Consider the following 72089-nt stretch of genomic DNA (forward strand, 5'->3'; position numbering starts at 1 on the left):
GCTTAAATTCAGCTGGAAAAGTTGTTCCCGCTGAATCGAACCCATGACAAAATTGCAAAATTTTCAAAAGACAAAGGCCCAAAGTGTTGAGCCACTCGCACTTATGTCTTTATCCTCCTAAATGGCCATATTGCTTGTTTTAGTGCTCAATTAAAATGTAAAAGAAATAATTTATATTTTAACATTTAATGTTAATATTACATTTTAAATAAGCACTGAGTTTGTTTTAATATAAAATGAAATTGAATTCGAACATAAATAAATTAAAAATCTTTCGCCCACGGCAGGACTCGAACCCACGAGCACTGTCCTACTTCGCGACTCAGTACACTGCGCCACCGAAGCTCACGTCTGAATGGACGCCAATTTGTTATATAATATGTTAATATAAATTTTTTGTTTTATCAAGATATTCAAGTTTTAATTACTGCCAACGCGCCATCAACGAATTTAACAGCAAAATTTATTATTTGAATATCTTCGCTATTTACTGTGCGATCAGAATGAAATTTTCAGCAAAAATTTAGGACAATTATATCTTCATCTGTGCAAAATCTGGAATTTCTGGCTTTCAAAATGCTCTTATAATTTGGATATGAAATTTTCAATGTCGATTTGCAGGCGGTTAAGGGGGCGTGGCTGATTTTTGAAACAAACTTGATCTGCCTGCAGTATAGAGGAACCTACATACCAAGTTTGGTGTCTCTAGCTCTTATAGTCTCCGAGATCTAGGTGTTCATACAGACAGACAGACAGACAGACAGACAGACAGACAGACAGACGGACAGACAGACAGACGGACATTGCTATATCGACTCGACTATTGATGCTGATCAAGAATATATATACTTTATAGGGTCTGCCACGCCTCCTTCTACCTGTTACGCACATATTCGGTAAAACAAACCCAATAGACCCCTGTACTTTTTTTAAGTACGGGGTCTAAATATTAAGCTATACGACTAAGTAAATGGATTTAATTTTGCTTCTCAATATTAGTTTAATCAAAAATATAAAATGTTCCGAAAGCAAAGAGAAAAATATTACAATATAAATATACTTAATTGTTTTTATTGTATTGGCAACACATTCACCTATGTGCAGCAGTATGTATGTATGTATGTTTCTGTGTAAGTTGTGTTTGAAAACTTGAATGAACAATGTTTGAGAATATGCCAATGAAAATAATTTATTAATATTTGGAGCAAAAATTAATAAGACTACCACATAACTAATTAAAATACTTATTGTAGTTTGACATCATCAAACTGTTCAATAATGGCACCCCAATAAGAGCCATAATGCGTTACCATGGCAATATTTGATTACAATGCAAATTGAAATTATCAATTACAGCATTAAATAATAAAACAATAATATATCCAAGGCTGTTAGTCATATGGGAATGGAAAGTAAATCGATGCCTCAATAAATTTGAAATTAATATTCAAGTTGGCAAAAACAGGCGCAAAAAATGAAGACTGACAAAATGTATGGCCTACTTTTTTGGGCAGATCGAGAACAGCTTTCGTGGTTTCCACTCATTTCGCCAGCAGGTTGTCATCTCTTTTGCCTTTGGGGACTGTCTGGGTGTGTGTGTGGGAAGTATCGGTGATTGCATAGCCCCCCACACACACAAACATGCCAATTTTTTGCCATTTGCGGCGCAACGCGTGTGAAAATGCAACCAAAATGCCGTGGTAGCAATTTTTATTATAACCTGCATTTCAATATTGCCAATGGGGTAGATTATCTTTGTGATATACACTTAATATCTTGATTTTACTGACAATGGTGCTTTTTGGGAATATCTCCAGTTCCCTTTGCGTTTTTTTTAATGTATTTACTTAGACAGGAACGCGTGAAGGCCAATTGTGCATCAGGCTATGCCCCAATATGGGATACAGGCCAGATAATAATAATATTTTATTTAGTAGTCAACAATTTTAAATTGAACCATCTAAATAATTTAGATATCCAAACAGTATAAGGAAGAAATAAAATTTTTGGGACCCACAAAATAATAACGTAATGTGGACTTCTTTTTGAACCTTGATTTGCTCATAATATCCTTACCGACTTTAAAATTAGGCCTAAATAAGTTTATTTTTTTTATGATTGAAATGCAAGCTACAGATTAGTTTTCTTTATATGCTTTTTTTATTGTAGGAGGCAGCAACTTAAAAAGGATACGGTTAATTTACTGAAGATTGTTTTATCGCTAGAAAAGAATTTATTTTGCATTCCGAAGCTTTCTGTCACCATAGATACAATTGTGACAATTATGCTTTACTTTAATACGCGGTACCTCATAGTTGAGTAGCTTTAACACTCTTGATTTCTCGCTTATTTCAGTTGTGAACTCTCTTAAGCTCGGGAGCAAAAAATGGCGACGTTGAACGTTGAACGTGCTTTTAATTGGCCGCTCGTGAGTTTATGAGGGCAGCACCAGACGTTTAATTTATTTTAATAATTATGATTTTTTTTTGTCTCTGTTGCTCTTTATTTTGCAGTTGCGCTGCAGTTTTTAAATTAAATTATAAAGTCGCAAACGTTACTCATTTTTTGTTGTTGTTCCCCGTTTACTTTTTCATGAAAAATGTTACCATGTAGGTCGATGGCGTTAAAACTTGATGGTAAAAATTAATATACTGTTGGTACGAGAAGCACAATGAATAATATCGGGGCTCAAGAGTGCAGCAGTTGCGCATACTTTTTGTTATTCAGTTCATTTTATTCGCTTGCACCAAATTTTCTAAAAGGAAGAATTACAAAGATATTCAAACACAAAGAATATACTTGGGTAACAAGATAGCTGTACTCATTTTACATATTTATTTTAAATTAAGTAAATCACTACTTAAACACATCGAAACGACAAAACTATGAGAATTATTATATCATTTTTTATATTGAATAATTTGGCTATTCATGAGTCCGATCAACTATAGAGATTATAAATTCGTGTATATTTTACATCCTTTCTGAGCTTAAAATAAAATTAACCCAAATGGAAGGACAATTTATTTTTTGCGTTTGTTTATTTTCACAGTAGTTCTCGATTAATTTATATGTTTTAGGGAATTTGCACCATTGAAAATGAGTTAAAATATTAAATAATATTATTATGCATTTCTTCGTTGTATTATGCATTTGAAACAGGTAGTTTCCTTCTCTATTTCTTTGTTGAAATTCTGATTGACTTTGCCAATGCAATGTTTACTTTTATTTTTTTCTTATTTCAGTATATTTTTGTTGAGTATGAGAGGGTTCTTTTGTGATATATATTGTAAGTCATGCTTTTCTATGGACTTTCAGTAAAAAGTTTTCTTCTGCAGATATGAGAAATTTTCTTTTACCTGAAGAACTGTAAATGATAAAATCTATCAAAATCTGTTCCCTTTTTTCCCCCTATCCTTCTTGTTCAAGTTTCTCGCTTTATGTCTCGATACCTAAAATAGTAATTGAATAATTTTGAAAAATATTTAAGACGGCATTTTTATTTAATTTTGTTAAATTAAAATTACAATAATGTATTTATGTACTATATTTATAATATTTATTTATATGTATATATATATAATATTTATAAACATTTTGCGGTGCACCAAAACTTAAGCACAAATGAGACTAAAAGTAAAAGAGATTGACATTTGACCACTGTACTTAGAACTAAATTTAGATTTAGTGTTGGTTTTTATTTTAGACTTTTAAATGTAGTTCATTTGCTAATGTCCCTATATCATATACAAACTGTTATCAATCTTAAATTTAAAGAGATTTTTTTGAATTTGCATTCTCATTCGGGGTTTCTTTGTGTTTTACATGCTAATACTTTGTATTTCCGTTGTATCTTTCAGAACTTGTGTATATCTTCTTGTGTATGTATGAATGTGGACAGAATCCGAAAACCCTTTTCAACTTACGTGCTATGTGAACTCTTAGCAACAAACAACTTTTTACACGTATCTCAATTAAAAACCAACATTTTATTTATTTATTCTGCGGCCAAGTCGATGTGTGAAATTATTGCTTACAAACTAGCTACATGCTTAGTAGAATTATCCTTTGATTTTCGCAGTTACATTTGTACAAATAACACTAATATTTCGTATGTAATTAATCCTGCCACGCACCCAGATAGTTTAGGACCAAGGCTACCGCTGAGGTTGATATCAATTGGGGAAATGTTAGATGGGACATGGCTCGGCTCTTGAGATCCTGCATGCGATCCATATCATCAGTTAGCAATTTGGCATCATGCTTGAGTGCTGTATTCTTGTTATCTGCCCGGTAGGTGGCGCTGTGGTCGGGCGCTGAAAGCAATAAGAGAAAGAGATATAACAATTGAATTGATGCGTTTCGAATTTATAGATATTGTATTGTTTGGCAGGTCTGTAACTTAATCAAACTTCCTATTCCCTTATTTTACGTGTATGGTTTTTATGATGTGTCTTTTCATAACTCTGGCCTCCATATTGTTGGCAATCGAATGTCCTTTTTCAATTATGCGCTCGCCACACGCCAGTGAGTATAAACAATAGACAGGATGCGTTTATGGCCAGTCATTTGTAGCAAACGGCAAGCAGGCAATACGAAATGAAGCAAAAATATATACACAGGACAGAGCACACAGGACACACAAAACCAAACTGTTTGTCAACCGGGCACTGAGAAAGATTGTGCCTGTCGGAAAGAGAGAAAGAGAGAGAGCATGAGAAAAAGAGGGAGCAGAGTGAATATATTGCATATAAAAGGACACAAGTTTGACTGTATTGCCGACTGTTCCACTTATTTATAACATTCTCACTTGTTCAGTTTTCCGGTTTGGTCAAAATCGAAAGTATTTCCTCAGTTGGCATTTTGTTTCAATTTCACTTGGCAGCATCGAAAATTGTTTCGATTTTTATTGCTTAAGTGCGTTAAACCCTTGCGCCAGGACATGCACTCACAAGAAAATCGAAAAAAAAAATAAAGGGAGTGCTATCTGTGGGGTGTTTGGAGAAGGAGGCTGTGTATTGTTTTTTCCCATCAATTTATCGTGCAGTTTCTTTTTTTTTTTGCTTTACATTTCTGTATTTTTTCTTTTTTATGTTGTTTTTGTTTGTTTGTTTTCCTGGCAATCTGTTTCATTGGACATTTGTTTGTGTGCTGCAGTTACAAATTTAGCGGGTTGCCATTGGTGTCGGAACCAGAGGAAGGACATTCTCTACTTTTTACTTTCTACCTTCTCTTTTTGTTTTACTCGTATTTGGTTTGCTGTAGGCATCCATTGGTCATTAGGAACATTGTTTGGAGTTGTGTGGTTGTTGGTCTGTGGTAGGCTTTGTCTGAACAGACTAGCCTGAAACTCTCTTAGAGACTGGAGCTCAGTATATTTAAAATGTTTGCCAGTTGCAAAGAAATTGAACAAAATTCTTGGTATTTTCTAGCAAATAAATCTAAATGTATTGTCGAATTTATTTATTATCTTGCAAGAATTAATTATTTTTTTATCTATTGCAAAATGAAAGACATAACATTATTTAAATAAATTATCGAAAATGCATATTTTCATTAATAATATTTAGAATATACATTTATTTATGTAGTTATTGTAGTTTTCTTATTATCTTATTTTGAAAATTCTTATGTTTTCAAAATTTAAATGTATGCAAAAAGCATCAAATTTTGTACTTTTAAATTTAATTTCAAATTCAATCCCATTTGAAATGCAATTTATTTGTGCACTCTTGAAAATGTGTATTTGTGTTACGTCAAAAATTGTTCTTTTTATTATTTTACTTCTTGATATTCTATATTCCATTCCACTTTCGAAGTGCAATTAATTGGCATTTGAATATTGCCACTTAAGTCGTAGTTTATTGCTAGCATCTGCTTCCTCTTGGGTCAGAAGACAAACTGTTTTGGCCCACTTGAGGCTCCTCTGGCAGTCGAAGTTCATTGCATTGAGCCAAGTTTGTCATAACAGTGAAATATCGTATCGAGAGTCGTTTTTTTTTTTTTTATTTGTTATTTTTCTAACCGGAGTTTGGTTCGTTTTGTTTTTAACGAGGAACCCTTTTATTTTTATAACGGAAATGCGCAAATTGCTTTGCACCGGGTCGAAAATTTATTTGTATGTCTTTTGGCTTTTATTTTTCTATAAGCAGCTTTTCCAAAACCTTCTCCCGCTATTTCCGTCCCTTTCCCATTCTACGACATCAACCCCTTGCTGGGTTGTTTTGCTGGCGTCTGCAAACATTTCCATTCCATGTGTGAAAAGCACCAACACGAGTTTGTCCTGCTCCTGTCGCTCGGTCTCCATGTCCGTGCTGGTCTCCATGTGTGACTGCCACTCGGAGTCTCGGCGTGTGTTTGCGCGTGTACGTTTGTGTGTGTGGGTGAGTGTCTGGCTGATTTTTATTGACGCTTGAGCATGTGTTTATGCGTGTGTGCTAGTCCCAGCGGTGTCTTTAAAGCGCTTAACCATAAAGAAAACGAAGAAAAGTAAAGAAAAAGAAAAGAAAATCGCTGGCGGGGCAAAACCTTTTGGCTCACACACAGCATTTATAGGCTGGCAACTACTTGAAACTAAACTTTAAGTAATTTCTTCATAATTCTGTCCATGCCCCCGGGGTACAATTGAGCTAAACCGAGTCTGCTTCAGCTAATAGAAATAAATGACAGCTCATGTTTGCATCTCATTCAATTCAACTCTCGTACCGATATTATTGATTCTGACAGGCTATAAAGTGTGCAAGTGTGATAATCTCATCACCTTCTGCCTTTGCACTAAATTATTTGCAGCACCTAGAAGTGAATGGAATTTAAATCTCTATTTCCATTTATTGTCAAAATGAATTCGATTTCAAGCATATCGCTGTGTTGACAGGGGCACTCACACAGTCAGTTAGTCAGTCAACAGCCGCCTTTTGATGCGCTCCATTAGCGCACTTTAAACTGACACCCCTTGGTGGGGCATGCCACACCGCGACCCGACCGCGGCTATTCACACCTCAGTTGTAGCGCCTGTTGCACTTCAAAAGAACACTGAAGCGGAGCCCTTGCAACAGACGGCACTTGAGACTCACTTGAGCGGCGAACGCGGCGTATGCGTTACATTTCGTTTTTATTGTTTTTCTTTCTTTTTTTTTATTTTTTTCTCGCATTTTTGTTGGTGGCAATGCATTTAACGCCATGTGGCAGAAACAGTTGCATACTTGGCGGCTTCAAACTGTTAAATGTTAAAAAAAAAAGGCTGGAGGCACGCGATGCCACTTCCAATTCGCACTGTTTTACTGTCTGTTGCATTTCATATACTTTATCATTTCTCACTTTGCCACTCGGATGGCGGACCATTGTCTGTGTGCGTGGGCATATGAGGGGCGGGGATGGGTAGCTGAAGAAGGCGGCAAATTATAAGCAAATTATTGCGGCATGCTGAATGCCAGTAATCATCATGAAGTCTCAGTTGTAGTCTGTACAGTTGCAAGTCGAAATGAAACTGGAACTCGAGCGTCCTTGCGAGTGGCCAGGACAGGACAGGACAGGACAGGAGGGGACAGTACAGGATAGTACAGGACAGGCATATCCGGCGGGTGTTGCATTCCTTTTTATTGCATTTCCTTGTAATTTGTGTCATATTGTTGCCCGTTGGCCGAGCAAATTAAAAATGAAAGCTACAGTTGCCACTGCAGCAGCTTTTGTGGTTGATTGCAACATTTTAATGACAGTTTAAGTGTACACCAAATGCAATTGCTGCATTTCGTTTTAGTTGAAAATATGTATTTAACAGAAACTCTGTAAAGTTTCTGATGTGTTCCAATTGGGGTCTTTTCAGCAGTTCAGTTGCTCAGCATAATGGACATTGAAATTAAATAAAATATCAATTAAATATTTTTTAAATTTGTATACAACTTTAGGGTATTAGGGGTTGGTTTTATTGATCAAATAAGTATATTATGATTTGTAAACTATTTAAAATTGATTTAATTTGCATTTGTTGCTCAAGTTGAGTTTATACTTAGTTGCTACATATTTTTATTTATTTTATTTTTATTTGCAATTATAGTTGATACGGATAAACTTGCAGTCAAAGCTTTCATTTATACTTTTAATATAAACGTCGAAGGCCTCAGCAGCCAGTACTCTATAATTAAGTTAATAGTTGTAATTTAATATTATAAGTTAACTGTAGTATATAAATAAATAAATACTTTCAATATATTCACTTAATAAGTACAATTCTTGAAATTTTATACCCAACTTATGAATTTAATCAGCGCACTTAAAATAGACTGTAAAATTGCCGAAGACTTAACACTAATTGAAAATGAAATTTGCATTTTGAATTTCAGTATGTGAAGAGCAGCGAAAAGGGGCTTGGCGCCCCTAATTTATCTACTGTCGTTCCCTCATTTGCTGATGCAAGTTGTTGGGTTGCTTGTTCTGCATTTTAAGTTTTGGGAGCCCTAAAAACAGTCGCGACATATGCAAAGCTCGACAGCGATAAGCGTACGCCCATTGCCATTGCCATTCACCATCTATCCGCTATTCCCAGCAGCAGTTTCCACTCCCGGGCATTTGCTCTGCTGTTTCGCCCGCATCGTTGGCTCTCTTTTTGTGTGGCACGATATGTGCAACATCTAGCAGGTAATAAATCTAACTGTAAACGCAGCGCTTACGACATTGCATGCCAGGCTTGAAAGTTGTCGTCATTGCAGCACCATTCCGCCATTACTGGGGGGTAACAACCCCTCTCAGTCTTTCAACCCACCACCCACCCCTACCCCATCAGTTCGCATTCCCCCAAGTGCTGTCATGTTGCTGGCCAAGACCCCGTTGCCTCCAACGACAACGCAACATTTCTGCTGTCGTTTGCCAAAAATTGTTGTAGCTGCAGGCTGAAGGCGTTGCAAGATGAGATGGCTGCCGTCTCAGTCTCAAGCGGACGGTTAGCCCCGTTCTTCACTCTCCCCTTTCCACTGCCCCTTTCCCCCCTCGTCTTGTCGCCTTGTGTGCAATTTGTCTGCAATTTTTATAGAGCGCTTTTTGGTGCCCCCTCTATCGCTATCTCTTTCCTGTTATCGCTATCGACCCTCTCATATTCAATTTGTTCGATTTGATTTTGTCGCTGCATTCGCTTCCTCTTCTCAATCGACTGCATTTTATTTTACTCAAATGCGTATGCAGAAATTTTCCACTACAACAAGGCGCCTCTAAAGTTTTATGTGTTGCCACAGAGTTGCCACTGCCACCTCCCTCCCTTTGTCCTGTATCCTAGAAGTGAATATGGATATTGTCATCGATTGCAAGTAAACTGGCAGCATGGGCAACTCCTCCATGTGGGGGAGTTGTGTAAAATTTTATGTTTATTGATTGCCAGGCGAACTGAGAACTAACCAACGTGACGACACTTTGACTTTTATATAATCCAACTGAGAAATCTGGAGCGTGACTAGCAAAATATAAAAGTCAAATTGTCGAAATAAAATATCCAACATTTCATTTTATTAAACGTGAAATATAATATATTAAAAAAGATATAATTATATAATTATTTAGTGTTATTTGATAGCAAATATTTCAAATACCTATCTTTATTTCTATGAAATCCTTTAGGTAGATATTCGAGCTAATAAACTTTTGACTTGGGTCAATTGCAGTTTCGCAGCTTGAATAGCTGCATTGACACTTCAAGGACTTTGGTAAAGACAAGCTCCAGACAAACATTTGAGCGGGATTTGCGAGCGTTATTATTTATGTTGATTGTATATTATGATGAGCCACATTAGCAGCACATTACACTAGATACTTTGGCAATCGCTGCCCCGGAGTCAGTTTCTGAGAAGGGAAAGGGACAGCCCCTTAAGATAACTGCCGGAGGACACAGAATTGCATGATAGAAAGTCATATTTTCATTGGCAGTTGGACAGACAGACAGACAGACAGACAGACTGAGAAGTCGCTACCATATGCTTTGGGAAAATATTTTTCATGAGCTGAGCCAAAGTATCTGTATCTAACAAGTGTCGACGGCAGCGCAGAGCCCTTAAGCCGTGCCAAAGTCGTTATGATTTGTCATAAACATAAAATAAATGGCCAAATATTTATAGTCTGCTGTGTCAGGAGAAGCTCCAGCGCACACAAAGACAGAGAGTTGGCCAATAAAAATATTAGCCGAAGGGTAGAAAACAACTTGAAGTGTCCTTTGACGCGTTAAGTAGCTCACAGTTGTTTGACAGTAGGGGTATTCCCTTGAGAATTGCTTTCCGAAAGACTTACCATGATGCTGCGGCGATTGATGCTGCTGTTGCTGCTGTTGTTGATCTCGACCACGCCCTGTGGCTTGCGAGTGATGATCCTGCGAGTTCCATAAGCTCGATGTGGCACCCATATAAACCGTGTTCAAGGACGAAGGCGGCTGATCAATTGTCTTGGCTTTGGTGCGTTGCGATTTATTATTGCTTTGCTGATTATTGTGGTTGTGGGGATTATTGCTATTCAAATTGCTGTTGCTGCTATATCGTTGCTCTGATAACATAGATAATAGACAGTTTTAACTCGTAAATATATTTAGTTCTTTCGTAAAAGTTACCTTTATTGTACTTGACGATAACCACAGGCACTGTATTTATCGATACAGTGGGCGCCATTGTTGTTATCGTTGTTGTTTGCGGAATATCTGTGGAAGGAGGTTAAAAATATACAGAGTATAAATATCTATCTAAAATTACAGTTAAGTGTGTTATAATCAGGGAATCAAACCGAAACAAATATAGGTTCTGTTTTCGGTTCCGGTAAGTTCCGAGACAACTATTTCGGTTAAAGGTTCCAGTTCAGTTTTATCCTTTCGGTTCCGGTATCAGTAAAAAAAATGAATATTAATTTGAATAATGACATAATCCGTTACGTAAATTCATTTTAACTATAACACATTACTTATTTCTTGATTTAAGAAAAAAATCTAAAGATGATAGACTTGACTAATGATTTTAATGATAGTTATTAAATTAATTAAGTTTAAGAATACAAAAATTTTCCCTAATTTCTATCCGTTCCTCAGTCGATTAAGACACTAAAATAATATTTCCTGATGTGATGGAAATAATTCTATTGTTATGAAATATATATCCACAAGAATAAAGGTGAGTACAAGTTAATAATTTTCTTACACAAACTAGTTGATTTATTTCTTTGCATATTTGAATTAACTGATTAACTTTTCATGCTCCCAAATCAATCAATGACATTGTGGATTCATGTTTTGTAGAAGGAGTGTAGGAGCATAACTAGATTGACCAGGGTCAACACAAATGAACAAAAGTTTATCCTGGTATTTATTATGCACATTGTTTCTGGCTTCTGTCATTGGCCTAAATTAATTAAATGTTTCAGTTGGAAGGCAAATAGCTTGGGCCCTAATTGCCAGAGACTCTCTGACTTATGGCCATTGTTACATACTGAATGTACATAGTTTCAGCTACAGTTACATTTACGTTTATGGTTATTGTAATGAATGTGTTAGTATTGTTGAGAATACTTACGATACAATTTGATCGCACCATCTGTGTCGCCCAGTGAGTTCTTGGCCACACAACGATACGCCCCAAAGTCCGAAATGTCAACGTCGTAGATGGTCAGGCGCATTGTTATTTTATAGCCAGATTCAAAGGTTTCGGGTACGAAGCGTTCACCTGGCAAATGAAACGAGAGAGAGAGAGAGAGAGGTTGAGCAAATGAGGGAGATAGATAGTGAGATAAACACGTTTGGTAATTGCTTTGTGTACATGATGTGTGTGTGTTGATATGGGAGGATGAAGCTCATAGATAAACGCAATAAAATTTAACCCGTTTTACTCAGCTGCAGTCAGTAAGTCATTTGGTCATTCCTTTATTTGGTTCTTCAGTCAGTCGCATTTGGAACTGTCGAGTCAACAGTATGATAAACTGACACACACACTTCCACTTCGAGCTCTCAGGACACGTGTATTCTCCGAGCTCGTTTGTCCTTTGTCTGGCCTTGTCTTGTGTTAAAGTAATTTGGCTTAAAAAAAATAAGAAATAAAACAGAATAAAAAGAAAAATCAACTTTTACCTCGACTTGTTGTCATCTTGGACAACATCAGGTCATGCCCATGTCAAATGGTTCATTTTAATTTATACAAAAGCCCGTTTCTCCTCTGGCCACCCCCATGGAGTTTGGCAGCAGGTTTTTGATTTACGTTTGATGTCGGTTAGATTTAGTAGTTTGCACTAAGCTTGTCGTTTTACTTTGTCTAACATTTTAGGGGTAGCAAAAGGCAACATCAACACACTGGCCACAGGTAATTGTTATGCATGGCAGCTAAGCGACTGATTAGTTTAGACAAAATGTTTTTCAAATAGATTACAAACAGAGATTTGCTTATGTACTTAATTAAACGAAACCCAATTTTAGTTTATAAACGAATTTCAGATTTCTGACAATTAGAACTCTATGAGAATATCATATTAAAGGCAGATGATAGAATACAGTTTTAAATCAATTTCTCTATCAATGCTGCAAAGTAGGAACACTTAAATGACAATTTCTAGAAAATGCGTTCTTTTTTGGTAAATTAAATTATATCTGGGATCAGTTGTCTTCAGTCTTGATTTGATTGCTTAAGAAGACTTGAAAAATATCTAAGACTGTTTTTAAGTTCATTTTCCTGGCCAACTCATAACCTGCTTAAACTTGGCACTCCAGCTGGTCATAAGTTCAGAAAAACAACCCTTTTATGTACTTATGAAATTCAACGCACTTCGAGAAAAACTCCATTAAGAACTCAGAACTGGAGGACAGATACTGGCTACTGGAACTGCTTTTGACTTGAGGTCATTTTCAATCACTTTTTCCATTTTGTGTCACGGCACAACTTGAAAACAACATAAGATAAAAAAAGAGAGAAAGAAAAAAATTGTCTGCATGTCTGTGACTTTTTCGCTGGGCTCTTGGCCAGCGAAAGGCCTGACAACTGTACGGGTGGTCGGTGGCAAGAGGCAAGTGGCAAGTGCAGTCAGCGGTTTCGAGTGTGCGTCCGCTGTTGGTTTTTGTCCGTCCAGTTTCTTTCTTTAATTTTTTGTCGTGCTGTTCATTTACCAAGGCAGATGAGTGGGCGTTAGAGTGAACAGATAGATGTCTGGATGGATGGTCAGCTTTTTTGATGGCCCTAGGAAATGAAACTTAAATTGTGCCTAAGAGTTTGAGTGCAATTAAAGAATTTTCCAGTCATTACATTTAGTTTTGAATTTGTATTCATATTTTACTATATTTTGTATGTGAATGGAGCTACTCATTTTGAACAGCATCTAAAAGTTAATTAAAGTGCCTTTTAATATAAAAATAATTATTTTTTTCATTTTAAAATTGTTAACTGAACAGCTGTAATTGCATTAATGAAAACTTATAAATAACGCACAACAACAATTTTTTTATATATATTTTTTAAACTCATCCTTTAACAGATATTTATTTAATTTAGTTTGATTACAACTGAGCTTAAATAAATATAAATATTTAATGTCCTCTTATAATAGTTTTAATAAATAAGTGAAAGGTAATGTTATGTTTATTGGCCCGACATCAGCTAATTAAACGAGCTAGTTTATTAAATTCTATACCAATTCTATTAACTTACCCGGCACTATAATTGTATCATTCTTCATCCAGTAATTAATAGACTTGGGATACGCCTCCGATTGGCATTCCAGGGAAATGTTTTGAGCCAGAGCTGCGCCAACTAATTGATTTTGTATCCAAATCATTGGCGGAACTGTAAAACGATGAAGAGGAATACCAGAAAAGGTCGTAAAGTGTGTAGAGAAAGGGAACGATAATACGCAGAAGGTGGTAAGAGAGGGGAGGGGGACGTTTAATGGCGGAACGTAATTGTAATGGCAGGTCAGGTATGTGGCTTAAATGAATGGCAATGGCAGAGACTTTGGCATGTGCGAAAAACATATTCCTATTCATATTAAATTCCTTTTGTTATTGTTTCGTTTCGCAATGCGATTTGTTGCGGTTGCCTTTCAGTTGTCCAACTAATTGCTTTTTAATTTTTATTAAACACCGCAGAGAGATATTCGCGAGCGTGAAACTATCCTGATGGTTTGGGGTTTAGTTAATGGTTGAATAAGTTAAATGAGTAACTTGCCAAGAGGATAAATGTTTAACCTCAGAATTGCCGCAAACTTTGCTTTATGCTCTCCTGCCACCCATTCAGAATGTAGCACTCTGTACGACGTAGCTAACAGTAAACTCGCCTTGCAAATTGTTAAGCAACTTAAATTTTTATTTAATTAGCTGCAGTTGCGAAGGGGAACGGAATGAAAATGGGGAATGCCAAAACAAAAGGGCTCTAAAAATGCTAACTAGCTGGTGCACACTTAATTATTTACTTTATGCATGGCACCTAAAAGTATGCAACAGACAAAGTGCCAAAGAGCGAGACAGCCATAGTGAATTTTAGACAGATAAAGAGATAGAGAGAGAGAGAGAGGTATGAGTTTTGTCCTTTTCCCGAGCAATATTAAAATGCACAGCATATTTTCTATGGTGAGATTTGAAGTGGCGCTTTGTGTGCCGCTGTCTGGGCCATCTCCGCTCCCATCTGCAACACATTGCTCATACGCCCAACATACCAACACCGACAGCAGTGACGCCATGCGGTGCTCTAGCGTAAAACTATAAATATTTAAATATGCAAAATTGATATGCTCCTCAGTCTCAATCCCAGTTGTTGAGACTGCAAGTTGCCGTTGCCATTCTGATTCCCATTCCCATTCCCATTCCCAATGCCCAATCCCGCATACTTACAATGCACAATGAGCATGACACGCTTGCTGACTGTTGGCGGGATGCCATTGGAGGCAATGCAGAGATAGGCGCCCATATTCAAGCGATTCACTTTGGCAATGGTCAGAAACGAGCCATTGTATGCGATGGCTGTAAACACAAGAAATGAAAAAAGAGAATAATATAGAATGAGAGGTTAATTAGGAAATCAAACAAATCTGTTAAGCAACAATTGCTGGCACACAAATGTGAAGACAACTGAGTGTATTTATATGCATTTGCAAATAGCATTTACCACAGCAAGAACAAATTTACGTTTAAGGCCATTAAACATAAATAAAATTCCAACATAAATTGTAAATCAAATAACAATGAGAATTTTTAAATTATTATTGGTCACTTAATAAAAGTTAAAATTAAATAAATAGGTGGTATGTTTAAAAAATAAGTAAATTTATAATTACACTTTGTACACGTCTTGCAACTTGTTTAAATAGAGAGAATTTTTAGTGCAGTTGACGAAATGCAGTTGAAATTGCATTTGGGAATTGTCTCACATAAAATTAGGACAAGTATTTAAGCCAAAAGCTCATAACAATTACCCACGCAGAAGTGAATATTTTGAGCATCACACACATATACTCTGACTTTTCAAAGTTGAAAGACCGTTTCTAACTATTTTTATATGCAGTTCAGATCTGCTTTTTTTTGGCCATGCTTCAACTACTTCCAGCATTATGACGACGCAGTCTAAGAATTTCAATTTTGTGTGCAAATTTCCATACAGTTCTTGTACTTGAATGACTCCACAGCATTGTAATTCACAGTTCCTTTCAATCCTTGCCTTTCGAAGCAGTTGGTATTTTAATACCATCTCGTATGTGTCTGTGTGCTTGTGTGTGTGCCAAATGCACAGTCGAAATCGAACTGGAAAATCTGTCGACCGATTTATCGATCTGTCAAGTGGCAAAAACGTAATGAATGTTTCATTTACTCAGGCCAACCTGACAGCACCAAAGCCACAGTCTCGATGTGGATTGCCAAGTGGATTTGAATTTCGAATACCTTTTATTTTTGCTCTGACCTTTCGAGTAATGCACCTGTCACAGTTTTGGCTAACATTATCGGAGGCGCATTGTTCCTTGGCATCAATAAAGTCAGTTGCACTTCAAATTGGGAGTATCTGATCGAATTCGAAATGTGAATGGAGTACTGAATAATTATTAGACTGAACTTCATATCAAACAAAAATTATAATATATATGATCAGAATATACGTTCAGGATGATTTCTACCGAAGAGGTTAAATTCACTAAAATTTAAATAGATAAGTAAAAATATATTCAATAGACAATATGTCTATAAATCTTTTGATTTTTTTTAAATATGTGTAGAACTCAAATTAATTTATTCAATTCAATTGTTTTATATTTAATTTTATATAGATTGATTATATTTTCATGTAAACATTCAAAAGTTTAAGTGCCATAATTAAATGTTCGGACTTTATTACTCGTTGTATCGTTAGCACACTTTGCAACGAGCTCAATCACGAATAGTAAGCACTTTAAAAGCTAATTAAAGTTTGCTTTGAATTTTCAATTTTCAAGTTAATTATATTTAATTGGAAGAGAGACTTTAAAAAGCTCTCATGAAATTTACTGCTGAAGTAGCACGAAGAGATGGTTTTGGCATTGTTTAACTTCGACATTGTAGCAAATAATTTACATGGCCACCCACAAAATCTCCCCAGAGTCCATTTGTCATGCAAACAGCAACCCACTCGCATTCGCATTCGCATTCCCATTGGCATTCATATTCACAATCGCACTCGCACTTTCAATCACCACATGGCTGCACACTTACCCTCGGCCCCATTCGGCAATGGTATCAGTTCGCCACCTTCGCGTCGCCAGGTTATCGTCGGCGTTGGTGAGCCGGTCGCTGCACATTTCAGGGTAACGTTTGAGCCCTCGCGTATGACCATATCCGTGCTGGTGGGGTAGTCCAGTATGTCTGGTGGCACTGTATCCACACACACACACACAGACACAGAGACACACCCACACCCACATACAAATAAACATAGTTATGGCAACAGTTACACGCGACATATTATTCATACGCCGCGTGGGCCGTCCAGCGATGCGGAGCAGCGGTAAAATGAGGATCGTGAATTGTTCGCCAGGTGTCAGCAGTCGGCAGGAGCATAGTTATAGTTGTTATTGTTGTTGTTGTTGTTATAGTTGTAGTTGTTCATGTTTTGTTGTTTTTGATGACATTGTTGGTCGGTTGGTTTACAGTTGTTGTCGTTGTTCACATGCAATGTAAATGAAAAGGTAAAATAAAGAAATATTTTTTAGTGGTTTTATTGCTATAGGCTTCCAGCAGAGAATATAAGTAGTACTAGTTAGCGGCAGCTCGTCAGATCGATAATTGATTTTAAAACATTTAAAGAATACTAAAAAGAGTTATGCCCTAAATATATTCTGAATTCATAAACATAGCTTTAAGTTACAAAAGCTTTGGCCAACAAACAACATTAAGTTTTATTTCATTAAGAACCCTGGCTCCGCAATAAGAGCCTTTTTTGTTTAATCGAGCCTCGTTCTAAAATCCTGAAGCTTATTTAATAGCCAAAAAATGATTTGGAAATTTTATTGCGAAAGAAATGATGTGAAGAAAATAAAATTATATTTTAAAAATTAAGCTTAATTAATAAATAAGAGGTATGAATTTTCACAATTAAAGATTGAAGTTTCTTCAACAATTTTGCAGCAGTTCACAGATGCAAGGAAAGCTTACTGACAACGGACAAAAATAAGGTATATACTTTATGTACATTTATCCTACAAGGACACGTCGGCTTGTTTATATTTTTGACATTTTGCATGTAACGAGCTATCTGTTACGTTCCAGCAGGGCAAGTCTGGACCTGAAGTTGTCGCCTGTCGACTGTTGTGCCTGCCAGCATTTGGTGTTACTGGGCAATTAATTATAATTTTACGCTTGACAATTTTCAGTTGCCCAAAAGAGAGACACAAAAATGGGGCAAAATGGAAAAGTGGAAAGGGAATGATGCCAGGGTACTTAATGAATGAACTTCCCGCTTCCAGTCTCACTGTCCTATTCTATGTGCATGTAATAACTGAAGCATTTAAAAAGTTGATTTTTATTTTCACCCAATTCTTTGGCCACAACAAAAAAAAAAAACTAAATAGTAGAAGAAAAACTGGTAGCAATTTAATCATTTATATAGGAATGACAGTTTCCCAGAAATTATTGACAGCCATTCACCATAGTAATTTCTTTGCTCCCTTTGTCGCATCACTAAGGACAAGGAGAAGGAAAAAGAGGGGCACAATTGGCACACGTTTAATGGCCAACACTTGAGCAAAAGCCAAAAGCAAACAGAGACGCACATATTGAAACACATTCGAGACTTGAAAAAGTCGACGTGTCAACAATGATGGGCATGTTTTACAAAATGTACTTGTGCTTTTTACTCCACTTTGCTCAAAGCACACATAACGCTACGTATACGTCATGTTGAACAAGTTGAGGCCTGGCCTGTGTTAACTTGCCAGTAATGGCTCAACCATGTCGTACAAAAGGCTCGGGCCAAGAAGCCTGACGACAAAAGATTGGGGTGCGTATGAGGAGGGCGTGGCACGTGTCGGAGTAAACGCTTTTTATCGCTGGGCTCAGTGGGTGATAACTTATGAAATGAACTGAAATTATGTGAGATAAAATTAATTCTAAATGTGCTTAAATCATGCAAATGGAAATGAAGATAAAATTAAAAATTAGAAATTAAAACACATTTAGTATTAGCTTAAATTTTGATATTTAATTTTATGAATTCCATTGCATAATTTAAAAATATACTTTTTAGAAGCAATTTTAAATAAATGATCCTTAAAGACTCTAATATTATATAGTGCCTGTCTCTTTAGCCTAAGTAGTGAGTTTGAAACAGCTCTTCGCTCACTAAAGTACATTCCTAAGCCTTAAGTTATAAATTTTGTGCATTAAAATGCCATTTTTCAACCATTTTTCATTGCGCATTGAGTCAACAAATCCAGTTTCAACGTCACCCAGCGCCGTTTTGACACTTTCACAGCTTTGCCATTTGACTGCTTCCCCTCTTTTCGCTTCCCTGCTTTCTACAGCTTCCCCCCTCAGCATATGCACAATAAAGCAATGCCAATCGCCCCCACGGCCATACATCATAGTTGACCAAAAATGGACAACAAATTTCTCATCCATAAAAATTGTGGACACATTTTCGGTGGCATTGGCGGCAATTTTAGTTGCCTTTATTTGTTGATACAGTTAAAGTTTTTTTTTATGTTTGTTGCTTATGTTTGTGTTTGTGTTTGTATTTGTGTTTGTATATGTATTGTGTATTTGTTTTTATGTGGAAGCCAGCCGGACATTGAATAATTCATTTCAAATCACATATATATTCCCATTGATGTTTTGCTTATGCTGTTAAAAGAATTGTCTGAACTAAGCCGTATGGTTCGTGACTCTCTAACATTTTCTCATATATTTTCTATTTTTGAATTTCGCGATTTTCTTTTTTTTATGAATTTTATTTGATTTGTATGGCTTTTTCAGCACAAGGCCAATAATACATGAGTCAATTTGTCGAATGCTTAAAAATATGAAAAATTCACACTTTAGATTTATAGAGCTTTCATATTGACTGAAGAGGAAATTGAAAATCTAGAGTTGGGAAAATCTAAATTAAATGTTAATCTTCTTATGAGGAAAACAGATCAAACCTTACTTTGCTTTCATTTATTTGTAAGAGATTGAATTAAATCGCACAAAATAAATATAACTGTAAAATCTAAATTTCATCTCGTGATGATCTACCATCTAGGAGTCGTAGACAATTTTTTTTAAGCTATTCAGTGCACAACTATATTAAAATAATTTTAAGCTATTTGAAATTATTTTTCAGTAATATCGATTATCCGTGATGATACGTCACATCTGCAATGATGTTATTTATAAGAGAATTCCTCAACTTTGGATAGTTTTCTTTAAGCTTATATTAATTTTTTAATACTTTTTGCAGCTGTTTCTGAAATCATTCTACTCAATCTTAACGTCTAGCACAGTCTGCAGTGTTATATTTTCTTTACCTTTTTTAAATTTTGTCTATGTGAATTCCCTCGACTGGCTGCAAAACATTTCCTGACACTGCCAAATAAACAATGATTTTGTTGCGGTGCGCTGATGATGACTACAATGTGACTCTAGAGAAAGTTGAGTATAGAACTGTGAGAATGTGTGTGGGTGGGTCTACACTATCCCTCAGAAGTATGCGCAATTTGTCAGTGGCAGCAAAAGCCGCGCAGATTTAAAGTGGTTTCACATTTTGCTTATAGACTTAGTTCATTTGAGTGAAAAACATTTTGCACTGTCAGCAATGGGAAAGTTGAAATGTGTGTAAGTTTTCGTCAGACTTTCTGCCACAGTTGGCTAACAAATTATCGCACAGTGTAGATGATTGTAATGAATTTCGACATCAATGAAAACACAATCAACCAAAGTGGTTACTTACGACCGTAGCAAAATGCCGCGGTTTTTGGTTTGAAAACGGGAATCCACCGAAGCAGGAAGCAAGGGAAACCAAAGCTCGAGCCCTCTGTCCCACTCTACCCTGGCATATTCATTTAAAATGAGTCTGTGAACCGAGACTGAGGCTTGTGTCTCCTCGTCTGAGGTTTTTGTACGCCGGCTGAATAATTAACGTGGGCGCATGGACACGAATACGGACATGAAAGCGGACATGGAAATGGACACATAAGCAACAGCACAAAAGGACGTGAGGCATGAACCGTGAGTCATGAGGCACGTAGCATGTAAATTGTTTCATTACCTGGTGCTCTCAAACAGTTCATTGTTTCACTCAGGTTGAAAAAAAAAACTAATGTTAGATAAGTGAAATGTATGGTCTGGCATTCAAGAGCTTTAAAGGTGCCAGCAGACGAGGGTTTAAGAGTGGCCAACTCAATTAACCAATAGTTTACGGAACTGGCAAACAAACGCCCCAACTAAACGCAGTCGGCAACGATTGCAATTAGACTCAATCGTGAGTTGTTAGAAGTTGTGTACAACTTTTTCCAGACCAAAAGTAAAACCCACTTTTCCCACTTTCCACTCAACACTTGACTGAGCAATTAGTGCAATTTGAAAAATAAAATAACAACAATAACTATCAGCTGCAAAACAAAGCACAAGTCGAGGGCGTCAATTGATCGACTCGTTGACCAGTTTTCTACAGATTTTTCTCTCTTGGGTAACGATATTGTAACACGATATTACAAAAATCTACTTTTTGCATTCAAAAAATTGTACGTTTGTTGGGAAGTTGTAAATTAACAGCTTCAGTGAACAATAATTTATTTTATTCTAATTTATTATATTTTATACTCACCGACAACATCCAGATAGCCAACTTGACTCTTCATAGGATCCGTGTTTATTTGGCACATGTACCTGTCAGTTGTCAATATTTTTATGTTAGATTTCTTTTCTTTCTTGATTCCTTATAATAATATTAGTCTTATGTTGTAAAACAAAAACGAACTAAAAAATACGATAGGAAAGTGTGCGTGGCGACAATTTACGATATGAATTGGAAAAGTAAGGTATAAAAAACGTACTCGAGTGTAAATGGCAAATACATTTTATTACCTAGAAAAAAGCCACTGAATATATAGTAGAGAACATTTTTTATGCATTTAAATTTAAAGTTGAACTTTTTTCAGTTTTTCAACAAAGCATTTCATAAGAAGATCAAATATTTAGTTTTAACTTCTTCATTTTCGCATTAATATTTAATTTAAGCACATAAAATGTAATGATGTAGGTTAAGAGGTGAGATTTTAAACTTGCTCAAAATCTGAGTTAAATCTCAGAATAAAGATCAATTAAAGAAGGAGTCAATGTTTGTATATTAAAATATAATATTAAAAAAGTTGATTATCTTTAATAAAACAGAAAATGTTTAAATAAATTTGAATTTGTTATTGATGAAGAGTGATAATGATAACTATACATTTGTTATACTCGTAGTAAATTTACAGTACCAGCCCTTGTCCGACTCCTTGACATCACGTATACGCAGGATCCAAGCACGCTTCTCGGCGTGAGTTATGCTCATGCGATGATTTTTGGTTATGACGTGATTTTGTATCGTTAAAATGGTCTGTGTATCGACACGTAGCCACGCAATCTATACAAAAGGAAATATTGTAGTCAAAAATAGAAGAAGAAAACAAAATACACTTTGAGCGGAAAGTGGTGGAAATTGTAAAACTAAAACGTTCAACGATTTAGCTACAATATTAATGCCAAGCTAGCGTGGCCCGAGCTCATTTATTAGCCCAATGACACATAGTGTCGCCTAAAAGGCGGCCGACAATTTGATTTAAGGTGGCAAAGTGGAACTTTTAAGGACAAGTTGAGACCCATAAAGTGTGTCATGGTGAGTTTAGGTGAGGTGTTTTGAGTTCTCTTAAAAACTATTATTTTTTTCTTATAATTTAATGCCATTTACGTGTGTTAAGTTCTGAGTATTCCTTATTGCATAGTTTGTATTTAATTTCTATACAGTCTGGCGTACTTGCATCTTGGCATAAAATAACAACATATAAAAAATTATAAAAAACTCAAGAGAGTATAAAAAACTGTATAATGTTATTGAGCAAGAAACAAGTTCTAATCATGTAAAAAAAATTAACATCTTTTAAGATTGTATTATAATTATATATTTTTTATTCGAAGAAAATAATTTTAAATAAAAGTTATGTAATTACAAAAATTATTTAAAAGTGAATTTATTATTATGTAATCTTTTTTTATTAATGTAATGAGAACAAAAACTGAAAAGCTTAATGACATATACAAAGTTTAAACTGATAAATGCTCGAGAAAGTCAATCACTTAAGTGACTAGAATAATTCGCTCGAATATTCATCCGATTACTAGAAAATGGAACTTTTATTAACTTTACCTAAAAGCGCTCAAGTTATAAGGTAGAGAAATTGTTGTCTTCTTTTCATATAGCTTTGATATGAGAGACATCAATTCACTAGCTTTCAATTTGTACGCTTAAATGCAACAGAGAATGCGGAACAACATTATTCAGAATTACTAAACATAATAAGAGCACATTTACCATTTGGACGTTCGCCAACGATATCATCATGGGCCAGGGTCAGAACGAACCCAAAAGATTATCAATTTGTTGCGTGTGCTTTCAGTGGGTCCATTTACCTTTGTACCGTCAATGGGGCATCGGGCTTAAAAGCTGACTAACAAAAATTTTTGGCCAACCGTTTGCTATTTTCGTTTCGGCAATTCATTGCGGACCATTTTTTGTACAGCTACCCAGCGGGTCTCGAAATCAAAGTGGCGCCCAAGGGGTTCGAAACGTGCCAGGGACCCAAAGGGCGAGAAGAGGGACAGAGAGAAAGAAAGAAAAGGGTCAGCACAAATGGAGCACGCATTATGAGTTTAACAAGAACTCACGCACGGAACAAACACAGCAAAGGGTTTTAGGGTGCGGTGCCTAAAACTATGCCACGTTTTATTTGATGAAGTGTAAATTGTTTGCACTGACAGCGCTGCGAGCCGTTTCTAATGAAAGAGACACCTGGCGAAAGGTGTTGTCCCACTAATTGTTACACAAATTGCCAAAACTAGCGTCTAACACTGCCTAGTTTTCGGTATAGCAACAACAACAACAACAAGCTTACCTTATACGTCTGCAGATTGTCGACAACACACTGAAGAACAGCCTCTCGATCCCACGGGTATGGTGACATTCTGCAAAAGTTCCCCAAATTTGGGCAAATCTGTAACGAATTAATGAAAGAATTTGGCAAAATTAAATTGTGAAATATATTTTGGGTCTAATCCAAAACAAGGTACATATCAGAGTGTTTCTTCAACCAATTGACTATTGAAACCTCTGTATATACCTTTAATTCGATTAGACTCATTTGAAACGCAGTAGTCCCATGTGTTATCGCTTTAATTAAATACTAGGTCAAACTTATCTTAGAATAGGGGAGCTTAACTTTCAATCTAGACTCAAGCTAAGAGCCTCAATTCTTAGATAATGCGACTAGCATCAGCAATAAAACAGAAACAAATATTTTTTTGAATTACTTTTTATTTATGCTTAAGTTTTTGTATAGTGTTAAAAGCTACAAAACAATATTTCTAATAGCTCTTCTATTAAATTACCTGTTATCATTAGCCAGATATATTAAATAAATTACAAGTTTACATATCAGATTAATACAATATTGTAATTAGTCTGTAAATATTGAAATTGTGAATTCAATTCTGTTTCCCATATAATCAAGACAAATCGAAAAATTATTAATCAGATAAAGAACATTTTATATTATATAATATAATTTACACTATAAAACGTTTCTTAACTTTTTCTTTTTATATATCGAGCAAATTCTCAACCTTTCCATTTAAATGATATTTTGCAAATATTCTAGAAGCTCATATACAGAGTCTCCTCACTTGTCTGTGTTGTGTCAACCTACCACAAAATGATGCTGCTTGACTCCTGCCTACATTAGCAAGCAGTCAGTTCGTCAATGCATCAGTCAGTCAATGCCTAGCGATGCGCATAAAGTGCGGGTTGACTTTAAAGGCGCGCCCACAAGTATGCAACAGATTTGTGGTTTACTTATGGGAGGCTTTTAAACTTTACCCACTCACAATTGTGTGTTTGTCATTGACATGCCAAGGAGACCTCAACAAAGTTAGCGTAACGCAGAATAAAAATATATAAAAAAATAACCAAGCAAGCTCCGTCAGTGAGGTTTTCTTATATGCGGGGCACGCGTCAGTTAAAGCAAATCAACACATAACAATCTTGTACTCAAAATGCGTAAACAATGTGATAAGCAAAGACAGACCGACAGGAAGGGAGAGATTGAGAGAGAGAGAGAGAGAGACAGAGAGATAGAAAGGCAGTGGTATGTTTTTTTGTTGATGCGTATTGATGTGAAAGTATGCAATGCTCGACAAGGCCAGCAACTTTGCTTACTTGTGTGTGTGCTTGTTTGTGTGTTTGTTTTGTGTGTTGTCATGTTGCTGATTGTCGCCTAATCTCCGTCTAAACATCACGTTCTCCGCGGCTTATTATACTCTCAACTCTCAAAGGGGTATGCTTAATATTGTATTGAAAGTAAAGTGCTCATTAGCATTATTGCTTTTAGTTGAAAGTGTTGTTAAATTATTTGCAGCATTCAACTGTTAACTGTCTACTGTTGGCTAAATTAAGCGCCTTACATCAAATGAAAAATAATAAACTTTAGAATGCTATTGATTTTCATCTGTATACCATGCTGTTTACTTCTAACAACTGCACACAACATGCATATATACCAATAAAATAAATTTGAATAACAGGGAAATATTTACAGAGTGTGGTATATATTCACATTTAACGATGTAAACAAAAAAAGTTGACCGCCATGTTAAGTTTTAAAAGTCATTAAATGTTGTTTTTACCAATCACTCTTATAAAAACCCCATATCATCGCTAAAAAATTAAAATTTATTATTTTAGTGCTTTAAATAATTTTGGAATGACTAAAGATTATACAATGTTTATCAATATATAGCCTGTTAACACGTCGAAAAGCTTTTTTGACAAATATCAGTTTTACATATCAATATGAAAGGCCGAAAAACAGTAATAAAGAAAATGTTATAGCTAATTATATCTGAAGAAAATGATTAGTAATTTTATTCTCAAAACCACAAGTTTAATTTAATCTCAAAAGACCATTCGCAATGTGAAGCTTTCGTTCGTATAGAGCATCTTATTTTCGGCTTTGTGTTGCGGGTCATTTGGCTTTGTGCGCCCTGAAGTATGCTTCACTAGATAATAATAATGGCGAGAGTGAGTCCAAGTGCCCAAGTGTAGGCAATGACAGCGCTTCTCGTCGCATTTCGTCCTCTTCCTCTTCCTCGTGCCTGCTAATAAGCTCGATTACCCAGCTCCCGACGCGTCAATAAAAATTTGCCACAGACTGTCCCGCTTTCCTCGTCTGTTCCCCTCCTTATAGGCTTAATCTTCCCTTACTTTTCTCTTGCTTGTTGTGTTGCTGCTTTCAGTTGCCTTTTGCCAACTCATTTGATTTGACGCGGTTCATATTGATATCTGACTGCCTGTTTCTCTTCTTTCGCTTCTCTCTCTTCCTGCCATTCTAACTGAGCGTTGCGTGTATTTTTATAGCATACTTTTCGGCGCGTTCGTGTGTAAATATGTGAAAATTCGCAAATTCGTAACATATTTTGTTTTGTGGCACATCATTCGCTGGAAGACTTGGGTGTGATTGTTTAGTGGATTTATGGGCACATGAAATTAGGATTTAATGTGCATATTGTGCCTTGAGTGGATTTATTGCATATCCTTTGCCTCTCTGTGCTTAACATAATGTTTATGATATATGAGAATCAAGCAAATCGTTTGTGAGCTCCGCCCCTTTGTTGTTGTCATCTCGTGTATCTCAAGTGGCTTAGAACTTGAGTTCTGGCAGACATTGCATAAACCGGGCTTACACTCATGTTTGTAATTGTCATGGTAATAGAGAGACTTTTCTTATATTTTAGAAATGTCTTTAAAACTGTTTAAGGAAATCTAAACTCAAATAAGAGGGAGGTAAGTTGAGTCTTTCTTTCGTTTAATTACCCATATCATATGATATTTGTTTTTATTTGTATCGTAAAACACAATTATGCAACCATTTTGGCTTATCCTTGAGTGGCTTTTAGGCCTGCCATAAGCCCACTAAGCGCATTTCCGCCTCTCCGTCAAATTTAACTTTAAGCTCACTTTATTAAGTCAACTCGACTCGCTTCAACTTAACTCGACTCGGCGTGTCAACTTAATAAGTACAACAACAACAGAAACAACAACAACATCAACAACTTCAGCAGCCGGCAAATGGCGCTATTTAAATGCTAAACAACTCTATTAAGTTGCACGACACTCATATACACACTCACACACACACATGGCAGCACAACACATTCACGCTAAAGGCAGCTTTAGCTAGAGCTTATTTTGGATGTGTGTATTTTTTTTTGACCGGGAGAAGGCAGAAATGGAACCTCAGCACGTTTCAAATACAATTTACAATAAATAAAATTTAAAAGCGAAAAAAAATGCTGCGACAACAGCTCAGCGAAACTCTCAGCGCATCTGAAGACAGACACCGACTCGTAGCAACAACCGACTTAATGGCAGCACTCGGTGGCAGGGGCAAGAAATGAGCACGTGACACTTGGGATAAGTAAAACGATACCAGAACACGTTAGCAAAGCTCAACTTGACCACACCGAAATGTGGATTCCCTAACATAAAAACGAAGAGAACGATATTGAAAACATATTTTCAAGTTTGTCATATTAAATGACATTAAGAAAAATATACATTTTTTTTTTCACTTTAATTAGTAATAACTTTCATCTTAACTTTAACAGCAGTTAAAACTAAAAGTAAAAAAAAATTGGGATAGGTTTTTCATGTGGTAATCTAGTAAATAAAAAAGACTAATTAAGACTTACTAGTACTTTTTCCTAATTCCAAATTTTTTTTTAACTTTACTATAAAGTAAATTTATTTCACAGTTTAAAAAACAAGCGTTCAAAAAACATTAATTATAAATGGTTTAATGTGAATGTAAATATGTACTTCGTGGTGTAAATGCTGCAAATCTGGTGAAAAAGAATTGTCATGGAAATGTGCTGAAGCTGAAGTAAAGTAACAACTGAATTCATAGTGGGTGTTGTCTTACCTTTGTCTGGTATCGCATTGACAGCCGTATCCTCGCGTATGTCCTCAAGTTCCTCGTGATTTTGCATTTCCGCTTTAGGTTTCCATTTGACAAAAATTGAACCAGGCGAATGAGTTGTGAAAGCATATATAAAGTAAAAGAGAGGGAGAGAGAAGATAGAGAACATACTGTTAGTCAGTTACACTCACCAATATTAGGTAGTTAATTTTTGCTGAGTTACTCGCAACTCTGCTGCAAATTCAATTTGTGGTGAGCATATAAACAGATGAACAGCTTTTACGGCAATCGACCCAAAACCTCGACAGCTTCCCCTTTGCAAACCATACACAACACGCACAGAGCAGCCACATATCTGGTTGCCATGGAGAGGGGGCTCTATATCTTATTTTGTGAACCTTTTTCAATATTTTAGCACATTTGTTCAACGGCTTCTTTACGAGCAGCTTGTAATTTTCGCAAGCCACAAAATGAAGTTCCACAAAATGTGCAATTTGACTTTTGTGCAGCAACTGCCGACAATGAAATCGATAATTGAACCCTCAAGCGCTTTCAGTTGAGGTTGCACTTAGGAAGGGGATCGTATTCCCCGGACAGGTAATGCAATGCAGTGCACGCATCATAAAATATTTACCAAATTCAGTTGAATGGGTAAATGGCTAAACGGATTTATGATTATGCGTCTCTGTTTTGAAGTTGCAATCGGGGGAATTATTTCAGCAGGTGATGAGGTGGAAAGTAGATTACTTATTAGAATCAATATTGAATCTATTTGATAGTCAGTTTATTGGCATAATTTGCCAGAGAGAAATTGAGATAGTAGTGCATTTGCACTTCAAAAAAAAAAAAAAAAAATAGAACAGCGTTCTGAAGCTGTGAAAATTCATTTAAAATATTGTATTTTTAGGTAAACAACACTTTAAAAGTAAAATAAAATATTGAATCCAGATGATTTTTTTTACAAAAAAAATTGTATTACAAAAAAAACACAGATATAATAAATATTTGACACCTGATAAAGTTGACTCGACTAAAGCCACCCTTTGACCTGCTCTGAGATATTATATTTTCGTAACACCCACATTTATAAGAATTCATCAATAATGCTCATGTAATCAATATAATAAAAAAAAGATTTTATACAATTTTTGTTGTTTCAGCGCCCATTGTACATTCAAATTAGGCTTTTAATATTTATCTCTTATATGCATTTTGCTTTTTGTGAGCTCAGAGTTTAGCTTCAGTTTATCATTCAGCAATTCAATTGCCACTGCAACCTGGCAACATTTTAGCAAAAGCTGCCAACCTGATTTTTATTCTTTTTACTTTTTTTTTTAGTATTTTCATTATGGAGTAACCCATTTTCACGGTCACGTCGAGTTGACTGCAAATCACGTCATTCGATGTGGAGCATATAATGTGGAAGAAAGCGTTAAAGTAAATTTTCTGAACTAGTTGCACAACTCTTTCGGTGTGGTCTGGTCTGGTCTGGTCTGGACGAGAGAAGGCACGTAACATTCGTTGGCAACATTTGTGGCCCTTTTGAATGCGTTTCCTGTGCCTGCACATGTGTGAGACATAAGCCAGACACGAGGCAACATTAGATATATGCAATATGACAGCAAAGATGTTGGACAGCCAAGGGATGGAAGTTGGCAATTTGGATGAAGAGGGGATTGAATTGTGGTTGGGATTGGGATGGGGAAAGGGGATTGGGTTTGGGGATTGCAACAATGCAACACAAAATATTACAAACAGGCTGAGCTGGCAAGTCGAGCGCAAAGTTGTTGCCCAACTTCAGCATCAACAACGGCTTTTGCTTTTGCTTTTTACTGCTTTTGATGTTTGGTAGCTCAGAACGCATTTACCAACCCCTAAAACCCCAGACCTTGTCGCAATCCTTGTGCTTGTGAAATCGAATTTATTGCACACTTCTGTGCGTCGCTGCAACAGCCACAAAATGTATTTTCCCTCACAGGCAGCTGTGACATTTTCACAAAGTCACTGCAAATGCAATTCTCCCATCCCCATTCTTATCCCATAGCCCTTTTCCCATTCCAGTGGCAGTTAGCATGTGTTTGGCGTTTATTAAAATGCAAAACCGTGCCTGAATCGTTGAGCATGAGAATTAATTGAAAATTTGTTCAATTTTCCTCTCTGTACTTTTTCCCTTTGCTTATTTACTTTATCTTGTAATTCTTATTTATTATTCCCAATTTTGTTTTTCTTCTGTCAATGTTGCCATTTTCGTCGCTTTCCTCGTTATTCCCATTCGCAAGTTCGCTGGCAATGTCGAATTCCAATTCATTTGCTCTATTGACAGTGTGTCTGCACGCACCGGTTAAAGTCCAAGGTCTTTACGCTTATAAATAACTTGTATTTTTCTCTTTATTTTGCTGTCATCATGCCGAAAAACTAGGCGAAATATATGCCAAGGTGGCCAAAAGTAAATGCTAGTAAAAATCAATAGCAATCGCACGACGAGTTAGAAAATGTTCGCCTAGTAAGTGACGATTGGAAGTAAGTAAGAAATTGGTATGTAAATGCGACCAAATTAACTTTTCAGCAATAAATAAATATGCAAAGTATATTTGAAGCTTGAAACTTGGTTTTCTTTTATTGAAAATTACATTTCCAGTTGGATGAATTTCAAAATATTTATGAAGAGACAAAACAAGATTTAATTAAGTTTATAATTAAATTTTTGATTATGTATCGTATAAAACATAAGCGTTCTCCACCCATTTCCATTTCTTGGTGTAAGAATTTTCAATCAGTTATGGTCAAAAAATGTGATTAGTTATATCTATTATGATTATTTCCTTGTTTATAAACCAGCTGTATAAGATGGTTTAGTTTTAGTTTTTACAAAGAATGTAATTACAACTTTATTTTTGAGTTCTCTTAGGTTTCAATGCATTGCAACTGTGTATGTGGGCGTAAATGTATTAGTGCATTACTGTCAAAATCTCTATGCTTTTCCTTTTTCATTTACACTGTACTTTAAGCTTCCAATGCCTTATCGTCCGTGTGCTGCGTACGTGAGCTTAAAAAGTATCTGGATACATTAAATTAAAAGTAAACAAAATGCGAAAGACATTTTTTATTGCTAAACACTTTTAAAGCTTGGATTGAAATACTTTTGAAAAATCACAATTTTGAATACATAACTGAACTGAAGATGTGAAAAGTCTAAGTGAGTAATTGGCTGATACTCTCTTTCAACACATTTTATAAGCTCAATTTGTAGCTGTAACTGAAAATTTGTCCAAGTCTGTTGTAATTATAATCATTAGCCGTAAACAATAACAAATCGTAGACAAATTTACGCAACTTCCAGGCAGTCGTTGACACCTATTTTCCGGAGGGCTCAGATAGCCTATGCCGGTTCCCGTATCCGTCCCTATATCCGGCTGCTAAGCTGTCTACAGTTTTTGGCTAATAAATCATTAAGAGCTGACACGAAAATTGGCTTAAATGCGTTAGCATTATGGCTAAAATCAACAGCAGACGTCGAGGAGTTTCTCTTTTTCTCTATCTCGATTCGATGTCTGTCGCAGCAGGTGCTTTGCTTCTCAAAGGAGACGCCACAGGATGCGTAAATTAAAATGTTCGTGTACTTACAGCAGGAAAACTCGAGAGTTTTTCCCCATAAATGACAGTGCCAGGAGCTACAGTTTTTCTTAGCCAACATTATTGTTTTTGTTGCATAATTTTTGTTGTTGTACATTTATTTTCATTTGTTTGCTTTTATTTTTTGCCTACGCCTACAACTCGCTAGAGAAAGAAAGAGAGAAAAAGTGAGTGAAACAAAGAGACAGACAATGGTCTGTGAAAATTTAAAGCATATTTCTTGGCTCTCTGCCCCAAGTAAAATAGCATAATAAATAAATCTACTTTGAATTAGCGCCATTTACTTTACATTTATTTTTGCCGCCGTGCAATTTATGGCTCTCACCATTTCAAGAATTTGTTCTTTCTCTTTCTCTGTCGATTCTTTTTAATTTTTTTCTTTTCCATATTTGACTGTGTTGTTACTGTAGCTTCAATTTCAGCGCGTGCTTTTTGGCTAATGAAGTTTTGAGGTTCGGCCTACGTAGACCCTCTCTTCTTCTCTTTCTCTCCCTCTCTCTGTGCCTCGCTTTGCCTCTCACTCTAGTGGGGCACAGTGTTTTGTGGCAAGCCCCAAAAAGGTGAGTGCAATCAAGTGGCAAACAGAAATAGCTCAATTTGAAGTATGTTCATAAGCATTTCGAGGGCTTAATGATAAGGAAATAATAGATGGCCAATTTCCAGAAACTTCGACTTGCCACTTACGTTTATTTATGAGCGTAAATATGTACTTGAAAACCATCAAAGCTTTTCATTTTATTTTAAAACGTTCTTTTGATTATTATTCAAAATTATATACTTAGTTTTAATTTTGGCATATTCCAGGAGATATTGAAATTGTAAACTGAATATGCGTACAATAATAATGCAATTTTTATCAAAAAACTTTAATTTTTGAGTTGTTTGGCTTAAATTTCGAAGAGAGTTTAATAAAAAATCAATCGAACCAATATTGTCGGTTATTAAAAAAATTGTTGCTCACGTTTGGAAGTTTGAGCTCATTACCAACAAATCAACCAACAAAAGTGTCTTTAATCCACTATTCACTTCTTGATTAAATAGGTGAGTTTCAATTTCATATATAGTAGACTTAATAGTTTTCAGAGGAAAACTGATTGGCTCTTGATGCAATCAAGTGTTTTGAAAGGCTTATTCACTTAATCTCTAACCCATCAATCTATCTTTTTAAACACCTTGGCATAGTCTGATCTGTATTCAAGTCAACTTTGTGTGCATCAAGTTGGTCAGCAAACTCACAGTGAACTAAATGATTGTAAAACTTCAAGTTGCTGCGTACGTGAGAGTACGCAGAGAGATTTCAAAACCAGAGAGTGAGAACGGTGAACTACTGATGCATGGGGTTACTCTCAGGAATGCACTCAGGCTCGACTTTGTGGCATGACACAAGGTGCAAGCTGCAAGTTGCCAGTTATTGGCTGGACCACTTTTATGGACAGCAATTATCTTGGGCCGACTGGCTGGCTAACTGCAAATATAACTTTTAAATTAGCCAAGGCAGAATTTAGTGCTAAAATTTGTAAAATTTGCTTTCCCATTGCGGTGTCAAATGTCAGAGTTTAAAAGCTTGCTGAGGCATCCCGATAACTTTATCAATTTGCATTTATCTAGTATGAGTGCAATTGCAACAGTGTCTCACCAAAGAAATGCCTTTGCTAATTGAGTTGTGCGTTGCTGTCATATTTCTGGGAGTTTTCATTATAAATTCCAGGACTTTGGCTTGTGGCTCGGGGGCATAGGTCAAATGCAAAGTGACGGCAAATTAAATTTGTGTAAAATAAAACTACAAAGGCGACTTCAAACGAGATGAGAACAAACGACGCTAACGTGAAATGATGTTAAAAACAAACATTCGCCAAAAGGCAAAGGCGAAAAGCGCAACAAAAAAAAAAAAATACACAAAAGTAAAAGAAACAAAGAAACAAAATACAACAACAAAAAAAAAACAGATGTGAGCAGAGGCGAACAAAATAAAAAACAAATTACAGCAATAGCGAAAAACAACAACAATTGTAACAACAACATTGCGACACCAAAGGCCAACAGGAGCCGTGATTGCCGTTCTTTTTACTCTGTTTTCCTGCTCGTTTCTCATCCGCCCCGTCGGCCAAAGCATCGCGCTAAACAATGTACAGCGCAAAAAAGTGTTGCATACTTTCAGCAGCAACGCTAAAGGGTGTGAAAGATGCACACAAATGCACACACAAACGCACACACTTTGAATGAATGACATGAAATGGGAAAGGGAAAGGGGAAGGGGAAGGCAAGCGGCAATTTTGCAGTCAGCTGGGAAATTGTTGAAAAATTGTCAAACAATTGCAGCAAATGGGTGCGGGTTTTTCCCTCCGATTGTTGCTGAAAAGAAGTGTGGCGGGTAAAAAGAAAGAATAAATATACCAAAATTTACATCAAAAACAGTTATACGAAGTCTAAGAAAGAAATTTAATTTGACTCACGTATGTAAGTGATGGAAAGCGTTGGAGAAAAACTCAGTAAAATATGGAGGGAAAATTGTTTATTAGTGGGAAAGTTTTGACTACGTGATTAAAATATTATTCAAAAGGCAGACGTAGAGAAATTTTTGCTATTTGAACGCAAAAGTTTAGCCATAAATACAAATAAGTTAAAATATGAAAAAAAAAGTTGTGGTTAAATTATTATCAAGCTTGCCAGAAAATTGGCTTGATGTTTAAACAATTCAGAACAACTTAAAGATAACTTAATAGGATCATAAATTTGTTAATAATTTTACAATGTAAGGGGATTGATTGTACTCACATTAAAAACCTCTGTCTAAATGTCAAGTCATAAACCCAAAACGGCTAAATGACCCTACGATCATAAGCGCTATCAATCAGAGTATCAATCACTTTTGTCCGAGCAGCCTAAGTAGATGCTACATACAGACACACACACACACCTATGTGTGTGTCAACTGTTGTCCACTTGTTGAACAACCCACAGGAGCAACAGCGGCAGCCCACAAGTCATGGACAAAGAAAACTTAAGTGGCCACAAACATGGGCCCCTTGTGCCCTTGGGTATTTTGGGGCTGTCTCATGTCTATATGTGTGCGTGCGTGCATGTGTGTGTGGGGGGATTGGGGGCGGGAGGGGCACATTTGGTCAGACGAAAGGCGGCAGCAACCACAATTCGAATACGAATACGCATACGCCATGTGGGCGCTTTAATTATGCTGTGAGCGGCTTAAGTCTTCGGCCAACCTAAACGGCCACTAGAGCTAACCAAGCACGTGCTCCCAACTGCCCTCAGTGTGCAATGAGCCAAACTGGTTTTTCGGGATTTGACACTGCCACTGCCACAGCCACTGCCAAATCCAGAGCCAGTCACATAATTCCGCTCAAGTGACACACAGTTAGCCGGAGCGGACACTCAAAAGTTTGTCGGCACTTGGCAACCGCGCCAAGTTGACCTTGTGCTAAGCAAAAGGAAAAGCAAATAGAGCGTGACAACCCTCCCTTTATCTTCCTTCTGTGTCTCTCACTGTCTCAGTATCCACTGAGCACTGTGTAGCAAAATTTAAACTGAGTGATGTGTAGATATACTTTTAGTAATATAAGTTGTCGTACATTTTTCAAAAATTTAATTTTATATTTATGTGTAGATAAAATAAGTTTAATTGTGTGACTTAAAAATTAACATAATTTGATTTTGATTACAGATTTATCAAACTGTAATCTGTAATTTGTAGACAAATAAAATAAATATAAAAAATAAAGTCAATGCTATTTTTTTTAAGTACAAATATTTATATTTTTATTTTTTTAGCGCAGATAAAGATCATTAGACAAAAGTTCAAATAAAAATTAAATTAGAAATTATGATTTTAAATTGATACTTATAATAAATATAATTTAAATTTTAAAAATAATGTTAAAACTGATTTTTATTAAAACTCACCCAGATGATGAGCTATGTGATCGCGTTCCTCAGATTCTCCAATAATGAAATCCGTATGTTGTTGCTGATGATGCAGTAAATCCATATGATGCTGATGCATCTCGCTATCGTCGTCATCCTGGGCGGAGGCCACGGACTTCGATAGGGTCAACCAAGTGGCCGAGGCGGCGGCAGCGGCAACAATTAGCCATGAGCATATTTCCGGCATTTTATGTTTCCGTTGCAATTTCATTACGCGGCGCCGTCGCTGCTCCAATGTTGCATCCGCTGTCAGCGGAAATATTTTAATTTTCATTTTTATTTGTATACGCTTTTTTTTTTGTCGCTTTATTCTATCTCTATCTCTATCGCTGTCTCTTTTTGCTTCGCTTTGGTCAATGCTTTATCTGTTTGTTCTTTATACATACAAATGTATTCTTTATCTGGGCTTTTACTTTCAGTTGCTGGCAATGCAATTCATTGCGACTGTTAAATATTTACGCAAAACAATTTGTTCAGCCCTTGGCTGAGTGGAAAAATAAATTTTCCATTGCGTAACAGAAGGCGAGCTGCAACAGCCTCCCGTTGACGTCGCCCGCGACTGTAAATAAAAAATGCATGGCATGTTATATATTTTTTCTTTTTTGTTTATTGCTCATTCATTATTACTATTATTACTTTTTTCATTACTTTCTGAAAATTTTAAACTGAGCTTTATTAAATATCATTTCATTATTTAAACATTAGCATAACCCACTCTCCGCATAAATTATAAATCATATGTCGGCATTAACAGTTGTTAACTTTGTGCCTGAATATCGCTATTTTATATTCCCTTAGATAAACGTGCTATTCATGAGGTAGTCGTTGCCTTGGTAAATAAACCTAGGGTTCATTTACTTACAGCAAGTGTAAGTACTGCAATTTACGCATTATTAACTACTTATATTAAAGTAAATTCTAAAGGGATATTTGCAACTAAAGTCACGGCCAAAAACATTCGCTCTTCATTAGATCAACACTTGAACCACGGCAATGGGGCGTATGAGTTACTTGACATGTTTAATTTGTCGCATAAGCAGCATTCAAATGGTTTAACCCACAAACTACTCGTAGTCCATTTTCAAGTCCATGTTTATGAAGAGTTGGTTGGAGTGGGATCTGAAACCGGATGCATCGTTTAATTGCTTGAAGCGCGCAAATTAGAAAACTCAGAGACTGAGCACACACAATAAATGTTGGAAAATGGAAACTCTGTGGGACAGTTGGCCAGTGCGGCCAGAGGGGGAATTGGAGTGGTAACTTGAGAACAAAAGTCAAGCGAAATACAACGGAAAGCGGCAGAAAGGCATTTAAACTTTTGGACAAGTTTAATTTCCGTCGAGAGAAGCACGGAAAATAAGCGAGCACTGGGATGTGGAGGGGAATGAGATGGACAGCTATGAAATTGAAAGCACTTACAATCTTTGATGGAGTTGAGCCTGCAATCAACTAATTGCGGGGGCCATAAACACTATGCGGCTGTGAAGCTTTGTGGCTATGTTATGTTTTGTCTTTAGTCACTGGACTAGACCGTTTTGTGCTTATTTCAAATGCGAGTATCTTAACAACAGCTAAAATCTGTCCCTGTCGGGGACCAAAAGAAAACAGAGGGAGCGAACAGAAAAAAAGAAAGAAAAAGGTTTCTTGTCATTGTTATTATCTGGTTATTACATATTACTTTTATGATCATCGTTGCTGTCGTCGTTTGGCTTTTTATCAGTTGACCAGGTAAAATTAATGAAGAAAAATGTCAGCCTGACCTTTTGTCCAGCTTGCTCGACTCTTCACTCCTACTGTCCTCCCCTTTGTCAGCCTTTGTCCCCTTTGTCCTCATTGTGCTATTTTTTGGCCAGTTGACTGCTTCTCTTTTGGCTTTATGGCTTTTAGGGTTTCTGTTTCATTGCTCACTGGAAATGTCATAAAGATAACAACAGGCCACGCACACCAAAAAGGCCGTGTTGAAAACTTGAATAAAATGTGACAAATGGTTTTTTATTTAATAAATTGGCTTAACCGGTTGTCTCGTAACGGCCCCTGAACTGCGTAACCAACCCGAACCGCCAGATCTGACATTTATACACGTAATTGAGTAAATGTGAAATGATTACCAGGCGTGGCTTACGCTTTCCTCCTCTCATAGTTTTTGAAGTTTTCTCAATCACCCAAGCAACCATATTGTTAAAGAAATTGTTATAGGGTTATTTTTCAAGTGGGTGGGATAGAGTAAAAATTTACAATTAATGAATATTATTATAAAATACTTAAGTTTACTTTATTTGATTTGATAAATACATGTAAAATAATACAACTTCCCAATATTAAAATGATGAAAGCGAATTGAGAAACTTGTTAAGGATTTGAAGTACCATCTAAATTTTAATAAATGTTCAATGCAGTAAGTAAAGCTAAATATTATAATTTATATTTATATGTATTTTCCTTGACCCACAAAATGTAGGGAAAATATTACGAATAAAATAATTTAAGTAATTATCATAATATTAAACTAACTTAACAAACAAAAAATGCTCAAATTTTTATAAAAGGTTTGGCTTTTAAATAAGACAGAACGAGTACATGTAAAAAATACTTGTTGAAGCAAAGCTACACACTTCAAAAACCAGAAAATTACGTGTATATGAAAAGAGGTAACCCAAGATTGCATAGACAGACTAACAAAGTTAGCAAAATGTGCTTGGAGTTTCTAAGAAAACCAACAAGATGTAAGTAAATCCTACTCCTACCGTATTACCAAATTCAAATATTCCCTAGTTGAACTTTGCTTGGAAACTTTGTGGTAGCTTTGATTAACAGCTTAGGGACCAAAATGGCACAGATGGCGCTCCCTTGGCAAATCAGCCCAAAAGCCATGCTATGTCATAATGATAAATAGCTTGAATGATAGTCAGGACATGCGGAAGGACTCGGACGTAACACAAAAATCTTAAGTCAATGACGAGTTGATGCGATACGTTGAGGGGCACAAAGGCAGACATTTTGAGCAAACAGTTGACACCTTTTTGTCTCCTCATCATTAACATTTTCATTACGAATGTCTGTTGATGTTACAGTTACTGTCCTTGTTGCTGTTGCTGTCACTGTTATTGTTTTATTTTACGTTTCGCTTATTGTTTGGCTTTTGTGCTTCGCTTCAGTATTGCTATTTCTGTCTTTTTTTTTATCGAAAACTGTCAATCTTTAAATGACAAGCAATGCAATGTGGCAACAGGGCACGGTAGATGGTCCAAACAAAATGGCGTCCAATGATTTCAACTGTCAGACATTGGAGCTAATCCTCTGCGCCAATTCCTCTGCATTCCAGCTTATTTCGGAAATGAAATAACAAATGATTTCCCGTCCTTGCCACCTGAGCCCCACACTTACTCGCTCAATTTCTCTCTATTCTCTCCCTCTCTCTCTTGTACATTTTTAGTTACATTTCACATTTCTCACGCGATGTTTTTTTGTTTCTCGCCACACTTATTCATTCCTTTCGCATTCCTTTTACATTCCGTTCCCCTCGATGTCGCAACATTCCTTTCCACCCTTGCGTGTCATCAACTGCAGCAGCAACCCGCCACCTTGCCACATTAAAGGCTTGTTTTATGTCACCTGCTGGCATCGTTCTTGCCACTTGCCTCACAACTCTGCTTCGCCAAGCTCAAATTAGAGCTATGGAGCTGTCGCTCATAATATGCAAAAAGTGTCAAAAATTAAGCCAAATACCTGATGGCCATAAACATTGTCTGGCAATGTGTGTAACTGTTTTGTTCCACCAAACTGTTGTTGTTGCCAACAAATCAACAAAACAGTAACAGTTACTGCTGACAGTTAACGGTCTTTTCTGTCCAAACTGAATTCATTGCTAATTTGTTTATTTCGACATGCATTTCAAGAGCCAGTACTCAAGCTGATTCAAAATCTGATTTAAACTTAACAACTACATTTTCTGGAAATTTTGTTCAAAAAATATTATATTTCTCAAAAGCATACAATTGGTAGAGTTTACAAATTCGGTATTCAGAAATTGTAAACATTGACTTAGCGTAAACATTGGTTTTGCTTCAATGTACGGACATTACATTTTTCTGATGGAGTGTATTTAGCCAAGATTGTCTTATTTTCTCTTGACCTTTTTCATATTTAGTCTACGTAATTTAGAGGCAAATTTTGCATCAGGCCATGACCCAATAGGGAATTCAGGCTATATAACAAAAAAATTTGGTATTATTTTTTTACTTAGAGATTAAGAGATACAACTTAAATAATTTTTATTTTGATGAAAAGTTTATTTTTAAATGATGAAAAGTTAAAATTAAAATATTTTTTCTTAAATTACTTGTTTAATTTAAAATCCAAAAAAAAAAAAAAATGTAGATTGATGACAATAACTCTCCCATGTCGTTTTAATATCTAAAATATAAATATCTAAAATAATTTATTTATATACCATAAAGTCTATGCAACCTTTTGCCTCTATTTTGAGCAATGTCAAAAATTGTAGTTTCCCTTGTCGGATTAAAAATAGTAAAATTTATGTAATTCTCTCTTATGTTGAAATCATTTTAAGCATAACCTTGAAATACATAACATCTAACCAATGTATTTAAGTAGTTTTACAAGTTTAAATGGTTAAGCATTATCGTTAATTGAATTCAAGAACATAATCTCATCTCATATGTGCCAGTTCGTAGAATATCATATCAAGTAAAGAAAATCAAGTCTGTGTTCCTTCACATGTTCGTCCACATCATCGTCCTCGTCATCCTCGTCCATGTCCCAACGTCAGCTGTCAGTCGTCTTTTGTATTTTGCTGCAGCTGCAGCTTCTGCTCCTGCTTTCCTCAGTTGGAAAATTTTTTAATATAACACGCACACGACGACAAAAAAAAAAACATGGTCTGACACCCGCGCACTTTAACTAGCCACCAGGAAACTCCATTTTATCCCGTTCTCCTTTCTTTTCCCCATTCCCTTCATTCCATCACACCAAAATGCGTATTGCAATTTTTTATTTTTTCCCGCCTTGCATTTGATTAACCTACAAAGGGTGTTGGGCGTGGCAGCGGAGGGAGCGGGTGTGTTATTCCACTGGTGCATTTTCTCAGCTGGCAGCTTTAATGCCGAGGGGGGCGGTAAGGAGTGGTAGGTGTTTTTATAAGAGCAAGAAATGCATAAATACATAAAAAATTGGCCAGCTTACAAGAGGGTTTACATATGCAATGAGAGTGGGTGAGGGAGTGTGTGTTTGGGTGTGTGTATCTGTTTGAAGGCGAGTGTTTACATTGTTGCAGCAAAGATTTTCCCCAACACGTGTTTGCTTTCGCTTACTTCCGTTTCCTGTTGGTTTTCTTTGCCAACCATCGCAAAGTTTTGACTTTAAGTTGAATACGTGACGGACAGGAAAGACTTTCCCAACATGAGATATATATTTACTAAAATCGCAAACAGCAACCAACTTTCGGCAAATCAGTTGCGAAATAGTTGGACATGTTCAATCTAAGATGCTCTTATAAATAAAAGTAGTTCTCAAATATCTTTTTCTTTTGCATAAAATAAATACATATATGAAAAGTCAAATACTTATCTTACGAATAAAAAAAAAAAAAAATTCTTTGAAATGTTTGAATGTAAATGAAAATAATATTAAAATTATACGTTTTTTACTGATATCTGCATTTTTAACACTTGAGCTCAATATTTTAGTAACTTTAGTTAGAGTTAATTTTGTTTCCAATTCATACAAGAACATTTACTCGCAAAAATTTTATTTGATTTGAACTGGTTTTGCTTGATTTTTCAAGAATATGTTAAAGTGAAACCTAATTTTGACACTTTTAATGAAGAGTTACCCAATTTGTCTTCAGGCTTTATATTATTATTAAACTAATGTAAATATATTTATTGTTTGCGTTTATGAAAGTCGAAAAGCAAATAATGAATACAATTCGATACATCACGTACCAGACATATTTAAAAGATCAGTTTAATTAAACATTTTTTTTGTTAGAATTTATAAATAAGTATCTAGCAATGCTCGCTGTAACCATAGCAAATTTGACGATGGATAAATATGTTTTGAAGGCTTTGTCAATTATGGCTGGAAGTATAATCCAACCGAAAACTAACCAAAAGCCCATACATTATTGGTTGAGTTTTGGTTGGTTTACAATTCTAGAACACCGCTCATTATCACATCGCATTCCGTTTCTATTTATTCTTTGTAAAGAACAGTTTTCGTAGAGCAATAAACCGAATTGTTAAACACAACGAATGTTTTTCAAAGCAACCAAAATTGTTGGTGGTTTTTCATTTTCATTGCAGTTGGAATTATGATCGTAGATATTTTCTTCTCCTATCTTTTTTTAATTGTGCCTAAAACTATGCACACTAGTGCTGAGTGTGTGTGCGTGTGCGTGTGTACATGAGGTACGCTGGCATGTGGCATGCAGCTCGCGGTAGCAATGCATTTTCCGGTTTTAATGATTATAACACAATCGAGTGCATATTGCCTAATTAGCGGGCAGCCTCCTTCCCCTGAACCCCTTCTCAATCCATCGCCACATACAAAACTCTGTTCAAGCCACACAAAAAGCATAAAATACATATTTGCAGCGCACGCACACGCACTGCCAACGGCACTGAGTGCGTGTGTGTGGGTGTATGTGTGCATGTGTGTGTTCGTGTATAGTTCGTGCATATTTTAACTTGGTTATTGAATGGCTATGCCAAGAGCGAGCGTCGTTCAGTGGATGCACCAAATTTCGTGTTGGTTTTATGGCATGTGGACGCGTGTGTGTGTCTGAGTGTGTGAGTGTATATGTGTGTGTATATGTGGCTAGCTAACGCTAACCAGTTCTATTTGTTAGTTTTAGCAAAAACTCGTCAGCTATTCATTAGCATTGTTGACAGTGCAGCGCAAAATTATAGCAACAGCTGCAAATTTGCACTTAAAATCAGAGGATTTCCATAAGAACTCAGACAGAAAGATTATAGATTAACTAATGAAAAATTGATACATTCTATTTAATATTTAAAATGAATTGTATCCTTAGATTATAATCTACGTATTGGAACAACTGAATAATATACTTATTTTATCCTTTATACGACCATTAAAAAATGACAGCACTATGATATGTGCCAAATTTGTATTTTTCAAAATTCTAGGATTTTTTAAAGTTTTTTCTATTATAAGTTGAGTTTTTGGTCTGCGACGTATCCTTTGATGAGTTATCAAGTTATTAAATCCTCAGCAAGGATTAAAATCGAAACTGTTTATCTTGACCATACGAAGAAACAATCAATAAGTTATGTTTTTCCTTATCCCTTTTTAGATTTTTTCTATGTATTGGCTTTTTAAGAACATTTTTAAAATCGGTCAATTTTTGAATTTTTTAGAAGTCAGATTTTTAGATATCTCGAAAAACCCACAATCGATTGTACACTTCCTGAAAGCTAGCCAAAATAACTACGTATAAATCATTTAGCCGACGGTCTATCGATTTCAATGTTTAACACATGCAAGGACCCCTTATAAAAAATACCGTGCAACAAAAAAGAAATGTTTTTAATTAAAAAAACAAAACGATGCTAATTAGTTGTTAAAAAAATGATTTAAAAGTGAGTGTATTTTTTTTTTATTATTTATTAGTAAAATCAGTTGTGACATTTTCGTGTAATGATAAAAAAATTCGAGTTTACCCAACAAATAATTTTGAATTTGCTTTTATCTTATCAGGGCCAATAAAGCTGAGTTTTTTATTAATTTTATAAAATAAATTACGCAATTCAAGATCACAAAATACAATTTTATTGAAAACTTTGCGACAGTAAATTCAACCCGTTTAAAAATTTGTTAAGAAAAAAAAAACAAAAGAATAACTTACATAAAAAATTTAAATATATATTTTAAGAAATGTGTATAAATATTAATTTAAAAATGTATCACTTAAAAATATGTATAAAATTTCTTTAAAACAAAATTTTTTGTTTTTTTTTTAATTTTAAATTAATTTAATTGTTAAAATTGTAAATAAGAACATTTTAAAATAAGAACATTTTTAAAATCGGTCAATTTTTGAATTTTTTAGAAGTCAGATTTTTAGATATCTCGAAAAACCCACAATCGATTGTACACTTCCTGAAAGCTAGCCAAAATAACTACGTATAAATCATTTAGCCGACGGTCTATCGATTTCAATGTTTAACACATGCAAGGACCCCTTATAAAAAATACCGTGCAACAAAAAAGAAATGTTTTTAATTAAAAAACAAAAACGATACTTAATTAGTTGTTAAAAAAATGATTTAAAAGTGAGTGTATTTTTTTTTTATTATTTATTAGTAAAATCGGTTGTGACATTTTCGTGTAATGATAAAAAATTCGAGTTTACCCAACAAATAATTTTGAATTTGCTTTTATCTTATCAGGGCCAATAAAGCTGAGTTTTTTATTAATTTTATAAAATAAATTACGCAATTCAAGATCACAAAATACAATTTTATTGAAAACTTTGCGACAGTAAATTCAAACCGTTTAAAAATTTGTTAAGAAAAAAAAACAAAAGAATAACTTACATAAAAAATTTAAATATATATTTTAAGAAATGTGTATAAATATTAATTTAAAAATGTATCACTTAAAAATATGTATAAAATTTCTTTAAAACAAAATTTTTTGTTTTTTTTTTAATTTTAAATTAATTTAATTGTTAAAATTGTAAATAAAAAAAATAGTTTGTAAGCTATAGATTAGGTTAATTGAAAAAAGTGAAGAATAATTAAATTGCATAACATCAATGCTATACACTATAAAGTGGAAAGTACAAATATGTGTGTTTGTGGGCAAGAGAAAAAGCTATCAGCCATAATGAGGCACGCTCGAGTGGGCCCCCAAAATGCAATCAGCACTGCCAACTTGAGTTGCAGTTGAAAAGTAAACAGCCAGCGGACCCAATGTCTAAGTTTCCTTCATAACGACAAAGTAAGGAAAAAGGAAACCAAAGGAAGCCAAAAATGAGCAAATGGAGTCACGAGCAACTCGACATCGCCGTTCCACAATTTGCGTTTAACGTCGTGTGAAAGATGAAGTGGGAAATTCAAGCTGACGCGGCTTCTGCGACAGAGTTCTATATAGGATTTTGTTTATGTATTGTTAAAGTTTCTAGTTTGGTTTACGTACAGTGGGAAATTGGGAGTTGCATACTTTCAGTCGGGCGATGTTAACTGCTTCTCTATGACACGGCCGCACTTATGGCCAGGCATATGATATTGAACCCAAGTACCGTTAAACTTAACACTCTCACTAACCACCAAATGGTAAACACTAACACATGTGGAACACGAACGCGTCGTTGTCGCTGTCGGTGTCGGTTTCGTTGATGTTGGAAATATCGTTAGCAAAATTCGCGTGACGCGTCTGTTAGCGTTGCTCACTAAAATCATACTAAACTAATTTACTTAGCAGCACGCACTGATTACACCAAGTCTCTATCGAAGTCGCGTTCGCAGTTGAAGTCGCCGTCGCTGCGATTCGTTGCTTCTCGTTTACATGCCATCGTCTGCCGAACGAGAGAGAGCATTCAAGTTCGTAATGTGAAGCGATTCACGAAGTTGCCGACAAACAACAACGAAGTTTTAATACGTTCGTTTGTGTATGTGTTTCAATGGCAAGAGAGCGTCAACTAACTTAAGAGCTTGCTGCCATGTTAAACTTAACAGTACGCTGTTAAACTGCCTGCTGTTGACAATTGTATGCAGCAATCCATTTATTTCAAGTTTCAAAAATAAAGTATTAAATTATTATTTTAATTTCAGTATTTTAGTACCTATTGGACGTTAATTTATTGAACTATCTTAAAGGGAATAGAAAATATTCTTTATTATTTAGCTCAATAGTAAAATGTGTTAAATTAATAACAATAAATCGATTTAAATTCTCCTTAATTTATTACATTTTTTTAATAACAGTAAATTTTAATAAGAACCAAAATTGAAAAAATTAAAAAATAAATGAAATTTTAAAAATATTCTAATTGGATTTATTAATTCTTTAAGTAATTGCAATTAATCGCGTTTTAAGCCATTTTGCACCTAACCTAAATTTGTAAATTTTTCAACATAATTGAGTTCATCTAACCAAACATAGCTACAACCGAGCAAACCGTTCAATCATTCAAAAGACTGCAGGCACACACATTCACACAAAAAGGGATTGTGGCAGCGTCAGGAGCAGGAGGAGAAAACACTCAATGCGAACGCCATTGATGCAAAAACTAAGCATTATTTATGCAAATTACAAACCATTATTATTAGAGCCAATGACTAACAACAAGAAAGCCAACAATAACAAACTTTTGCAGCAACAAGAACAACAACGAGAAGAGAAAAACTCAACGATATTCGTCATAGTCATAAGGGTACTGCCAACGCTTTGGGGAACCAATTTGGCAGCCGGCATAAATAAATTTCCACTTAATGTAGGTCAGTGATGTGTTTTAGAATATTACGATTACTCTCTCGCTCTCTCTTTCTGTCTCTCTCTTCCTCTGTCTCTCTCTTCCTCTATCTATCTCTTTAAAAGCCTGTCACAGCGAGCTGTGCTCTTTGACAACTGGCACTGCGCTCTCTTAAGCCAAATCGCGTGAAGTAAAATATGCATGTGAAGTTCTTTGACAGTAAATTGAAAGCTGTACTCAGTGTTTCCCAGTGGACACTTGCAGAGTGGCAAAGTTGTCATGATAATAATTGCTGCAATTCGGACTTGACTCACTTGAGAATATTATTGAGTATTATTTGAAAACAGTGTGTATAAAATTAAATCCACTTGAGTACATTTTTCAAAGGGCTGTCACACAAATGCAAACGGAACCGAAATCAAAAACCAAAAATGAAACTTATGTACATAACATAGCTTACCAGACAGTCGAATACATTCTGGGTATTTTTGTATCAAGTTGGGAGCCCCTTCCATCTTGAAGCAACTCTAGTTGGGAAATTTATGTACAAACTCACTTAAGCAAGAATGTTTATGCGTTTTCTACGTGTTGGTTTCTGTCCCTCATATGGTCCCTGCCCCTTTCTCCTCTTTCTGAGTCTCAGTTGCCACTACTCCAACTCTCATTATTCCTTCCGCTTTTATTTTGTCATTTTGTGCGATGCTTCCACTTTCTTTTTTTTTGTGTGTTTTTATTTGTCTCAAATTTTGAATGCTGCTCTGGAACACGCACAACAAAGTGTAATGAACATTTTTGGGCTCTAATGACTTAAATGCAAAGGAATTTATGCAAATGGTCGTTGGCTAATTGCATAATAGCATTTGATTAAAAGCAAAATGCTTAGATAATAAATTGTCTTGCTTAACTGGCTTAAGCCGAATTAAAGGTACTAGAACCAATACATATTTTGTACTATAGTAGTACTATTGTGATCTAATTTAGATAGAAAATATAAACTAATGTTAATTTCATAATTTGGTAAAATTTCCTAATTTCGCATAAATTTACTATGAAATAATCCATTGAGTTAGAGGCAAATTTATTTCTCTGAAGATTTATAGACACTTTTTGAAAATATTTGGGATAAGCTCTGATGCCCATGGATAGTTCTACTTTCTGTACCAATACTAACATGTGTGATATTATAGTCCCAATTAAGCCGCTTTGTTTTTTAAGGGACTGAGAAGATAATCTATCCGATCGAGCTAATAAATATATATAACGTTAGTTTTGAAAAGGTCCTTTAAATCAAAAGACTTTTTTTTTAGGCTAATAAATGACATTACATAGAAAGATGACAAAGAAAAGTGTAAGTTGATTGTACAGAAATTGAAACTATCTGTTGGACTTACACAATATTTAATTGTATTTAAATGATTTCAATCCCACTTTATTCAGTACTTTGCATTTGGTGCAAGTTTTGTCATCTACTCGTATTTCGTTGTCAACATGGGGGCCAATTATCTTGCACCTTGAGCAGCGTCTCCGTTAGATCTATTTACATATAATTAGCGCTTAACTGTAAGACCACAGCGGAGCCAAGTCGTCGTTTTCCTATGGTATTTACTTGAATTTCCCAAGCACTTTCACGCTTTTCTCATGACTCGCACAACTTTGACAATAGAGATGCAGTGATGATGACGCAAAATGCCATCAAAGTCGAAGAACAAGAAAACGGAAAGAAAAGAAAGCAATGAAAAAATGAAGAAAAGAGCACATATAATATCATTGGCATGCGAAAAGTTTGTCCAACGTGGGCAGGTTGCAACTGCCGTCAAGGCGCCAACTTAATAAGGCAGCCAAAATGCCCAGCGGGTGCTGAAAAAAAGAAGAAAAAGAGAAAAAGAGGAATAAAGACAGAGGGAGACAGAAATAGTCAGTGAAGAAGGGGGCAGGATATTGCAGCGAGACCTCATAGTGTAGCAAATAGTGTGTTGCATACTTTCGGGCTTTTTTCTAATATTAAATTATGGCTTGTAACATATATTTTCAAATCTATTTTATTTTCTATTCTATAAATTTTGAACTGTAAAGAAAAAAATTAAAATTAGATCTGGGGTATGCAAAAATTCGAAATAATTCAACATTTGTTGCAACGATTGGGAAAAACCCAAGAAACCCAATCAGATTAAGAAAAATATGTGTTGGTATTAGTAATATTATGAACATAAGACATAAGACATTGTGCATGTAGGTTAAAATAAAGGCTTGTAATTCCGCAAAGCTGAGGCGGCCCAGAAGCATTGTTCATCTGATTATGTATTCTAGGACACATCACTATCTATTCCTCTGACACTGAAAATAAAACCCGTACAATTGCAACAGCGTCTTTTTATTAATACATATTTTTACAAGATAGCAAAGCGGCCAATTGGGTATCTCCTCGTATCTCCAGTATCTCCTCGAATCAGTCCTCTCTTCAGAATCATTAAGCAAGCGTCTGAAAGCATGCAAAAGTTTTGAGCCACATTTGGCAATCAATTTGAGTCTCTGTTTTGGATACTAATGCAGCTGTTAATTTCATCGCCATTTTCATTAGCTCAGCATCAACGGCAACAGTGTTTTGAGTGGATGAGTTCAATTTTGATTAAGAATCTCAGACAAACCGAAAACGTTGCAGCTGCCACATGTTTGGCTGCGAGGCACGTAGCGCGAAAATGCACCCAAACTAATTATAGCTGGAACAGTGTTTTCCATGGCTAAGCTATGTGTCTGCGCTTTAGGCCAACACCTGGCAAACCTGGACCAAAAGTCAGTGCTGTGAAATTGCGTGAAGTGCCTGTGCACCGCGTGGCATGCAATGAATGGTAACTCGATTACCGTTATAGTCACTTTAAAATACACAAAGAAAAAGCGAAGCGAATAAGATAAAAACTATGTTTAAATGACTAATATTCAAAAAAAAATATATTGTGAAAAATCTGTTTAAATGACTTATAATCAAAAAAAAAACATATGTTGTGAAACCTTTTTTTAATTTTTCTATAACTCAAATACTCGAGTTTAACTAATAAATTTGTTTTAATTTACTTCTGCAGCAAAATACATTTAATGTCAAGCGACTGCAATGTAATCAAGTTATTAAACATTTGAAAAACATTTAAACATTGCCCCACAATTTTTTGTCATCCAACTGCATCAAGTGAAAAGTATAGACCAGCATTTTTGTGAATTTCCCAATATTCACTCAATTATTCTAAATGATTATACCCAGTGAAGAAACGATGAAAAATGTATACTAAGTCTTACAGAATTCATAGAAACATTTATCCCACTATTTAATATTTTTTCATTAAATTCATTAACTTTTTTGCACGATTTTAAGCAAACTAATAATAATATAATGTATTAATGATAGTTTATATTATCACTGAATGGATAAGTCTTCTAAAGAATTCAGTAAACAAATAAAAAATCGTTAAATTTTCTATAAAAACAAATGTATTGCAGACAAAATAGGGTATCTCCTTGTAAATCATTCAAAATATTACTTCATGTCGTCAGCTTTGTTATAATATTTATTTAATGGCATTTTGTGTCCACATATAAATAAATATCTAAATTGCTATTTGCCATATCCATATATTGTTTATGATTTTGCACTCTAAGTGCCATTTAGTGCATTAATCCGTTAATCGAAATAATCTCCTTGTTATGTTATGTTATAAAGTTCATGTCAACCTATCAACATTATTGGTGTGGTGCTTAAAACGATTTGTGTGGAGGTCAAATATCAGCTAAGTACAAATGTGGAGAAGCTAATAGAGCAACATAATTGGAATATTGAAGAGAGCGAGAAAGAACTATTAATTCATTTTATAAACTTAAGAGAAGTACATTCAATCATCAACCTAATTACACCACAATAGTTAATAATTTATTCTATAATTTAAATAAATGTTAATAGACATTTTCTTATCCTTTAACTTTTCTGTGTAATGTTTCAATTAATTTTACAGATATTATGAAACAATACTGAGTTTATATGGCTTTATACAGGCTTGTTAAAATTAATACTTACTCAAAGCCCAGTTAATGCCAGCACTTTCACTCGTACCCTAAATCAAATTTTCAGGATTTGACCCTTATACGAGACTTCTTAGAATTGCTGTTTGGCTGGCAATTTTGGTCTGGCAACTGTTAATACATTTGTATGTATTTTGTTGTTAATTTTATGATTAAGAGAAACCCAGATTTGTCGACGACATAAACGATGAATGTCCCCTTCACAACCGCTCTAAGCGCAGGCTTCAAAGCAATTTGCCACAAATGAAAATTAATTGTAATTACATGAGTGTGAGTTCCTTTATTACGAGTTTGCCATAAAAATAACGAGCGAGTTTCGAAAAAGGGAATCATGTGGAACGAGCTGGTACGTGGCCTCCATCAATCAATCAATCAATATATTGAGCATGCCCCGTTCGTGCATTTTCTATTGCCGCGTTATGACCAAACAAACATTTCACGGGAATTCAATAAAAAACACCACAAAATGCACAATTACAAATGTTCGCACATACAGATATATAGTATTTATATGTATCATTCATATCATATAGAAACTTATATTTTTCAATTAAATGCAGCTGTGTGATTTGATGCAACAAAACGAAAGAGTAGCCAGTCTTGTGACACCGAAGTTTTAATACTCTTCCAGATGATATACGATTTTGCTTAAAGGGAAAATAATAATTGTTGTCCTATTTTGACTATTTTTTGTCGAAATATTTGGGGTATGCGATTCTATGGTTAGTCTACTTTCAATTTTGAAATCGAAAAAACTTAATTTTAAAAGCATTCTTCACTTTGATACTCAATTTATGACAACAATTATAGTAACCATTAAAAGGGTATGCAAATTGATGAAATAAAAGCCAAGCAATTGTACTAATTTCGTGGCAATGCATTTTAAAGTGGATTCAATTAAATTTGCTAACCGATTTTTGTTGTTGCTAGGCATTTAAGGAATACTTATACGTATTATAACATTTAATACACATACATTTACACACATTAACAGCAAAAACATGTGCAAAACGCCCGTCTGAAAGGAAGACGTGCTGTCAATAAAAGATTTGCATCGTGCAAAATTTGTTGTAACATTTTGTAAGCATTTGCTGAACGTGATTTGAGTAACTTATTGAGCATAAATCCTGTTGTCAGGTAAAGGTAAATTCAAAGGCTTCTATTTGTAGTCCTAGCTCACAACTTGTTTGCTGAATATGGTTTTTTTTTTGCGTTGGGGCGTTGCAATTGAACTTCTTTAATCTGTAACTCTAGGTCTTGGCTTATGCAATTATTCGATGAAATTCAAGTTCAGTTAAAGGAGTTAAATTAAGTTTAAATATAAAATTTATCGTTTTAAACGTTTCTTCGCATTTTTGGTATCGTTCAGGAGGACTCGACTGCATCGAATGCAGCCTCAATGTACTCAGACACATTGATTAAAGACTCGACATTTACTGTAATCTCATCCCTTGTCGTCAGCGTTTTCCATCAATGTTAATTGCCGGGGCACTGCCTTTTAAATTGCTCTTCAAATTGTTGTGCCGAAATAACCCACTCAAATTTACAGCAATTGCTTTAACACCCACACACTGTTGTATTTCTTTTTTTCGTCATTTAATGGCAGCCAAAAGTCAAATTGAATTTCATAAAAAAATTGATAAAAATAAATTGCCAAATGGAAAATAAATATTTTGGCATCGTACTCGTATAACTTAACGCATTTTATACATTTCAGTTTGCTGGCTTGACTGCTTTCGCAATTGCCTGCTTGCAATTAGCTGCATAAAGTTCAAATTTCAGTTTCAATTTATGCATTTTCATATTGCTTCTCAGAGCAACAAACATTATTCATAATCGTTGGAATCCGACTGCCAACTGTTTGGCTGCCAGCCAATGGATTATTCAATCTAAAGCTATTAAAAACAGACTACAGACTTATGCAGCCTCAGATGATTGACTTGTTGCCTCGAAGTGCCGGATATATAAGTAGTATATACAAAGTGTTTATTGGTGATAGAGAGGATAATGATAATGATAATGATAATGATAATGATAATGATAATGATAATGATAATGATAATGATAATGATAATAGTAATGATAATGAGTAATGATAATGATAATGATAATGATAAATAATGTAATGTAATAGTAATAATGATAATGATAATGATAATGATAATAATGTAATAATGATAATGATAGCCAATGATAATGTAATATGTAATGATAATGATAATGATAGCCAATGTAATGATAATGATAATGTAAATGTAATGTAATGATAATGATAGTAATGATAATGATAATGATAGCCAATGTGAAATGTAATATGTAATGTATTAATGATAATGAAGTAATGATAATGATAATGATAATAATGAAATAATGATAATGATAATGATAATGATAATGATAATGATAATGATAATGATAATGATAATGATAATGATAATGATAAATAATGATAATGATAATGATAATCAGAAATTATAAAAATAGCCAATCTTGATTGCCAGCTGTGAGTTGACTCACTATATAAAGTACTTATGTATAACACAGTAATAACAATTATCTACAGTGTTGACTGAAAGCAACCACAAAGGCATTTCTGTAGTTGACTTCAGACAAAAAAATTGTCATACGAAATTCAGGAGGAGAGCGAGTGCAATTGTTGCAGTTATGTTGGGCCTCCGCATAAGGGGAATCCTACAGGAGCTGCAGGGCCTCGGCATATGGCTGCCTGCCTGCCGCCAGACCGGCAGACAATACAGCTCTTGCAATTTTGCCAGGCAACGAGGACACATATCCAGCTAGACCAAAACTAGACCCGACGGGGCTAAAGAAAGCCAAAGAGAAAGCCAAGCTGTGTCAAGCCGAGTTAATGTTGTCGTTGTCTGACTGTCGTTTCTTTTGTTTCAGTGCCAGCGTGGTGCACATTTCTTGTTTATTGTGCCTGAGCATAACTTGTACATTTGCGAATTATAATTTGCATAAATTTCTTCGAGTCAGGGAATGGAGAAAGAGTGGCGCTGCAAGGGAGTGTGCTGAGTAAGTGTAGCAGGGTTAAGAGTTGACACACCAAACAATTTAATAACAAGCAGATACAAGTGACAAAATGAATTATGCTGTTATTCAAGCCGTTCACACACACACACACACAACACCACAACCCTGGTATGCTAGTGTGAATCGTTATGCTGGAGCAGGGAAGGAATGGAAGGCATTTAGTCTGAACATCTGAATAGTTTGGTATGTGAAACGAATGTGGACATGAAAATAAAACAATTTAATAACTAAATTATTTGAAGAACTGTAAGAATGGCATATGAATAAGTAATTAAATATAAGGAAAGATAAAAGATTTGACAGTGTTCCATGTAAGATAATATTTTTGGAAATACTTTACTAACATTTTAAATTGCCCAAGATTTTATGCTTTCAGAAAGTGAAAATATTTTCTTTAACTCACTTGGGTGTAGAAGGAACGTACCAATTGACAAGAAAATTTAGCATATGATTCAATTTATTGGTCTATCGGTCGTAGGACGAGCTGGAAATATATATTGCGTATACGCCATATGAGCACAATGATGTTGTCATTGTTCAAAAATTGAAAAGAGAAATGTTTGCTGTGTGCCAAGCAATGACAACTTGTTGTGATTTAATGTACATATCAGTATTTGTACGTTTATATTGCTTTTACAGACAATCTAAACCGCAACACCCACACACACACACGCATGGACACATATGTATTTACACACACGGCCCTCCCCCGTTGACTGCCCTTTTCTCAGTTTGATGGTAGAGCATCAGGAGCGATTATGCTTTGGTTGTGTGATGGGCAACCAAGCGAACAATTTGTTAGACGGTACAATGAACATTGATGCGATTGATTGAAAGTCAGACGAAGAGATTAAATGCCATTGGTCTACACTCGTACTCATATATATCGTTTATCGTATATTGTTAGCGAGACTTGCCTTCTGTCATGTCAACAAGTTGGGCGGGGAAGCAAACAATTTAAATTACAAAGCAAACTCAATAAAAATGTAAAAACTTTTGTCATGAAGACATTCAACGCTGCTGCGCAGATTTGTTTAGTTTAGCCCTTGACATGCATAAGATATGGCATTATAGAAACTTTTTTTCAGCACAGAACAGGAAGCGAAAGTTTTTCGTCTTACCCACTCTTTGTTTATAAGCAAAACAAATCGTTAGCACCGACACTAGGGCCATCGAGAAGAGGGTGATAGCCGGAGCATTGATTATTTATAAGCCTGTAAACAGATTTTATGAGCCTGTATGTATGATAATATGTAGATCAATGAAATGTTAACAATTTTATTTTAAAGCTCCTCAACATTTCTGCTCTTATTTACATATCTTGCTATGTATTATATTTTGTATCTTAAGTATAACTTATACTGTAAAAGTTTTTCTCAAATAGTTACAACTTTTTCCCCATAGTTTACTTAGAGCACAATAGTGTAAATATATATTTCATAGATATTTTTGATCTCTTTAGTTTTCTCTTACAAACATGCTTTCACTTAATCACTGATTTTTTTTGCTCTTTTAAAGCAGTACTTATTCATGACATTGTAATTACTTTACCCAACAATGTACCTTATCTATTAATTTCCTTTGGCCTCCATCATGGATACCTAATCGATGTTTTCATTATTATGTGCCACAAGCCGCTTAGAGTTTTCTTAAAATTTTCTAAGCCATTCACTTTCACATTCATTTTCGCTTTTACTTGAAGCAAAAGTGGAGACTCGACGAATTTTTAATTATATTTTGTGAGGAAGCTTGAAGCCCTTAACTTGGCCTCCCTTTCGTCGTGATGTTGCCTTTGTTAGGCAAGTTTCTGTGGTTAATTATCGATGAGAGTGAGGCCAAGACATGACCAAGAGAATAACCTTTTTTGGTTGCCCGCTTGTCTGTGCGGCTACTCAGTTAAAGTCAAGAAGAAGTTTAATGAAGTGCAAAGTGTTTGGGAAAACTTTCAATAAAGCTATTAAAAGCTGTGCATCAATGGGTTAATAACAGCCCAACTGCTTTATTGGAATTTTAAGGGCATTTTAAGCACAATGAAGGCATTATTAAACGAAGACCATTGTCTAAGGTAACTGTTCGCAATCGGGATCGTTTTGATTACGCTAAGGACTTAGAGAACTGAAGAACTGATTTATACTTGTGCGTCATATGCGTGGCATCCACAACTAATGATTGCCGTTGTCCTAATTTATTAGATTTGTCGGACAAAAACGACACGCAAAGAGCTGAACAACTTTTGGCCAAGTTATTGGCCCTATTTCGTGGCCTGGCCTTCTCCGTTGGACGGGTCATTTATTAATTGCGCCTCGTATGCGTGCTAATCTCTTCATTATGCGATTTCATAATGGATTACATTCAAATAAATGCGCCTCATTTACCGTCTGGTAATTTCTTTAATTTCGACGCCATTTTCTTAATGATGCGTGGGTGCTTCACATTGTTTTTTTCGCTTTCTTTCATATTCCTTTCCCTCTCTTTACATTCTATTTTCGACCATGACAGAGAAAAGCGGCCGCTGCTAATATTAATGTCTGCTAATTTGGTACATTGTAATTGAATAAGACGCATCAGTTGGTCAAAGGTGGCGAGTGAGAGGTATCTGAAATTGATAGGGCCAAGCAAAAGTTGCCTCTGTGGCTCTTGTGGGAAATTCATAATTAACGACTTTTGTTGGTCATTTAAAATTATGATTCCAATTAGCAAAGTGTGCTTTGAATTCTGATGAGAGAGCCATGAAAGACAGACTATGAAAAAATTTAACAGTCCACATGCTAATTAATCAATTGAATTGAAAAGAATGTATTTCTTGCTCACATAATAGAACTCTGAATATTACTGTAAAAATACCCTTATATAGTACATTATGTTACTGAGTTCAAGTGGCAGCTGATTTGAATATAGCCAAGCATATCTAAATCCAGTTGTAACCCACCTGCAATATTGTCGAGAGACAAATTTGTAACTGAAAAGCGAAAAACCATTTAAATAGTCGTAAAAATGTGCGACGACAAGCGGGCAATAATATCATGAAAGGCAAATCGCGTTTTCCCCGTTCAGATCTAAACCCCTTTTTCGGTATTACTTGATATCTGTGCTTTCAATGTTTTCGTACTTTAGACGCTGTCAGCTGTGCTTACAAGCGGCCAGGCAAATTGAAAACTGTTAAGGCTTCGCGGTGGCAAAGGCAGCACTAAGGGGAACGATAACAAGAACAAGAACAACAACAAGGACTCCGACAAGCACAACGACAACGACAACGAAGACGACAGCGACAAATGGCGGCGCTTGTTCATGAAAATTTAAATTGCAAAATGGGCTCAATGTGGGTGTTAACAGTGAAGCCTCCCCTCTTCACTCCCTACCAATCCTACCACTTTAACCTGCCAACCAAACCCTTGGCCAATATTTGTCTTTTAATTACCTGCAAAGTGTCAGCCAGCTGTTGGTTGAGTGAAATTTGTTGCCACTTGCCACTTGCCACCCAATCCACCAGAAATGCCATCGAGCATTGTCCTTTAATTATTAGATTGATGACACTTTTCCATGTACTTGAGTTAAATACAACGAACGAGTTTTAATTTTAGTTAACTGTAATTAATTGAAAGTGAGAGTATTCAAACAGTAGATACCCTAAGTTAAAAAATACCCTCTTTTCATGGTATACACGGACACAATGAAGCATTGGTAACCTAAGCCATTTTGCCTTCAATATAAAATAAAAAAATCTTAAGCAAATTCACTTTACAAATTTTGAAAACAAAGTAAAGAAAGAACGCTATAGTAGACTGACTAAAAGGTACCCGTTAAAAAATCTAGATATATTTTAATATTATCTACGAATTTATTATTTAAAATTCGAATATACAGGTGTGTTCTAGAAACCTCTAGAGTTTAAAAACAACCGTTAGAAATTTTGATTTTTAGGCTTAGGCATTTTTTATATAGTTGCCACAAACTATAAAAATATTTTTATCCATTTTTATTCAATTTAATAAATATTTTAATTGAATTCAATAGATATTACATTTTGTCAAATCTCTTAACAATTTTTTAGACATTTGACAGCAATGCTTGCTTGTTTTCAGGAACACCAGCAATTGCTTTTAGGTTGCTTTGGCGCTGTTATAGATTTGTAGAACACCTCTGATAGAAATAATTGAATTAAACATTTCCGACATAAGCAACCTTAGGTCAAGTAGGCGGTGCTTTTTAGCAGCTATGGGATTTTCTAATAGAATATAAATTCATTTTACGTTCTGCTTCCACAGCGTCAACAACGCTAGAGATATAAAATTATCAAATATTTTTTTCCAACGAAAAACTTTCCCCATTCAAAACCCCAAAATATTATTTTTAAGGTAAGTAAAATGGGGTTGAAAAGATGATGAAAATATTGAATATATTTTTGGTTTAGGAGTTAATTATGCTGCGTCTGTTAACGAACTCTTCGCTGAGCCGTGGTTCACGGATTGCCTCTCAGTTGGCACGAGGATATGCCAAGGATGTCAAGTTCGGGCCGGAGGTCAGGGCAATGATGCTCCAGGGGGTGGATGTGCTGGCTGATGCTGTGGCCGTTACGATGGGTCCCAAGGGACGTAACGTCATTATCGAACAGAGCTGGGGATCACCAAAGATAACCAAGGATGGCGTCACGGTGGCCAAGTCGATTGCGCTCAAGGATAAGTTCATGAACATCGGGGCCAAGCTCGTCCAGGATGTGGCCAACAACACGAACGAGGAGGCTGGAGATGGCACCACAACGGCAACAGTATTGGCCCGTGCCATTGCCAAGGAGGGCTTCGAGAAGATCTCCCGAGGAGCCAATCCCGTGGAGATACGACGCGGCGTCATGCTGGCCATTGAAACAGTCAAGGATAATCTGAAGAATATGTCGCGTCCAGTCAACACTCCCGAGGAGATTGCCCAAGTGGCAACCATCTCTGCGAATGGCGACAAGTCTGTGGGAAAACTGATCAGCGATGCGATCAAAAAAGTGGGACGTGATGGCGTCATTACCGTCAAGGATGGCAAGACCATGAACGATGAGCTGGAGGTGATCGAGGGCATGAAGTTCGATCGGGGCTACATATCGCCGTACTTCATCAACAGCTCCAAGGGCGCCAAGGTCGAGTTCCAGGATGCCCTCATTCTCTTCTGCGAGAAGAAGATCAAGGCGGCGTCCAGCATTGTGCCTGCCCTGGAACTGGCCAATTCTCAGCGCAAGCCATTGGTCATCATTGCCGAAGATGTCGAGGGCGAAGCACTCAGCACCATGGTCGTCAATCGTCTCAAGGTGGGGCTCCAGGTGTGCGCCGTAAAAGCTCCTGGATTCGGGGACAATCGCAAGGAGAATCTCGCGGATATGGCCATTGCCAGCGGAGGCATCGTCTTTGGCGACGAGGCGAATCTGGTGCGACTGGAGGATGTCAAGGTGAGTGACTTTGGTCGCGTCGGCGAAATTGTCGTCACCAAGGACGACACCATGCTCCTGAAGGGTCACGGACAGAAGCCGATGATAGCCAAGCGTGTGGAGAACCTTCGTGCTGCCATCGCAGAGAGCACATCGAACTACGAGAAGGAGAAAATGCAGGAGCGTCTGGCCAGGCTCTCCTCCGGTGTCGCCCTGCTCCGCGTCGGCGGCTCCAGCGATGTGGAGGTCAATGAGAAAAAGGATCGTGTCAATGATGCCCTCAATGCGACACGCGCTGCCATCGAGGAAGGCATCGTGCCCGGCGGTGGCACCGCTCTGCTCCGCTGCATTACCAAGCTAAACGACCTCAAGGGCAACAACGAGGATCAAAACATGGGCATCGAGATCATAAAGCGTGCCATGCGTATGCCCTGCATGACAATTGCCAAGAATGCGGGCGTCGATGGAGCCATGGTTGTGGCCAAGGTGGAGATACTCGACGGCGACTATGGCTACGATGCCCTCAAGGGTGAATACGGCAACATGATCGAGCGAGGCATCATTGATCCCACCAAGGTTGTGCGCACGGCCATCATCGATGCCGCTGGAGTTGCCTCCCTCCTTACCACAGCCGAGGCTGTTGTCACAGAGCTGCCCCTGGAGGATGCTGGTGCAGCTGGCGGGCTAGGAGGCATGGGAGGCATGGGAGGAATGGGAGGAATGGGCGGAATGGGAGGCATGGGCGGTCTAGGCATGTGAGAGACCGGCTAAGGAATCGCACACAAACGAGGAATGGGACACGAAGTATCTATCGGACTTCCAGCTATTTGAAAGCACTTAGGGACTACACTAGACAACAAATTTGAGGGATATGAGCCATTTCCCCATGGATAGATGGCAACAAGGGCAGTTGGTTTTCAGTTAATCATTGATGCATCACAATTAACAAAGAAACAATTATGAATTTATTACAGGAAACTCACGGATTGGATGATAAATATTTAATAACTGGACTGCAGAACTGAACATAAACATAAAACCTTACAGACATACACACACATAATATTATCACACTGACAAGAACACACTTCGCTCAACTTTTTCGCCATTTCAATGAGGATACATTTCGTTAAATCCACTATATAAAGGCACTAAATTTTTAAATAATTGAACATATATTAAACTTGTGCTAAGGCATTAAATTCAATAGTTTACTGTTTTTACTGACTCCAAGCGAAGATCAATGATATCTGAAAAATTAAGCAATGTCGCCTTCATCGAAGTAAAGTCAAATGTACGACTCCAGCCAGAACTAACCACAATAACAAGCGACTAATAGGCTATTTCCGCGACTACTCACATTTGCCACATTTGCTCACATTTGCTCACATTTGAATGTCTCATATTTGGCTTACAATAACATATTAATTTTTATTTTGATATTATAGTTGGCGCATATGTAATGCCCGCCGTTTTTATTGAAGAACACAGCTGGTTAGGGTGCTTTTTTCACGAGTTTATCGATAAACATCGCGTTCGATTAAAAAATACTGAATATTGCTGGGGCGAATGGCAAAAAATCTTCACATTCATTATGAATAAGCCAAAATGATCATTCGGATTTTGTACTGAAATGAAGTCTACATTTGGGCCGAATGATGAAAATGGCGTCGAATGAGCGAAATGTGCTGTCGTGGAATTAGGCCATAATACTCTGCTTCGAGTTGAGACGCTGAGCACACATAATTGATCTACTTGCAGCAATTTCAAAAGATGGCTAATGTTTTTATAGAGTTCACTACTGCACGCATACTTTTAGCGAGTAATCCCCAAATGGTTTTCTAAAATATGCATATCTTAAATTTGTGGAATTGCTTGATAAAAGGAAAATTGTCCAACATTGTCTTTTGTCTACTTCGCTCAGGAGACAGGAACTGCACTCTTACATATGTATGTCCACAATTGTTGTGTCTTGTCACAGTTGCCCCTGTTAACCACTTGTTGTCTGCATCTGATTTCCTTTTTTTTTTTGTGTAGTTATGAAATATGGGGCGCACAGAGGCACTTGACTCTAATTGCGGCATATACTCGTATAAGGGATAAAAAAAAAAGGATCTGCACTTGACTTTTATGCAGTTTGCTGTTTAACTTTTTGACATTTATGCTGGTCTCTGTTAGTGAGTGTGTGAGTGTTTGTGTGTGGTTGGGGATTTGTTTCGTTGATTGGTTGGTTGGTTTTTGAAGCTACTTGAGTGGCCTTGCGCCTAAGCGTATGCAACAAAAAGCAGCAGCACTTGATGCTGCTACCTGGCGTTGCCTTGGCGAAACAAGCATCTTAACGAGCTGTGCTCATCATCAGCTTTTGCACATTGCTCAACGGCGGAGAAAACTTGCGGCAAACCACCCGGTTGCATGCCTCACATTCTGGCTTGGCTTGTGGCCTACACGACGCTTTTCGCAACATCGCGTTGTTGCCACAAGCATCTGCATCTTGAGCCTCTGTTGTTGCTGCGCAAATTGCATGCACATTCTCGTTAAGTGATGTTCAAGAAGTCTACATTTGGGCCGAATGATGAAAATGGCGTCGAATGAGCGAAATGTGCTGTCGTGGAATTAGGCCATAATACTCTGCTTCGAGTTGAGACGCTGAGCACACATAATTGATGACTCTGCCGCAGCAATTTCAAAAGATGGCTAATGTTTTTATAGAGTTCACTACTGCACGCATACTTTTAGCGAGTAATCCCCAAATTGGTTTTTCTAAAAATATGCATATCTTAAATTTGTGGAATTGCTTGATAAAAGGGAAAATTGTCCAACATTGTCTTTTGTCTACTTCGCTCAGGAGACAGGAACTGCACTCTTACATATGTATGTCCACAATTGTTGTGTCTTGTCACAGTTGCCACTGTTTCCACTGTTAACCACTTGTTGTCTGCATCTGATTTCCTTTTTTTTTTTGTGTAGTTATGAAATATGGGGCACACAGAGGCACTTGACTCTAATTGCGGCATATACTCGTATAAGGGATAAAAAAAGGACCTGCACTTGACTTTTATGCAGTTTGCTGTTTAACTTTTTGACATTTATGCTGGTCTTTGTTAGTGAGTGTGTGAGTGTTTGTGTGTGGTTGGGGATTTGTTTCGTTGATTGGTTGGTTGGTTTTTGAAGCTACTTGAGTGGCCTTGCGCCTAAGCGTATGCAACAAAAAGCAGCAGCACTTGATGCTGCTACCTGGCGTTGCCTTGGCGAAACAAGCATCTTAACGAGCTGTGCTCATCATCAGCTTTTGCACATTGCTCAACGGCGGAGAAAAACTTGCAGCCCGCAAACCACCCGGTTGCATGCCTCACATTCTGGCTTGGCTTGTGGCCTACACGACGCGCTTGTTGCAACCGCTTTTGCCACCGCTGTTGCCACAAGCATCTGCATCTTGAGCCTCTGTTGTTGCTGCGCAAATTGCATGCAATTTCGTGTGATGTTCAAGTGGCTGTTAAAAAGATGATGATCCAGCCATCACGTGTCTTAATGATGCTACAGTGTCGTCTTGAATGCAACAAGGCGACACTTAATTATGAAAAAGGCCGCATCAAGTGTCGTTTCACGGTGCATGTGGCACAGTGCATGTTGCACGTTGCGCATACGCCACATCTAACAGCAAATTTACGACTCTGGCTAATCCCGAGCGCTTAGCGCATTAAATCAGCTCCAAAATGGCCATAAAACTGCTCGTGTTCATGGCGAGCATTTCAAAAATTGACAATTTATTGCCAGAATGAGAAAAACAAGAAGTACGATACCAACAAATAAAAATATTATAAAAACAAGATAAACAAATAACCGTGATACAGAAGCATGGATATAAAACTAAAAATGAGAAGTTGTTAAATCTCCGAAAACTAAAAATAAATAAGTCCAAATTTGGATTGCTTTGTATTATGATTTCAAAAATAAATTAAATAATTAAAAAATTAAACAAAGAAAATTCTTGCAATATATAAATATAACAAAATTATGTACATTATATATAATAGTTTATGATTTGAAAACATATGAATCTTATTGTTAATATATTAGTCATAATATTTTTCTAATCGTAGTTATACTCATTGTTAAGAAACTGTTCCTGCATAAGTTCTAGTACAATCCTTAAAGGACGCTATTGTATTTTCATTAATTCCTAGGGAACTCTTTTTTATTTTTCTTTGATAAATATAATTTACACATTTGTATAAGTAATGTTGTATTTTCAATTTTCTGCGGACACTAACAAACATTATCTATAATAATATTAATAGACATCATTTTATTATTAAATATTTTCTACAATATTCATTCAGTTGTAAAAACTAAAAGTAAAGAATGCATATCATAACAATTGCATTATGACCACAGTTTTCGCCTTTCCCAGCGGCAAGAGGCCAGTTTGTTAGATTTATTTTCCATTTGATTTTGATTTTTGTTTGTTGTGGGAACTGCAACATGCAACGCACTCGTACAATGCAGCATGCTACATGCACTTTTACATATGGCCATTGTTATGATTTATGTGGCAGGAATATTTCAGGCGCGCTTCCTGCGAATGTTTTTTCTTTTATGCCGCACACTTTTGTGTTTGCTCTTAGTCCTGTGTAAAGTGCATTGTGGCGAATGATGGAAGGCGAATGGAAGTGGCAACGGGGACGTGGACGGGGACGGGGAGGGGAAACTGCTTAGCCCGGCCAAATTCAATTTCAATTTGCACCCCATCAAAAGACAAACAAAACGCGACAAAAGTCTTTGAACTTTTGCCATAAACATATTGCTTTTTGGCACTGTCGAAGTCTACAATTGTGGCCAAAGACAGGACGGCATGTGGAGCGACCTCTTGTTGTTGTTGTTGCTGTTGTTGTTGTTGTCAGCTGCAGTCGCGTCTGGTGCGTCAAGTAACATTTTGCCACCTCCTTTTGTAGGCAAATCTTTTCTTTTTATTTAGTGCCTGCCTGCTGCTAGGCGCCCCATTGTCGAAGTCCTGGCTGACAACTCTTGGCTGTAATTGAATTCCATGTTTTATGGCTCAACTATCGCTCGCACCAAGTCGAATCGAGATTCAGGTGGCTTCAAAAGAATTGTCGTTTTCTCATTCACTCATCAGTTGAACGAAAATCAACTGCTAAAGAGGCAATTGATGCCCCTGCCGCTTGCCTCTTGCCCCTAGTCGGGCAATTCATAAGCGGAAGAGGCAGTCAAACGTGTTTGCCAAATCCAAACTGCATTTGCACAGATTTCATTTAGCATGGATACCGCTGCACACATATGTATGGCAACATAGCAACACAACCGATCAGGAAATGCAAGCCATTGCATTGGGTCGGCTTACAGTGCTCATGCTGCCTCGTGTCACCTTTTTTGGGGGCAGGGTCATCAAGTGGCCATTTCTAATTTCCTGCCCAGCTGCAATCGCATTGTTGTCTCTGGCAATACGAAACTGAAACTCATCCACACTCACACACACTCACACACACACAATTTATGAAACGGTTTTGGGGGCCAGTTTTTAATGTGTTGGAGTTACGTGAGAGTTTTGAAGTGTGTTTTGTCCCTCTTTGACATTTCGATTAATTGAATTTGCAGTTCGAAGCTATCAGCTTAGGTTGTTGATGAACCACATGCAATGTTTCCAAATTTTACTTACTTTTTGATTGGGATGAAATAGTCAACTTCAATTTACGTAAAATATCTCTGGGTGCTGTAAACTGTAAAGTTTAAATACCCTTTTTGGTAAGCTTATACAACATTTTTACTCCTCAAACGCTTCACTGTTTTGGGACCATACATAAGTTATAACTGTTAAAAAAAGGTGTCTGGTTAAATTACGAACCGAGTCAATTTAAAATTTATTTGTTTTTGATATGAGCAGACCGCTTTCAAAATAATTTGTAACTGTTAATTGCGACCAGTGTGAAATACAGATTGACGTAAGTGATTACTTCTTAAATTAATGCAAGTAAATTTTAATTTGCATGCATTGAACTTAAAAATCAAAGGCTTAAATGAACTACAGCTTCTGATGAGGCCCAAGAGAATCGAATGAGAAAGTCAAACAATCCAAATTAATTGCACGCACAGAAAATATTGACTTCATCTTTTTTACGCTCTTTTAATTACAACGAAAAAAATAAACTCGTAATCAATCCGGCATCTTACTTGTAAATATATTGTTATTGATTGAAGAGAGGACAAACAAGTGTGTTAACTGAATTTAATTGACTTTTCACTTTAAAATAACAATAATGTGGATTTAAGAAGACACCAGAGAGAATAAATAGTTAAAAACTAAACTAATAAATTAAAGACATTTTAAAATAAGTATTTAAATGGAACTTTTCTTGTTCTGATATTTTTAAGAAAACAAGAATCAAATTTTTAACTTTTTGGGAGAATTTGTTTAAAGAACTTGAAAGTGCTGCTTGAAATTAAGCTAAAAGTAGGAACTAGATAGTTGGTTGAGATTTCGCACTCATACATTAGATACTTGCAACTTTTGCAACAATTGCCTGTGGCACCAACTAAAAAGCAATGCTGCCACTTGCTTTGCCTCGAGGGAAACCCCCACTTCTCCCTTCACTATCACACACACTATTGTCTCATTGTGTATGCGCTCTGCACATTAAGTGGCGACATGTGTTGCAAGTAGACAGACAAGAAAACTAGGAGACACAACAAGGCGCTGGAAAAATGACAGCCAAAACGAGACATCGAGTGGGAGAAGTGGGATAGTGAAGGGGGAGGTGGTGTCAGACTGTTAATAGAATCCAGCATCGAGTGAGATGCATTCTAATCTGCGGCTCTGACCCGCATAGGCCACAAAACATGGCCAAAATACAAACTGTAAGCCCAGTTGCCATTTCCTCTATCACATTAATCAAAATATGAAATGCCATTGCCATTTTGTCGACAAATGGCAATAACATCAACGTTTTCATGGACAACATTCCTACATCTTTTATTTAACTAAATATTTATTTCACAGAAATGGCTTTAGTCCAACATATTTTGACAGGAATAAATGGGCCCAAATCGTATAAATATGTGTAAATATTCATCTACTTTTAATACATCAGCATAAAGGAAAAGTCTGCGCAAACCTTTGCACATAATTTATTTATTAAACACTTGGGCAAAACAATTTGGCCATCGTTTGTGAGCTGAAAGTCACGTAGCGAATGCATAAAAATTCCGTAAAAGTCGCAATGGCACCCAAAAAACCGGAATGCCAGAAACTCGACATGCATTTATGCAAAACGAGAAACAAGAACGAATAACAAAAAAAAAAAATAATGCATCTATTGCAGTAATGTAGTCGACTAATAAATCCCCTGTTTCCACACTAGACAACATTTTCTATACTTTGCGCACAATGAATAAGATTTACACTCGTTCATATATTTTAATAAATATCCATTTTGGCTAATTATTTATTCTGAATTTGTATACATTCTTTTTAGAATGTTTTTTTTTCATATTAAAGAAAATAAAATTCTGTCCTGTTTGCAATTCACAATAGTTACACATGTTTCATTTTAGAACAAAACATGTGAGAACGCAAGAAGAAATAAATAAATTTCAGTTATATAGACAATATAAGATAGACTTTGTTTGAGTTAAAAATATAGATATTTATTGAAAATCGTTTGTACAAAATTAGCTCCATAGGTGATAGGAAACAAAATATGATGACTCTAAATAAATAACTCTTTCAAAATCGTTGAAGTTGAATGCCAAGTTTAAAAAGGTCACTCCTTGACTGAGCTTGGGATATCATACCCAATTGAGATACATTATCTGACTACAGGGTGTTAAAAGTTGAGCAACATTCAAGTGTTGTGCGTGTCTCACTAATTTGCGTCAGTCGTCAGAGTCGAGTCGAGTCGACGACAGCACGCACAACTTATAAAAATTTCAAGGCGAAATGGCAAGTGGAAGTGAAACAGTTGCATGTCCAGAATAGTTGGAATAGCAATTTGCCAGTTTGCATAATTCAAGAGGCTGAAACTGAGACCGATTACGTGGAGTATGGTCAAAATGGTGGAAATGGAAGCCAAAATAGAAAAGAACCACATTTTACTCAACTGTAAATCTAATTGCATTAGCACCGCAATTAAAACACATCTTCTTAGCCAACAAACGATACTCCTGCAAACCGCAAAAGGCGTGCAGAATATTGGCCAAGTGATTAGTTAAAATATGGCCAGTTCAATTTAATTCAATTCGATCTCAATTTCTGAGAAATTTTCGAAGCTGCGGCTTTTGTGGCGCACACAGGCATTGTGTGTGTGTGTAAATGTATTACTTTATGTAACTTACTTACTCGAATGTAAATATATTTTATTATTGTATGCAATATGATTTATTTGTGCTTATATTTACGTGTTTGTCTGGCTCAAGCCATAATTCAAGTTTCGAGCATTTGGTTAGCCACAAATTTTGTATGCCTTAGTGTGTATGTGTGTGTGGGAGTTGCTCACGGCAACTGTTCTCATGTGGGTCTTAATAATTTCCTTTCCAACAACAGCCAAAATCAATAGCTAATAGAATCATTAGAATTGCAAAACCAAGTCCCTTAGATGCGTTAATTGGCTTTAATAGTTATTAGCAAATAAATAATAATGTTGGATACTAGTGTATATACTTAAGTTAGATAAACTGATTAAAAGTGCTTGTGCAATTATTGCTTGAGTCGATACTGTTCAAAGTTAAGTGTAAATAAAAGCTCACTCAGGTAAAGTAATGTTTACTGCACATATTCTGTGTTACGATTGCCATATTTGTCTTCTTTGAATAATAATATTTTTCAATTACTTATCTTCACTATCACAATCACTCTCTCAGATGAATTTTATGTGTTGCATAAGAAAACGTGTTTAATTCAACAATTGCTAGGCATTCAATATTGCTAATGTAATTAAGATAATTCTATAACTCCATTTAGAATGAAAGTTCGACTGCGTACATGTATTTGAAAATTCTTTATATTTATGAATCCTTAAAATAATAGTGACTGCAAAATAAACATGGATTTTATTTAATGAAACTTGTTGAAATTATATTTGTATATGTGGGAAGCAATTTGGGTAGATATGTATAACAGTAGTTTGCAGAAAAAATTTATAATAATAAAATTTAAAAAAGCTTAAAAGTTTACAATCTGCGTTCTAACACATGCCAATACAACTGTATTTTTTTTTAAATAACTTTTCTGTCTGTTAGGACCATTCATTATTGCATCTAGCTAATATCGTTCTAGGTTCTAGCCAGAGAACTGCAACGGGTAAGAGATGTTCGATCAGACTCGAACATTGACTCGTACTCGTTGTGATTTTTTCACTTTGTTCAAGCGATCGGAGCGGATCGTTCGAACTGAGCGTTTGATTCGAACGGTCAGTTCGAATCAAATCGTCCGCAATCATGCTGATCGTTTGTGAGCGTTCGTTTCGATCCAATCACGTTCGAGTAGCAATGATCAAATTTTTGAGCGTTTGTGAGCGTTCGTTTCGATCGAGTCACGAGTCATGATCGAACTTGCTGGTTGATTTGATTTGATTCATACCCGTTTTGTTCAAACGATCGGATCAATCATCGAGTCATACTCGAGTTGACTCGTTCAGAAAATGTGCGAGGCAGAGCGCGCACGTGGCAGCGTTTGCGCTTGCAATGATATGTATTTATGCGCGTAAATATGTACATATATAAATGCAATAGTATTTATGCTTAAGACGTTTATTGTAAAATTTATTACGGGCTGCGTATACATACGTACATACATATGCGTATACATACATAAATGCAATTACACATGCCCATAATAAAATAATACTATTTTAATTTTTTTAAAGACTGGAAAAACTATCAAACTTTAAATTATTTAAAATAAATTATACTTTTATAATATTAATTAATTTAATTTTTTCATTCTACTTTTAATTTAAAATTTAAATTTTTAGCAGACATTTTTCATCATTTTATTTTATATTTTATAAACTATTCTAAGTTGACATTGAATAAATAAAAAAATATTTAAGATAAAATAATTAATAATAAATAAATAAATTATAAATAATAGTTTTAATAAAATGGTTGTACATAATTGCGTTCATATAAATATGCATTTACATAAATATAATATAATTACATAAATATAAATGTATGTACATATATGCGCACATTTACTTAGAAGAAGAAGCAAGAAAAAAAATACAAAATCAACAGTGTCGTTTTCGATCATACTCGAACAATCACAATCAAATCAAATCAGTCAGCAAGTTCGATCATGACTCGTGACTCGATCGAAACGAACGCTCACAAACGCTCAAAAATCATTTCGTTCATTGCTACTCGAACGTGATTGGATCGAAACGAACGCTCACAAACAATCACAATCAAATCAGATCGTATGACTCGAACGCCACTCGACCCGAATTGTTCGAAAGCAAAAAAAATCATACCCGCGACTCGATCGTAAACAAAGAGACCCGTGACTCGATCGAGCCCGTTGCGACCGAGTCTCTGAGTTGATTTGATCGAACTTGTCGCTCTGGTGCTCAATCATACTCGAACATACCCGTTGCAGTTCTCTGGTTCTAGCACACTCACAGCGGAAACAAACGGGGCGTATGCGTAATGCGTACATGGTAAATTCAATTCTTGGCGTTTGTGGTTAATGTAATGTGGTTGACTCCAACTGGGCAGTGGAAGTAAAAGAGTCCCAAATGCGGAGAGGGGGGTGGTAGCAAGAGTCGTCGTGTGTGGCGTCTGTTGATGTGCTGTAAATTGAAAACAGTCAGCCAGGCAGTTGGATGGCACATACACGCTCTTATAAAGAGTTGCATGTTGGTTCAAAGCAAACGATCTCTGCAGCTGCTTTGTGTGCTGACTGCTTTATTTGTGTGCGGGTTTGTACAACAAATTAACTGCGGTAAGTTCTAAAGCTGCTGCTCCCAATGCCAATGCCAGCCAGTCAAATACTCGTAGAATGGCAGACAGGGAAGAAATGAAGAGAGACGATGGCGACGTTGTTAGCTGCAAGTGATGAACTGAGTTTTGCGGTCTATTTTGGTACCAGAAATGCTATCGTTCTGTTGGGTTAAATGGTTTGTCTGTTTCGGAACATTAATTTTGTTGCCAGTTGAAGCACCATGCAGTCACAAAATGTGTTCATGTGAATAGATCCAGTATGTGTATGTGTTTGTGTATTTTCAACTAAAATTAAAAGACCGAAAGTCATTTTAATAGCACATGTGGAAATCATTTTACTTGATTTACTAATTTTAATAGACTTGCCAAGCGCTTTGCAACAAATTAATTAAATACTTTTCATATCAAATAATTTAATTGAATTAGAATTTGAAGAAGCTTTTGATTAAGCATTCTTATAAAATGTTATTTATAAATACAGATAGTTCATGCAGTCTTTAGACTTTTTCTTTTGCTTTTTGTAGTTAAATGACCGTTACATTGTATAATCATCTTATCTCTGATATTTGGCTTTTTTTAATATTGAAAATAATAATCTATTATTACTGTTTTCTGGGATACACCCGACAATCTTATGTCAAAATACATACTTATTTAATATTCTGCACTATATTTCTTCTAGTCGATTTGACATTTAATGCCAGCACTTATATCTAACAAATTTTTAAGTGTTGTCAAGCACTACAAATGCAAAATCGTGTTTCGTCCTTGGCAGCGCACGTACTTCAAAAATGTTCCATTGAACTACAAGTATAGTTATAAAATCAAAGCGAAGCTGCAAAATCTGCAGTTGCAAGGTGCCACATGGCAAACACGTATTGCATTGATGTTGCACTTCCCTTGCCCCTGCCCCTGCCACTGCCACTGCCACCGACCCCGCTCTGTTTCGACTGGCAACTGACCACGTCTTTTATGGTCATCTTGGATGCCATTCGAAGCATGCATATTTCATGATGGGGTGAAAACTTGTTTCGAAACGAGACCATTTTAAAGTTGCAGTTTAGTTGTCAATTGAAGTGCTTAAATGTTTATTTCGTCTGTAATAGACAAAATATACCTATGTCTCGATTATCAAGACAGAGTTGTTCCATTTCGAGCTCGAACTATCGTCTCCTTCCGGCCACTCAGTCGCGGACATTTGCGTGCTTTTTGTTAATTTGATTGCCAACTCTTGATAAAAGCACCTCAAACACCTAAACCCTCCTGTGCACCTATGTGTGTGTGGGGGAAGAGGGAGAAAGGCATGCCTCGGCGCATAATTGAACAATAAATTAAATAAAAGTGGTCAGGAGGTTAAAATAGCACAGCCCCAAAAATGGAATCGCATTCGAGCCAGCGGCCATTTTTAGTTGCAATTTCGATTTGTGGGCCAATTGAATTGTTCCCTCGGATCCCACTGTTTTCTGTAGGGTTCACATCAATAATACACGCCTGAATAAGTTTGCCGAAAGAGAACAATTGATTGAGAATAGATATTAAAATAATGAAATCCACGAAACTACCAGATAATACGTTCAGTGAATAACATTGAATGCACACTATTGTAGCATACAAATTCATAATTCTCGTTTACTTATTAATTTAATTAATGCATTAATATATTCAATTCACAGCTGCGCATTAAATTTGGTGACATTTTCATAAAATCTTTACTACTCGACTCCACAAGAAAAAAATTGTTTGCATTTCTCATTTTCAAATAAAAACGTATTTTCAGAATATATTCATCTTCATATACTACAGAATTTAATAATTAATCATTTGATTTATATTTATATTAAACGAAATTACAAATATTTATTAAATATTTATATAACATAATAATTTAAACAATCTGACAAGTGAATCAAAATATATCTCTCAGTTAATGTAAATTGTTTTCCTAAAATGTGATAAATGTGAATAATTAATCACTAAAATTTTAATAACTATCTATTCATTTATAATTTATTTATTTAAAACATAACTTAACTGTTGTAATTGGCTTTTAATTTATGACCTAAATGAATTTGTGGTAATTATTCGATGACAATTTTAGAAGTTACACGAAGTTGTCAAGATAGCTTTTGTATGATGGATATCATAAATTCACTTTATTTTTTTTAACTGAATAAATTTTTAAATCTCACAAATTTCGGACACTCTAAAAAGTTGGCATAGCTTCAACGTTGGAAAATTAACTTTGATGTTTTAATACCCTCTAATCATTGAAAATGCTTAAGAAAGGTTGTTATAACGTTATTAAAGTATATGTTTTAGGCACAATATGACTTATGTTTTATAAGGAACATATTTAACAAAGTTCGTCTCCCTATATCAGATACATCATTTAATATCAATATTCTTTAGTAAAAAACATTTCTTCATTCTAATTGTTTTTAAATTATTTCTTTGAAGGTCCTTTGCTCAAAAAATTCTACCCTACAAGCAGTTCGTGTGATTGACATAAGAAGTAAGCAAAGCTTTCTATAGTGTTGAACAGAGTATACTTCAGTCGAGTTCTGTCAGCTGCTGCAATCATTTATTTGTTGGACCAGTCATTTTACGGTCTGGCAGTCAATTGCCAGAACAAAATACCCTGAAGAAGGCCCTTGAAGTTGGAGTATTAGTATTTGTGTATGTGAGTATGCATTGAATTTACTTTCAATAGGGCTGAATTCGGAACAATATTCAGTATTTGAATAGTTATGTTGATGGGACCGAGAAATGGATGACAGTCGAGTGATAAAATCAAGTACGTAAAAGCAAATCAACTGAGAGTATGTGCAAATTTCTAGTATTTCTGGCAACAGCTGTGAACAAACTAGGCGACCAATCGCCGTATTTACAAATTGCGGTTGGAGCTGGAGGCGGTTTTGTTACAGG

The 72089-nt window shown here is 36.0% G+C and overlaps 3 protein-coding genes across 3 annotated transcripts in view; 2 read left to right on the forward strand and 1 right to left on the reverse strand.

The window, feature by feature from the left end:
- Window positions 1-3813: 3813 nt before the first annotated feature.
- On the reverse strand, window positions 3814-44672 carry LOC117782005 (peroxidasin). Its single transcript, XM_034618909.1, is given in 14 exon segments — window positions 3814-4316; window positions 10267-10515; window positions 10580-10666; window positions 11529-11678; window positions 13644-13778; window positions 14822-14950; window positions 16667-16825; window positions 21255-21316; window positions 21910-22055; window positions 23581-23631; window positions 23633-23679; window positions 27661-27732; window positions 35209-35788; window positions 44413-44672. Coding segments are annotated over 13 exon segments (1779 nt in total). The 5' UTR covers window positions 35504-35788; window positions 44413-44672; the 3' UTR covers window positions 3814-4119.
- A 12543-nt stretch (window positions 44673-57215) lies between these two features.
- LOC117780700 (60 kDa heat shock protein homolog 2, mitochondrial) lies at window positions 57216-59410 on the forward strand. The gene has a single exon (XM_034617327.1). The coding sequence runs from the start codon at window positions 57225-57227 to the stop codon at window positions 58968-58970; it is 1746 nt and encodes a 581-aa protein (XP_034473218.1). The 5' UTR covers window positions 57216-57224; the 3' UTR covers window positions 58971-59410.
- Window positions 59411-71906: 12496 nt separating this feature from the next.
- LOC117781162 overlaps window positions 71907-72089 on the forward strand; it is a 584-nt gene continuing 401 nt past the window's right edge. Inside the window, exons 1-2 of the mRNA XM_034617902.1 lie at window positions 71907-71958; window positions 72017-72089. The exon at window positions 72017-72089 is cut by the window's right edge and continues 401 nt beyond it. Coding sequence (XP_034473793.1) covers window positions 71931-71958; window positions 72017-72089 — 101 coding nt within the window. The 5' untranslated portion in view covers window positions 71907-71930. The remainder of the gene's footprint in view (window positions 71959-72016) is intronic.

Source organism: Drosophila innubila (genome assembly GCF_004354385.1).
Source record: "Drosophila innubila isolate TH190305 chromosome 2L unlocalized genomic scaffold, UK_Dinn_1.0 4_B_2L, whole genome shotgun sequence".
Taxonomy (NCBI): Eukaryota; Metazoa; Arthropoda; class Insecta; order Diptera; family Drosophilidae; genus Drosophila; species Drosophila innubila.

Excerpts from the sequence above, each read along its gene's own strand:
- LOC117780700 (XM_034617327.1), top strand. The coding sequence starts at position 57,225 with ATGCTGCGTCTGTTAACGAACTCTTCGCTGAGCCGTGGTTCACGGATT.